Source organism: Gouania willdenowi, chromosome 15, assembly GCF_900634775.1.
Source record: "Gouania willdenowi chromosome 15, fGouWil2.1, whole genome shotgun sequence".
Taxonomy (NCBI): Eukaryota; Metazoa; Chordata; class Actinopteri; order Blenniiformes; family Gobiesocidae; genus Gouania; species Gouania willdenowi.
In genome coordinates, this window is record NC_041058.1 from 7,069,159 (window position 1) to 7,123,476 (window position 54,318).

Consider the following 54,318-nt stretch of genomic DNA (forward strand, 5'->3'; position numbering starts at 1 on the left):
AAAGGTACATGCTGGCATGGCATAGAAGTCAGTTTATACATTGACTTGTTTGAAATGTATAAGAGGCACAAAAACTCCATGCATAAATACTGTATAATTATGGTTTGTGATTCTAAGGCCGAGATGTTTAGAAAATGTGCATAAAGGTTTTTAAAAAAAAAAGCATATTAAAATGATAAAAAAAAATAAAAAATAAAAACTGAATCTATAAAGATGAGATGGTGATAAAGCTGGAAGAGCTGCCAGTTTGATGCCGTCTGTCAACAATGACTGCCTGCTGGTGTTGGTAATATCTGTTTACAACAAATCAGCAACAATTTACTGGCAGAGTTTGGAAAAAATAAATTAATAAATAAATAAATCCACATGTTTTTGGCTGAATGTCCTTCAACCAAACAGATTCCTTAATTTGCGGTAACACTTTACAATATGGGTCCCTTAATTATTGTTATTTAAAGCATTATTAAGCATTTTAATGTGTTATTAATAATAATGTATTACCTAACATTAATTAACTTGTCAGTTAATGTATTAATAAGCAGTTAATTCATTTCTGCTGCACAGAGTTGATGAAAACATTATAAAGCATTGTTAAAGGTTACATATTTAATTACCAGAAGTTATTATGAATGAATATATTAGTAAAACGAAATAAGTAATACATAAGGATAACTAATCAAATTATGTAACTTTTATTCATCATATGTGAATTAACTGCTTTTTAATGCATTATCTGATATGTTAAGGTTAGGTAATTATAATATTATAATGATTAATAACATATTAAACTGCTAATTAATGCATTAACTAACATAATTAAGGGACTATTATTAACTGTTACCCAACTTGCAAATTGATGACCGGTCTGTGTCGCTCCTGCTGCTTACTTTAAAAAATAAAAAATAAATAAATTACATCATTGTCATTTACGACCATTACCGCCAAAAGCAGCATTTTTTTTTCTTTTTTTCTTTTTTTTTAACTAAAAGTGCAAAATGCCATGCATTGCAATCATCACAAAAACAGAAATTGCTACAAGCTTTAAGCCAACAGTGAATTAATCCTCACTCACTGAGCATGAAATAGTTCCACCTCCTCCTGGTAAAGGGAATGTACGCGGTCGGTCAAAGGCTTGACTTTAAAGGCCAACGTGTTCCTTGACTTTCGACTGCTTCAATTGTCGAGCTCTGTTAAAAAAATGAATTTGGCTGACAGCAGAGAACCTCTGGGCCCTTCATTAATCTGCCTCTTTATTCCCTATCCCTTCCATCCTGCTGTTTTTTTAATCCAGGATTTATGTTTGAAAACATTACAGAGAGTCTCTCAGGAGGTCAACTTTAATCCTGGTATTTAAAAAAAACAAATTTCCTTTAAAACCGTTAAGACTTAAATTTGAAAATAAACATCAAAACCAATTACATTTTTTTCTCAGAGCATCCTATAGAGCAGGGGTTCTCAACCTTGGGGTCACGAGACACTGGGAAGGGTTGACCAGATAACTTCAATAAACTTGGAATATTTTTTGGACATTATAAGCCAATTTTTGCTTATTTTTACCCTTTTCCTGCAACTACACAACACTTGCAATATTTTAATCAGTTTGCATCACTTTTTCTTGCCATATTTTTGCTCCTTTTAATGCATTTTTTCTACATTACTCCCATTTCTGCCACTGCTTTTTTGCACATTTTTCCATCACTTTTCCCACCTAATGTTGCATTTTAACCCATCACTGTCACTTTTAACCTTTTTTCACCATATTTCATGCTTATTCTTGCCAATTTTACCACATTCACAATTTGTCATGCCCATTATTTGTCAGTTGTTTTTTTTTTTTGTTTTTTTTTACAATCTATGGTTTAAACTAATTGTTCCTTCTTTTTAAATTACATTCCCTCAACCATCCCAATCCCCATTTCTACCACTTTAAACCGATATTGACACTTTGGACAGAAAAAGTGGTAAAAAGGGGTCATTTTTGGCCACTCTAATTCGCAACCACAATTTATGTGTTTTTTAAAATCCCATTTCACCACCTTTTCCACTATTTTTGGCCACTTTTAACTCATTTTATTTCTGATTCAAACAAGGATTTACATCTTTAAGATGACTATACTATGGTGAAAAAAAAAACCTCCTGGGTAACAGTGGATATTATTCAGATTAATAAATAAATGTGGTTATCACAGATTCATAGAACAATACATCGTCATTTTACTGACTTTATGGATGGACCCCAAAAAGCTCTCCCCTTTATTCCTCCTTATAGATGGCCCTGTATCCACATGACTTTTCTTCAATGTTCATGTCTGTGTTCAACCACTTTCAGGTACAATGGGGGTCTCCGGTCCCTGGGACCTTTAGGGGTTGTGGACTGAAAAGGTTGAGAACCACTGCAGTAGAGGAGCGATGCATTGTGTCCAGGATGCTGCTGCCGCTCTTTAATGGGATTAAAGAATGTTGAACACGACCCGATCGATCCCTTTAATGGCCCAGTTCCTCGCCTGTGGGTCTGACCCTGGAATCAATTCAGAGGTTGTCTGTATCATGATACCATTAGAGAAGTTTGGCGGTTGTCAAATGTATCTAGGATTACTAAAAAATGTAATCAAAAAATGCTTAATTTACTTTGTATTGTACTATTTTAAAGTCGGTACAAACTGTGCCAGAGGTAGACTTACATATAGACTTTCTTTTACATGTCATTGGTTTAAAAACTCAATTCTGGATTTAAAAGGTCCTCACAATCCATACCAAAACATCATGACATTTGTGACTATAATATGCCATGTCACTCCCTAAATCTGCACAAATGAGTTTTTTTTAAAGGGTCCAACAATGAATTACGAGTGCCACAAACTATTGAAGGTATTGAAAATATTCAGGCATATGTTGTGTAATCATTCAGTGGAAAAAAAGCTCCGCAAAGTCAGATCAGAGGTTAAATATCTTCAGAGATAATCAATGTTTCTCCATCCAGACTGCGTTGGAGCAAAGTTTGTTTTCCTTTTCATAAGTGCAGCAAACCAGGTGGAAAATCCCTGCTCCACAATTGTATTCCCCACAAAACGATGTTGATAAAATGCTACAAAAATCCAGCGATGAAACTTTTCCTCAGAGAAAAAGTCAAATGCAATATTCCCATCATGCTTTGTGGTCACAGGGATCCATCGAAGATCTCCCTGGAGCCGCTGCTCTCCACAGACTGGTTGGGAAAGTCTGCTTGATTTTTGTTATTAACGTTCAACTGTTTGTTTTCAAAGGGACTCATTTGGATTTGAACTCCTTCCAGGTGACTGTTCATTGGTGGCACCAGCCCATGCTGAGGATTGTTGTGACCAACTTTATCCATGAGTCTGTCGCCATGTTGCCTTGTTTTTTCTGACGTCTCTACTTCCACTTTTACGCTACTTCTCATGGGCAATGGTTTGTTATCACCACCAGGCTGACTGGTTGTTCTGCTGCCCAAGTGGCTCCACTTGTTGGGAACCATCGTGTTCATCTGGTGCTTGTTGCAAACTGGGATTTTATTGGCCTGTAGAGAGCGTGTGTACCGTGAAAACCAGTCTCGTTCAAACACCGTGTGTAACTGCTCCACCACCGTAGAGTTCCTGTCCTCCACGCCCTCTGGCTGTCTGATCACAAGCCCCGCCCCCGCATTAAAGGTGAACTCATTTCCCACCCAGTCAAGGTTACCTGTCAGGAAAAGGAATTAAGAAAAGAAATGGAAAAGAACAACAACTCAGCATGTGTCATCCATGATTTAAACTCTTTATTTATTTTTTTACTATGATATATCTGCCATCTTTAAACACAGAGGCCCAAATCACATGGGCCTCTGTGATGTCCAATCAGGTTTCAGCAATAACACCTTTAGCACCACCCCATAAACTTCAATTAAAAAAATAATTATTACCAAACACAATAATTAAGTTTGTAAAAGCACAATTATCATTAAAAGTAGATTTACAGATACTTGTGCAAGCACGGAAAATGATTAAAAGATATTAAACTATAGGAAATTACTATTCAATTTATTTTAATGTAATTTTTATTCCATTCATTTATTTTTTTTAATATTTTTAATTTAAATAAATATTTCTTTATTTTTTATTTAAAAAAACTTTATTTAATTTTTAAATTAAATGTTTTAATTTATTTATTTTTTATTTTTTTTAAAGGCTGGTTTTTAATATTCCCAAAATGCTTTTTAAATAGATGACTAGAAAAAAAACAAATTAAAAAATGAATAGATGCCATAAAAAATAAATACAATAAAAATTATGTTAAATAAAAAAAATTAAAAAATGGATATTTTCTAGGTAAAAGGTTTTTACCAATTTCACTCTTACATTTAATATAAATTCCAAACTGTTAGCTTTCAGACAATGAAAGGAAGTGTGTGATGTGCAGATCTGTTGACCTCACCTAAATACACAGCTCTCTCTGTAACCATAAACCTGTTGTGGTTTACTCCCTGCTGGCGGTCGTCCCTCTGCCCTTTGGGATTGAAGAACTTCTAAAAAAAACAAAAACACAGATTCACACCGAGTGATGCACAAGTGCATCATCTACGCTGAAAATAGTGCAGCCTTGAACATACTGCTTCCAGTGAGCAGTTGGTCTGCTCCATGCACAGGCTTTTCAGAGACCAGATAAAGTTGAAAGTAAGTGGATGTGTCTGTTCCCAGCAGCTTATCAGCATCCGAACCCGCACCTTCCTCAGAATCAGAGCTTCTCTCAGAACGCTGTCGATAGGAGACCAGTACCTTGGCACAGAAAGCAGACACACACCATAATAAAAGCCACGCAGCCCAATGAAACGGGTTCAGTTTATTAGATTCAAACAGGATGGCCAACCGTTCTTAGATGGACTCTAACCTGTTGTTTCTCCTGCCGAGGAGGGGCAGGTAGTCAGTGATGGAGATGTAAATGAAATCACGGGCCTCTCCGATCACCCTGGAAATAGCCTCCATATCACTGCTGCGATCTCTGGGGATGAGGACGTCAGGTGAGGTCTGGAAGCAGACACATTATTAAAAGTGAAATTATTGTATAACAATAACCAAATATTCCTTTTGTCTGCCCTGCAGAAACTGTTTTACACCGATACCAATTTCCAATATATCTATCAAAAACTGAAACTCACTCTAAGGGAATAAAAGAACAGGGAGAAAGAATGAATACATGTTGCCTTACAAAAGCAGAGGAAAATATAAAAACATAAAACCAAAGCATGAAATAATCCCCACTATTATTTACAGCACACTGGCTATTGGTGACCCACAAGCCTCATGCAGCCCTCAGTTTAGATTTGTGTGGCCCCCAAAACAAATGCACAAAATGGTAAAAACATACAAAAGGACTACAGACATACAAAATGACTACATAAATACATAAAATGACTCCCAAAACACACAACAGGAAAGAAAAAATACAGAAAAGGACTAAAAACATATGGAACCACAATAAAAGTAAACAAAATGACCGAAAAATACACAAAATAACAAGAAAAACCACAGAGTGGCAGAAAAAAAAGACAAAACCTTTCTACTTTTCCTGTACATAATGTTAAGTGTGGTCATTATTCACATTTTTGATGCCCCCTGCTACTATAAAAGTTGCTCATCTCTGATTCACAGGGTTTCCGGAGCTTTTCCCTACTGAATAGAGACAAACAACAACTCATATTTTCATAGAGGAAACCAGGCTAGATGCTGATATTAACTGTATGATAAAAAATGTACTGTAATTGTTCAAAAATTAAAAGTTTTTCAAGCATGTTTTGCAGTTCAAACATGGAACACTTTAAAAGCGAATACGTTTAGCAGCTAACTTAATGTCACTCACAGAGAAGTAAGCTTCAGCCTTAGTATTGTTGAACTTGAGCTCTAGTTGCGTGTCCCTGTTGTAGAGAGCAAACAGACGCTTGGACCAGAAGGAGGGGATGAAGTCTCTGTACTGGAGCCCCCAGTAGAGGCTGAACACTCTGTGCAGGTCCAGAGCCAGACAGCTACAGTCATACACCAGCACACCCAGCTCCTTCCTCTGGAAAAGAAACAAATCCCAGTTACTATGAAGCAAATCATAACATTGAAGCTTTTTGCGTTTCTTTACTTTCATAATTAACAAAAGCAAAATAATGTAAGTTAATGAAAGCCAGTAAAGGAGTGGAATATTTAAAAAATGACTATATAGAATTTTCAGTATAAGAGTTCCACATAAACATGAATGCATCAGAGCTGGAATGATTTTCTCATCTGCCACTCTACAGCATGTGTCAAACTCAAGGCCCGGGGGCCATATCCGGCCCTTTAGAGCATCCAATCCGTCCCGCAGGAGAAAGTAAAAATGAATTATTGTGTAAATGACCAAATAATCCAGTTGTAGATATCTCAAATTCACCAATTTAACAAAACACTGCTATTTTTAGGGGCTTGCATTTTCCCTTTTTTTTTACATCACCTGTGAATGCAGTCATTTTAAATGCAAATTGTGGAAAGAACTTTCAATTTTCTCACAAATCTTTCAATTACTCACAAATAATTACAAAAAATTGGCAACAAAATCAAGAATTTCTGAAATGAATTAAACTTCATATTGAAAACTAGGGCATAATGATGTTAAAATAGTTTTTTGCAAGAGTTAGCATTGGCTGTAGTCTACCGTGGCCAGTGATCTCCAGTCCATGCTGGCACTGCCGATGTAGAAATGCTGTCTGTCGACAACCCAGAAGGAGGAGTGGAGGCTGCCTTTGGTCAGTGCTGTCACATTTACATAGTGAACCTCTGCGTCTGGACATCAGAAGACAGACAGACACAGAGAGAGATGAGATAAAAGACATAAAAGGTTTGTGAGATTGAAATTAAACAGGTCAAATGTGAGATGAGGAAACCTATTCAGCCCCAGGCAACGACAATGAAACATAAATAAAGAAAGCGAGGAAAACAGGAGGGGATTAAAAAATAGGAAGAGAAACGGTGGGCGGATGGACAAAGCACGATACAGAGCAAGGGAATGTGGGAATGAATGTAAACAGAGTGAAAGCTGACAGTGTTTGGCGAGTGTCTCGAGCTCGGTGGAGTCCGTCATCCCGCTGGAGATTTTTAGATTGACTCCCTTTGATTTCAGCCCCTGAAGCTTGGAAAGCAGCGCTCGGCCCTGAAGGGAAAAGAAGAAAGTTCAGAAAAATGACACTGATTTTCTTTTAAGTTGCATTGCTAGGTTTATTCTTTGGACTATTTTTGGGCAACATTTCACAGAGACTCTATGATGAAAGAAGCTTAGTATCTTCATAATTCTTATTGTCATATTGATGATCACATCTACAGCAACGAGCCTGACAGTACGTATAAGGAAACCTCAACTAGGCTACTCACAAAAATAGATTGTTTGTACTTTATATTTGAAAGAAATCATAGAAAGTTTGGCAACCATTATTGCACTCACTACACTGATTACACAGGAGAGATGTCAGATCACATCACAGGCTAAACACATGCAAATCCCTCAAACAAGCACAAATCTACACCCATGAATGGGAATCATAGTGTAGCTTAAAATATGTAGAAGGAATCACGTGTAGCTACGTTTCCGTTACCCTCGGCAATGCGCAAATGTCGCTAAAAAGTTCTTACACTTTCATGAGGAGGTTTTTCAGACATTTCGATATTGACATTTATTACAAAAATGCCATGAAATCACACCTCAGGCCCTCCTCAGCTCTGCTTCAGACACTCTGAAGGACATGTTTGGTGATCTTTTTGTTTTTGGACTCGTTTGTTAATGATGCGAGTTTGGAGTTTAGTTGCGTAAAGATTGTGTTCCTGTTTTTCTACTTTCAGACGGTTTCTGTTTTCTGTTAACCATGTGTTGGGTTACATTGTTTTACATTGTGCTTTAAGTTGTTATGTTTTGTTTGTACGTGCCCATCTCTGGTTTCAAGAATAATAAACTTTATTGGGCATTCTAGCCACTTGGTGTTTTGTGACATTTGTATGTTTACGACTTTAGGCAGCAGTTTGTGCTAAGTCACTCCTAGTCGTAACACTGGTCACGTGGTCACTTCTGTCCAGAGAAAACATGGCGTGGCATGTGTGGACAGAAGAGACCAAATTTTTTTTTCAGCATTACACTTAATAATTACTGTCATATTAGACGGTAAACAACAAAGAATTACGAGGCTCCTGCCCAAAACAACCTTCAATGGAAACCCATATAATGGAAAAACCTAAACGAAAAACTAAAATGGAAACAGTTATAGATACAAAATCTTTAAACATAAACTGGATCATTCCAACATGCTGCCATAACATAATAACTACTGCATTCAAACGCCAAGCTAGCAAATGCTAACAAACCATGTGTTGAGAAGCTCTGACATGTCTAAAATCTGCATCTTCTCCTTTTTAACTATCTGCACTTCTGAGCTTTAAATCCATCTTAAATGCTATGACTTCACTTTCTGTTGCTGGGATCTCATCTTACTTGTCTGGCAGAAGGTTGGAAGCTGGATTCGTAGTCCGAAGAGTTGAGTAACCACAGAGGGGAAACGACCTCGACAACACGCACCGCTCGATCCAACAAACTGTTCAGTCCTTGTAAGAGAGGAAGGTGCAACGTGCTGTTGTCCAAGAAGGAGATGTCCTCTGGGATGTTCTCCACCAACACAATCCTACAGAGGAAAGTGAGGGAATGAAGTGTCTTTCAGGCTTTTTCTTAACATGTATTAGAAAACAAGGCATAGGAGGAGTTTGAACTTCTTGCCGGCAAAAGAAAAAATAGAATTAAATATAGAGACGGTCTCGATTTGTGCCAACCACAATGTGTGTTACATATACAGTAATACAAAAAAATATTAGTAACATGATTGATAATGCTGATTACAAAAATGTGCATCGACTCCTTATTTAAGGTTGTAAATTCATGATACAGTATGTGATATAGTGTCTTTTCACCATTTACATTGTGAAGAAGAATTGCGCAACAGAAGAAGAACCAACCTAAAGTCTCAAAAGTTTGGGACCATTTCACTGAAAATTTCTACTACACCTGAGGTAGAACTAACATCTGTGACATGAAACTAACAGTGTTAGAATCAAAGCAGCAGAAAACCTTTCATATAAAAAACACGAGTGAATCCTTGAAGGAAAGACGATGGTCACATGACTCAAGTGCAAAAAATAACTTGTATTTTTAAAAGATCAACAAATGAAATAATATATATTTTGTACAGTCACTGCATTTTATGGCACGTAAATATTTGTATATTTAATTGTATTTTATGAATGAATTTGGGAAAATCGTAATAAACTTTTGACCACTGGGGGCTACGCTCTCTGCCCCCCGTAAATTCCGTGTATGCCTGTACTGTAAAAACAAGGGCATTAGACAAACTTTCACACTGATGCGTTTGTGGCAAAAATAATAGCAGAGCTGGTGCCATTGAAACAAGGTTAGCCACTTTGTTTCTCATCCTGACACAGAAGCTAATGGCGCTCCTCTTTCCCCGTCTACAGATCATTAGCTTAATGAGGGGAAACCAAGTTTTCAGAAGCATGTGAGCTTTCTGATTGTATCAGCGTCATTAAATTGTGCACAGGTTGCTTCTGGCACGGCTTGAGAATAAGAGCGCAGATATCTGGAGTTGTCAGCAGATTCAATTACAACTAGTCAGGGAAAAGTAACACTTTCTGTCTCTGTTGGTGTTTTTGTGAAGTAATTCCATCTATGCTGCTTTTTATTGTACAGTGTTACTGTCTCAATTTAGGTCTTACTATGTTACACCCACGGCTTCAAAAATACTATAGCACACATTTAGAAACAAGCTATAATGTGGCATTATATCTCTGTAACTGTTTACTAATTCATATTTTGAACTTTTGTTGTTGTAAGTTGAGTTGGAGCAGGTTAACTGAACTCATCCTTTTTAGTAAGTGTTGAGCAACAAAATATTGACTTTTGTGTTTGCTGTATACAATAAGTCAACCTGCACTAGTCATTTTTACAACATCAATCTAGGGCTGGGCGATTCTGCCTAAAAAAAAATAAAAACATTTTTTAAAGAAAAATTCGAGTTTCGATTACATTTTTAATTTTTTTTTTTTCAATGCACTTAAGAATGACTGCAGACATCAGATCTATTGTCAAAAGTCCAACTTTATGATTGTCCTGAAGAGTTAAAATGCATAGAATAATCCCAAAATAAAAAGTCAATGAGGCTCTGTCATTTTACAATTTCAAGCTTTAACCCAGGTTTAAACAACAGCAACATCACAGTAGCTTAAATTTTATATCTACATATTTTATAGCATAACATTACAATTAAAAAAAATGATAAACTATTTCCTTAGCATCTCAGCATAGTGCTAATAAAACACATATAGCCTACTCAAAGGGTAAACAAAGAGGGGGCTGGCTCACATCACGCTATGGTAACCCACAAGGACGGAACGCAAAAAAGTCCCAAAAAAAATACTGGTGGAAAAAAAAAATGAAATTATAAAATGATTTTTTATTTTTTTATTTTTTTAACTCGAAAAAAAAAAAGTTATCTACAAATTTGATAAATCGATTTTTTTTGCCCAGCCCTATATCAATCATGTTTTGTGTTTCCTGTAAACCAATGAAACACCTGAAATTCTGCGGCTGTGTCACTTTCATTTTTAAATTTTCATTTATACGTCTGTTTTTGTAGTGTTTTTCTCTACATTTTCTCTAATGTTGTTTATAATTGTTATAGAAACGACAGCTGCTGTTGGCTCTGTGCAATGGGAAGGAGCAGGAGCGAGACCGCATGTCTGAGTTAAAGAGATGGAGAGGACATTCTTGTGATTCTGGGGAGGAAAATGGTGACTTCAAGCCCATCAAGGAGGTAAGATTGAGACGACCAGTTACTTGGTGCCCAGGGCTGAATGACAAGGACTTCTGATAAATGTTACGTGACGTATTTTATGGATCTATTTATTCAGTAAACTATTACTGTATATGCCAGATATGTACTGTATAGAGCAGTGATTCTCAAACTTTTTTGGGTGTTCCCCACTTTGAACGAACTAGTAACATCATATTTCATAATAAATCAAAAACGAAATTAAACTAATTACCTGCATTAAAAAAAAAAAAAAAAAAACTGTAAAAGTGCAGCTGATAACAAAAAATTTAATTCGGTTCAAAAATGAAATGAACTGACAGCAAACGAGTAATATGTTTCATAATGCAAAAAACACATTTAATAAATACATCAAAAGCTAAATTGAACTAATCACCTGCATAACAAACAAATAAATTTTTTTTTTTTTTGTTTTCTTAAACTTTTTTTTTATGTCAAGTTTGTTTTGTTTTGCTCCACTTCACATGCCAACATTAATCATTATTTTTACACTTTAGTCACATTTTATTCTCGGTCGCATATCTAATGCAGTTAATTTTTAGGCTATTTATTATTGCTTTTTTTGACTGTAGGCGTTTTGTTTAGTGTTAATGATCTTAATTGTCAATGAAAGGTTTTTAAGAAGATGGGCATGAAATTGAAAATGTCCTGTTTGTTATAAACAAAGTTGTGCCCTCAGGAAAGTTGATATTACATATTAATAGATTTTTTAAAAAAAATCCTACTTTATGTCAAACTATTCCAAAATGAAAAGCTGTTCATCCTTGAAGTCTCTGCTTTCAATGCTGTGCACTCGGTTTTTCCTCATAAAACAATAACTGGATGAAAAGTGAATTATAGGGACGTAATTGTCAGAACATTAACTGTAAAACAACTTGAACTGTTTGCATCACTTGAAAACGTAGTGACTCTCTGGTGAGGTCTTTTATTTTGACAGGCATTAGTGGAGCAGACGACACTACATTAGCTTTGGTGAGTTTGATTCTGCAGCCTCACTGGTTCAGGCTGTTATTAAGGTCCACTGGTTACAACAATCTCTGAGCATATGGCTCCCATTTTAATTTTTCTTAGATTTGAACGGAAAAAGTGTGTTTCATTGATAACGAAAATGGCTTGTCTTTTGAGATTCATTAAATCAGTGGAAAAATAATTGTTCCAGAATAAAAAAGTTTGACTTTCCAAGCTTTTTTATTTTTGTGTTGAAGATTGTGTTAAAAATGCATAGCAGCACTTTTTTTTAAAAATGTATTCTAACTAGATTTATATTTGAGAAAGTATAGAATGCAGTTGTTTGAGATTGTGTGTGTGGGGTTTTAATTTGAAAAACACTAATTTTTTGAAAAATACTTATTAAAATACTAGACATTTCAAGGGACCTCATTTTAATTCCGGGAGACCCCACATGGGGTCATGACCCCAAGGTGGAGAAACACTGAGGCTGCGTCCTAATAGTCCATCCTATCTCCTTTCCTATCCACTTTTCCTTATCCTCGTGGAAGACGTCACAGAGTTAAGGAAAGGTTTTAGGAGAGGAGTTAGGGAAAGGTCATCATGTTTGTTTTGACAATAAGACGCTTTTCCACTAGGTGACGTAATAATCAGATGGCTGTGAAGGTTAGTTACGTCTGCTGTGGTGAAAAAACTACACATTTCTGAAAATTGACTAAAAGCACATTTATAACACTTTTAGCTGATAGAATCTCAAAAATAACACAGTTTGAAAGTAAATCATAGGAAAAGAAGCTACGAGGAACAAAAATGAAACTAAAAGAACGTCATATTGAGAATGGTTGCTCCTTTGGTAAAGGATGCATCAGTGTTTCCGAGGCTAAAAGAGGTAAAAAAGAAAGCACTGAGCCTCTTTTCCTCAGCTTAAAGAGAACTTGAATGCTCTTTAGCATGGCCAACACTTTGGGGGCAAGGTAACAGTGGATAGGAAAGGAGATAGGAGAGAATGTTCGGCCGCAGCCTATTTAACTTAAGGTTGACACTCATCTGTGCTGCTGCTTCCCTTCCTCAATGGTGGTGCACCATGCTAGAGATTTACAAAGTATAGTTTTGTGATGAAACTATGAGGATAATTTGTGTGCATTATGCTGTTATGACCTCCCTGCACTTTCCTGAATACTTAGTTTTTTCCCTGCAGGATAAAACATTTAGGGTTGTGTAAGTGTTGCCATGCACTCAAGCCCACTCTGAGCTGTTATTGGTTAAGACGATGTTCAATGAGAGAAAACGCCTTCACCTTTCATATAAAGGACCTTTGTTTGGTCGCACAATGTGTTTGGCACAAATATATCTGCAATAAACAGCAGCAGTATTTCCTCTTTTGGATTTCTCAAGCTTGGTGATCCTTTCACTTTTCATAGTTGGTCGGTCGTGTTAGAGTGAATGCTCGGTTCAAGGGCACAGTGGAAAGGGGGCATGCTGCTGGTGTTAATGAGACCGCTCCACAGTGGCAGTTCTCACACAAATTACTGCCTGTGTGGACAAAGTCATGAATCATGTCCTCATATTAGTTTTTCACCTATGGTGTGGTTTATGCTTATCACTGCCAAACTGTTTGCCCTTTATTATTATCTAGCCAAAAACCATTTATATAAAGCCACACCGCAGACTTTTTGACCCAAAGAGTTGACCCATATGAGTTATTTTAAATGATTCCTCAGGCCAATATACAGCGCTTGATAGTATCAATGCTCCGAGCGGGGCTTCCCTCTTGAAATTACGACTGTGTAAGGGACGGACCGTCTTTGGCCAGGTCGTGTGACCTGGAGAATGTTCACTTTATGGCAGTCACGTGACCACAGACTCAGATATACACAGTTCCCACATGACATCACAACATGTGGGCATTTCCCGACCCTGCGCCATTGCTGTGGGCAGCTTAAACGAGTTAGCCTCTGTTTACAGCCAAAAGCACAATATGGTAGTTTTGTGTTGGGTTAATGGTGCACTAATCGCCGTGATAGTTGAGTTAAATGTGGATTCTTTAGTAAGGGAAGTCGGCAAGTCAGATCCGTAACTTTGGCATAAGGATTGGCTCTAAGGGCTGGGTCGGTCGGGCCAGAGTGCAAAACGCGGCTTGGCTCGCCGCCCTTCTCTTCCCGCCACCGGAGACCCGGGGCCTGCCTCGATAGCGCTCCCCCCCATTCCCTGGCCTCGCTGCCGTTGTCGGCCCGGCGTCCCGGGTTCTTCTAGTGGATTTCCCCATTCGCTGCACCGACCCCCGGCGAAGGGGGCCGACGACGGCGACGAGGCCAGGGAGTAGAGGTTGAGAAGTGCCGGGCCTCCAGCGGCGGCTGCTGCTTCCACTCCAGCCACGGCGCGAGCTCAGCCCCGCTTCGCACCCCTGCCCGACCAACCCAGCCCTTAGAGCTACAGTCTGCATACACAATCAAAAGACAAAGGGGGCTGGCCCGACTGTTTGTTGATTTTTGCGACAGTGCTGTGGTGCTTGTGGCCACTAGGTGGCACTTGACGTGAAAGTTACAGGTCTAGCACCCCTAGTGGCCAAAAGTTACATGGTGTGCCTTTAAATTAATAATAGTTAAAAAAAATAAATAAATAAATAAAAAAAAAATAAAAAAAAAATAAATTAATAATAGTTAAATACAATAATAGTTTGGACACATTTGACAATTTCTGATTATTTGTGAAATAATAATTATATTTTTTTCAAAGCTGTAAAGGAGAAAATGACAAAACAATTTATTTATTTGTAGGATTGATTAGACAATTTGATGAACCCCATGTGGAACTCATTGGTCACTAGTTAAAATGGTCCCCACCTATAACATAACACCGGTCCTGCAGCTGCAGACAGTCGAACATATTATCAAAGTAAACAAAACTTGTCGAAAGGAGATACACGTAACCCTATCCGTCACTAGAAACAGGCCATAGAAACGACTGTGTTCAGGAGAAATATGAAACACGCTGCACAGACTGAAAACTAAAAAAGCCCTAAAAGATAAAGAGACATTATCTAGTTTCAGGAATGTCCCTGACATTCCACTTCTCCACTTCTCATTGTTATTGACTCCGTTTAACCGTTTTCTGTCAACATTTTACACACTATTGTTTGCTAAAGCGGTGTTTAAAGCAGATTTTAAGTGAATATCTGCAGCAGATACTACTGTTGTGTTCAGGACCGAGACTTGCCCGAGACCAGAATGCACCGAGACCAAGACAAGACCAAGACTTCCGGGATCAAGACCAGAAACATTTTTAAAAATAAACGGCAACTTTTTGCAACATTTAGAAACAAATCACGTTTAAAAACATATGAATTTTTTAACTTAGTTTGGACCAGCAATATTTGTAAAATTTGTGATTTTTTTTTTTTCTTCTTTCGTGAAAATATGATCTAAATACTAAATGTGAAACGTTAAATCTAAATTTCATGAATGGAATTAAATATTCAGCTAATATGCAAATTCACCAGAAGTACCAAAGTAAAAGCTCATTGATGCGAACGAGCATTATCCGTGAGAGATTGAACATTTAACATTTAGATTTAACATTTATATTTAAATTTAACATTGATCTTAACACAAATGTCATAAATATTGTGATAAATTGGTCAAAACTAACATTAAAAAAATTCACATATTTTTATACAAGGTTTGTTAAATGTTGCAAAAAGTTACTGTTTATTTTAGCATGAACAACTTTACATTCGGCGCCCTATAAGATTAAATGGGCATTGATGCACCCATATGTTGCAAAGATACAGAACTAAACTAATATAAAAAGGTGAAAAATAATGTCAAGTTTCAGGCTGTTTTTAAACTATAGAAAATGTGCTGTTAATACTAGCGTTTGGTACCCGTTCTCTTTTTAAATGGACGGTAGAAATCTGGGACAGTGCATTAAACATGAGCAAAACAAGGAAGGATGTATTGAAGATGGAAGAGGAGGAGCAGTAATCTGATTCTGAAAGGAATCCTCTCAGTCAGCCCTAATGACCGTGAGCTATGATGAATGGAGAATCTGGCACGTTTAAACATACAAGAAAAGCAGGAAGCAAGTGGCTGTAGATGGTTTATCGATTTAAGCAGTTTGTTGGTGATGGTTGATTCTCCCCATTTCAACCCATTCACAATTTCCACTCCGGCATCCAAAGCTAGAGTGATGCAAATTCATGTTCTTTCACGTGTGTGTGTGTGTGTGTGTGCCAAACTTTAGATAAATGGCACATACTGTCACGACTGCGTGTTTTCACACACCTACATCAATGCTAATTTTATGCCGATACTTGTCACGGCGTGTGATGCACACCTGCAGAAACGGCATGAGGTCCAGCTCAGAATCAGCATGACCGTGTCACTTCCTGACATCTGATATAAATTACATCCACACTTTCATGAGCTGCCCAGAGCGCTGCCTGCATGGCTGTAAGCAGTGAGGATATTAATATGTGAATCACAGCAGATGCTACAGCTGCTGCTTTGAGCTTTTCATTTTAGATCTATTACCCACAAATAAAGGACTTGTCCTGGTGAGCACGTGCGGAATGTCATTTTCAGTAAATTTTATGGATTTATCATGTTCCAATCGATCAAATGTATAACAAATGTGTACGTGATTAAATATGGCTAAAAGAATGTTTGAAAAAAATTATGCAGTGAGAAAAAAAAAAAATCATGTTTTGTTCAAAAAAAAAAATTAAAAGTATGTATCAAAATCTTCAGTATAAGTGTGCAAAAAAAAAAAAAATGTAGTTTAAAAAAAAACCCACTTTAAGAGAAGTTTTAATCATAATTTAACAGTAGTATGTTGTTTGGAAATGTCAATTTTATAGATTTATCAAGTTCCAATCGATCGAATCTTGTATTACAAACGTGTACGTGATTAAATGTGGCTAAAATAAAAAAATATCCATGGATCAAAAAAGCAAAGCTTAAATTAGATAATTTAAAAATAATTTGTGTAAAAATAAAATAAAATTTGCAACATAAATTTGCACCAAAATTTGGAGTTTAAAAAAAAAAAACATTAGAAGTTTAAATTATAATTTGAGAATGTTTGGAAATGTTAAGTTTTAATTGAATTTGTGAGGAGATTTATTTGAAAGCCTTTTTTTTTGCCTTTCGCTCTCTACCCCACATTATTGAAATTTTTATATTTTCAGATTTATAGTACATTTTAGGGGGAAATTCTTACTTTTGATGCAATTCAGCCAGTGATCTGAACTTTCATTCCCCTAAAATGCAATGACTCAAGTTCAGGAAATGTAAGCATTTATAGATCTAAGCAAACACATGTTACTGTATCTCATCTATTCTTTTCTATCTACATGTTTTAAGACTGTGTGAGGATGCAGAATTATTTCAGGAGACAAAAAAAATTTTAACATTGAAATTTAAGTTAAACTTAAATTAAACTTAAAGTTTTTTTTTTTCCAAATCAATTTTTTTTATATTCTTATTACTCGTATAAAGACAATTTAGAATTACTATCACGTCACTGCATCGTCATCATCTGTCAGAAACATGCTGCATCACTATAAACAGCTGAAATGAATTCAAGGCCTCGGCCTGTGTGGTTTTCCGGGCATCACGTCCACTTTTCCCACAAAGTATCTGTAGATCAATAGTAACCTCATCAGCCAGTTAGCACAAAGCTATTACACATGTAGGTGAACAGCACACTGGCATTTGAATATACTGTATATATAATAACATATGTAAAAAATTATGCCACTACTGACAACAAATAATTAGAAAAGTGTGAGTTTTAAGGCTGTACCTGTAAGAGAACATGTTTTTCTTCACACATCTCATGACTTAAAAGGAGATTTGCACAACAAACAAGCTGCAGTCTCATCCTAATTACATCACAACAAGAAACTCTTTATTTTGGTTGATGGATAATTCATTTAAAAACTGTATAATTAAAGGTGAAACTGCAGAAAACTAGACGTTTTAGTGAAAGCCCTCAACCAAGTATATGAGTGGAACCCTGCATCCTAGAGTATGAATTAGACTCCATGGGCAGTGGTTTAAAAGGCAGCGTGAGCAAAGCCAGCTGTGCCTCTATTAAGAACGTGTCGCTCTGTGAAAAATTAATTTCTCTATTTTGCTGCAGCACACGCTTGGAGCAAATTGCTTCATGAAAGTATCAACTGCACACCCCACAGTTGGATCAAATGATGCACGTCACCGTTAAAAAAAAGCTCAGTTATCAAGCTTATAAATATTGATGCCCACCTGCTAATACAACCGTGCCAGTTTCTGACTCAGGGTGAAAAAATGAGCCGATAAACAGCTGCTGAGTCTATTCATTTCATCCTCTCACCTCAGACTTTGTCTTATTTTAACCTGAAGTTCCCAGAGTGCTTCAGAGGAAGGAGTGTGGTTCAAAAGTTGGGGATTTTAAGATGCTGGACAGAGCTTTAAAGATAACTTTTAACAGAAATGACCCTTGGCTGTCGTTTCAATCCTCACTCCATCATTACCAACATGCATCGGTCAGTTTTAGTCAATCTGTCACCAGTTCTTTGACCAATTCACTGACACCAGACTGGAAAATCCCCACATAAGTTTCTCTGTTTGAGAGATGATGACTCAGCCAAGTCAGATAATAGCTGATTCCACCCTAAATCCTTGGAATAAACATTATAAATAATCATTATAAATGTTTATTTGACAAATATAAGCAGAGAAAAGAAACCAAAGTTTATTCCTAAATTTCGTTTAATATTCTGCAAATATTCATATAGATATATCCTAAAATGGATTCAGACATTCTAATAGTTGAACGCATATTTAAATGTTTAAGCTTAATATATAAAATATATACAATAAATGAAAATCACTGATATGGTTGTGAAGAATCCATGATGAAATTATGTACATTTTATTTCAAATGCTTAAATGCTAGTGATAACCTTAATCATAATAAAAATTCATTATTTTATATTTATACATGAGATTGCATTTACTTAAGTTTTAAACGTTTTTCTAATAAAAGGTTGGGAGTTTGTCCGTTGGCATTTTTAGCTGCCACAGGTTTTAAATGAGTCAGAGGATCCTAAAATGTGTTTTAAATATAAAAAAAACTGCTAAAAGGTTTTTTTTACTTTATGTCGTGTTTGCTTCTTTCACATGCAGTTTTGTATTTGCATTACCCTCCCAAATATTTAAACACCGCAAGAAACAGATTATATATAACGTAAATAAATTAGTTGCCGTTTTAATTCAATTCCTCACCTGCAGTTCCTGCTGCAGTTCTCCTCCGTGATCCCATCCTCGTCTTCACCCCAAATATCCACGGCAGAGAAAATCAAGGCCATCAGCACGGCGAAGCAGCACACCAACGCAAAGATCACTATGCACTTCTGCTGCGACTGTGAGAAGAACAGAAAAAAAAACACAGATTACAAACAGACACTCTTTTTTTTTTTTTTTTCAGCTTGAGTTTCCACTCAAAAGAAGGCATGGGTTCCGTGACCTTGGCAGTTATTCGTTATTCGCCATCCAACATATATTGCACAGCTTAGCAGGTAGAATTATACAAGCATTAACCTTCATCTAAATATATGAGTGTGACAGAAGTATGAGTACGAACACAGAACGCTGCTATTTCTAGGCAGTTATTTTATTTTCTCGGGGATTTGTGAACCTTTACACCAGGGATTCTCAAACCTTTTGGATCCAGTGACTCGTCACACGGGAGAACATTTTTCAAGAACCGCCTCTTAATCTTCACGTCAATTAAACACTTTGCTGCCATTTGTAGCCCTAGATGCCATTGGAATGATCTATTATTCTTTTGATGTTTCAACTTAAATCTTTGTAGTAAGAAATGGACGACTTCTACTCTGGTATATGACATGTTTAAGGTAATACTAAAACAAATATGTGCACATTTATTTTAAAGATAAGGTACTTTTTTTGGCGCAATTTTATTGCCATGTCCAGTATTTATTGTACATGTAAAGTATGTTTGTTTTATTGGTTTGTTTGTCATATATGTATTTACCCCCTATGCTATGGCCTGGTTGGTCTGAAAACCACAACTTGGCAACAACAAGAGACAAATAACTGCAGAAATCTTAGATACAGTGAGTAGTGTTTTAAGGAAGTTCCACAGTATTCAATAGGATTCAACTAAATGACTGACAATAACTAGTTTATCTCACCAAAATAAACATGTTCTCAGTTGGTTCATAGTGAAATATTCAGGTAATTTACTTATTGGGAGTGCGTTAAGGTAAATTTCGCAAAATAACGCTTGAGTGTTAAGTTACACCACATCATGTGGAGACAGGGTCATCTATAAGGAGGAATATAGGAGAGATTTTTGGGGCCCATCTATAAAGTCAGCAAAATGATGGTCCATTGTTCTATGAATCTGTGATAACCACATTTATTTATTTATCTGAATAATATCCACTGTTATCCAGGCAGTTTACTATTATTTGCACCATGGTCTATAGTCATCTTAAACATGTAAATCCCAGAAATAAAAGGGGTTAAAAGTGACCAAAAATGGCGAAAAAGGCGGTGAAATGGGATTTTATAAACCACAGAAAGTAGTTACAATTCCAAATTGTGGGTATTGTTAATTAAAATGTAGGGAAAATATGTTTAAACTGCTAAATAATGGGCATTACAAATCGTGAATGTGGTTAAATTAGAAAAGCTAAGCTTGAAATATGGTGAAAAGAGGTTAAAAGTGACAGTAATGTCCGCGTATGCAACATTACGTGGAGAAAGTGGTGGAAAGGGTATAGAAGTGCCAAAAATGTCTTGAAAGTTTTAAATTAGTGCAGAAAAGTCATTGAAATTTGATAGAGAAGTGGCAACAATGGGAGTAATGTGGCAGAAATGCATTAAAAAGAGAAAAAATATGACAAAAAAGTGATGAAAAAAGGTTAAAATATGGCAAGTTTGGTGTAGTTGCAGAAAAAGGGTAAAAATGACCAAAAATGGGCCCCAATTGTTCAAATAATATTCTGAGATTCGTGAAGGCATCTGGTGACCCCCTCCCAGTGTCCCGCGACCCCAAGGTTGAGAACACCTGGTGTAAGAAACAGAGCATGTGACCTAAATAAGCTACGAGAAGCGACTCCAGTGTATACATGAGTGTTCATAGCTTCCACGGAAAGGCTCAGCTGTTGGTAAAATAATAATGACAAATGTACCCTGATCCTTTTAAAAGACGCCTCTGGAGCCAAAACTAATTACATCTGGACACAACAGATCATTTGCACCGTCAGCTAAACTCATCATCCTCAGAGACAAATCTCACACCGTACAGTATCGACCCCTGAGAGCAGCAAACACAGACCACAGCTAGTTATTAGTGTTTCTTCTATAGCTAAAGAGCAAAGCTGTAAGACATCAGGTGGGATTTGAAATTATCCGTGGACTCTCCTCCATAATCACCAGTAATTATTGAGCTGCACACCCTATGCTTCACACTCATCTGTCTGAATAGATGTCAAATATCTCGTAGCTCCCGTGGATGGGATGAGACAAGTAAACACAACCAACTCTGATTGCATTTAAGTGCAGACAAGCTGACTGCGTGTTGAAGGTTAGCAGAAAAAAAAGTCATTTCCAGCTCTGCACTTAACAAAAGCACACTCAGCACACACTGCCAGAACACTCAATGACTCACTGACCTCATGGACACTAATATAAGCAATATTATTAATACGTCAACCTGCAGGAGGACGAGGCACAGCTCAGGTTTCTCTTCAGGTTGTGTATCCACATTTCTGTGTGTGTGTGTGTGTGTGTGTGTGTGTGTGTGTGACAGTATAGACACACAGATAGTTCAGGCTAAAAATGTGGACCAGGGACGACGTTACCTGACACCGATGCACAACTACGATCAATGCAGCACCAACGAGGGAGGAAGTACTTTATGAAACGATTGATTTTGACATATCAAAACATGTGATTTCTGGAGGTGGAAATACTTAATTTGTGTTTTCAAACACTGTAAAATAACTTTTTTTAAAATAAAATAAAAATATTTGTCCATGTCTATTTTGTAGGTGCGTAAGAATACACTCAACCAACGATTCGATTTGAATTCTGATTTTTTTTTTTTTAATTTGTTTTGTTTTTAAAAAGAAACTCAAATCACAGATTGGGATGTAATGATGCTCTTAGCTCCTTTCAATTTTAATACATATATCACTTTTTGGAGGAAAAAACAGATTAGACAAAATACAGATTCTTAGTCTTTTATTTAAATTGCCAATAATTTTTAAAACTAATACATTTTCTTCTTATAACCTTCTTACAAACCGTTTGAACTCTTAAACCAAAATAAACTGCGCATTTCTTCATTCATCACCATGCAAAGTTTACCAAAAAAATATACATATATATTTTTTTTAAAAGATATGAAAAAAAAAATATAAGAAACGTTCTCAAATCATAAATACAGTGGAAAAAATAGGTGATTTAATTCATTTTTAAAGTGCATCTTATGTTCCTGGCTTGGAGTTTACATATTTTTCTTATGGCGTGTGTACATCGTGTGTCGCTCTGTGCCGACGGTTGGGGCTTAAATTCGATCGTTATCCCACTAGTTGGGCCGTGTTCAGACGTTAAGTGGTAAATCAGGTGATGTTTCTAGTAGTGCCAGAAAGACGCACAAATAGATGCTGACTCGCCTCGACATGTGCGCGTTCAGACGTGAATAGTGTCTGGTTGATACGGGTTCGCGCTTCAAGAGACATCGGCTTAATTCGGGTCTGACGGGTTCGATCCGTGTTCTGTCGAGCTCAGGTCCTTTTTTTGTTGGCCCGGGTTAAAGCGGTTGGTTCCGCTGTAACTACACTGTAATGTCTAAACAAGTGGTACTAAAACGGTCCCTATTGTTTATGAAGAGTATCGATGCAAATACTGTATACTTTATCCATTTTAATCCTCCTTTGCATCAATTTGTAGCCAATTCAGGATATACAGTATCCTTTCATCCCTACTATTTTGTATGGCTAACTATTCCTTGTCTTTCTTCCTTTCTGTAGATATAGTTCCTATAAATTGATATCAAGTCCTTTTGATAGTGCTTACATGTTTTCTTGCATATTTACAAGGGACTGCACATAAAAAGAACACACACCCCTGCAGTCAATCAGGCTGCTCCAACCTGAAACAGTTAAAAATGATGAAAAAAAAAAAAAAATTCACATTTCTGCATCAGTGATTACATGTTGCTTCACATTTAGCCAAACTGCCTTTGATGACACACTGCTGGCTGTCTCATCATCAAAGCCACAGATCTAAACATCTGAACTCCCCCTCCAGCTCTTTCCAAGATGCCGTATGCAAACATTCTAAAAACTTTGCATCAAAGTTACTACTTGAATGTTTCCAATTATAGTAAATGCTGCTGCCATATAAACAAAAACATCCCTTTTACTTCTTTTGAGAAGAAGAAACGGCTTTGATTGACTTGCAAACAAAAAAAAAAAAAGATTAATAAATAACATGATTTAGTAAATTGCTCTGACTTTGACTGATTTAACTTGTCTCAAAGTGAAATGGAAAATTCTTCTTTCCAAAGTTTTAAACGGTGAAGAAATTGCTGCGGTTTTGTTTTAGCTTCCTTTTTTTTTCTTGTTCTTCCCTGCTGCTGTGTCATAGTGAGAGTGCTAAAGAAGTGAAGCAGAGACACAGGAGACAGGCCTATATCGCAGTGAGAGGTCGCTGTCCCAACACATCGCAGAAAGTGTTCGGCTTCTGCAAATTTGGAAACACATTTAAGTGCAAACTTGGTGCGGACCCACAGAGAGTTCCTCGTCTAAGAATTGTCACACTCCTGATTATCCTCTGAGGAGATGGTGATAGCACGGCTCCACACTGCTCAGACAGATGGAGACTAGAGCACTTTACATCACAGAAGTAGCAAAAAACTAAACTAATGCTAAACTAGAGAAGTTGGACTAATAAGTGTTTGTAGCCGAAGGAGGAACACAGACTTTCAATGCAAAGCTCAAATGAATGTTTTTCCTGCACTTATTTCATTCACTGGTATCAATCTAGAAAACCAGAATTCCAAGATTTAGAAAGGTTCATTTAGGTAGTTTTAAAGGTTATCAGTAATGTTTCAAGCATCATATCATGTTTAATGTCATCTCTGCACCTATCCTGATATGACTGTTGTTTTTCGAGATATATTGTGACTTCTTAACGCTCCAAAGAAGTTTATTTCACACACTCAAACACACCCACACGAAACAATGACCAGAGAAAAGCTACCCAAATCTATCTGATTTTCCCCCGAAAAAATGTATAACCAATGATAAACGTTTAAACCTGCGTAAATCATGACATCACCCCGATTGATTAGACTTTACCTTAACATTGTTTGTGTTCTGTGTAAATATAAAAGGTCCTATAATATGCAAATCAACTTTTTTTTTGAGTTTTTAACTTTGTTACCCACATGTGGCCGTAGTTGATTTTGGGAGGTCTTAACATAGCATGATATAGGACCTTTAACTCGTTTGATAATAAATGTAAAACTGAACTATTTGTCTGTGGTTCATGTATTAATATAGTTTTGCTGTAGAGGAGAAGATAGTTTGGCCATAATTCCCACGCTGAGCCATTATGAATTATTAACTGCTAAACAACATTATTCTCCTCCTGGATGAGTGGCACCCAAAATAACATACTAAACCTGTAACAACTTTAACACTGATGAGTTTGAAACTTTATAAGTCAACACAGAACAGTTACTGCTGACGTAATGGTTTGATAACATCCATCTAGAAATTTTTATCATTCAGTCAAAGGTCACTTATTTTTTGACACACTGTCCCTGTCTGTCTATTAATATTTTATACCTGCTTTACTTTATTTATATCAAGGGTAAAAGGGCAGATCCCTGTTTCTTACTGTGGACGATTTAAAGCCAGAAAATAACCATGTCTTTTTCTAAAAAGAAAAGTGCAAAACGAAGCGCAAAATTCCAAGGGTAAGTGAAGTAGCACGGCCTCCCTGTGCTAGGTCGTTGGTTGATGGAGTCTATTTCAGATCTCATGGCAGGATTATGATTTTTCTAGGTTTAAACCATTGCACTTTGATTCCTTTGATTTTTTTGATTTGTGTCATTATTTTGAGGAAAAGTCCAAGATTTGGGGAAAGTTAGGGTTTTTTCCCCCCAGTATTTTGAGATTAACAATAACTGCCACCATGTGAAAATTGTGATCCGAGGCAAATATGGAGTTTAAATGAATATGTGTATTTGGATGGACTGAGATATCTACAACTAAATTGTTGGTAATTTACACAATGATTCTTATTTTTTTTCCTGCGGGCCAAATTGGATGCTCCAAATGACCTGATTCAGACCCCAGGCCTCGAGTTTGATACTAGTGCCTAAAATTGAATCCCAGCACCACAGTCTAATGCTGTTTCACATCTAAATGACAGCTGAGATTACATATTTCACCACCAGATGATGCAGTGTTGATAAAGATATAACTACAGTGGCATTATCATTGTGATATATTCAAGTTTAAGGTCTTTTTAACACATCTAAAGCTGTAAAACTCCTAATAACACCCGATGCATTCTGCACTAACTCTGAACAGGATCGCGTGCAATATTCTCCATCCTGCATTTTTAATAATGTTGCACCACTGCGGTATTCCACATAAAGCAATTTCCTCCGTGTCATATGTCAAATAAAGGCACCAATGCCTGAGGGACTAATGCTAAAGTAATACCAAATAACCTACTCATATAACCTCAGTCATCTAAGGCTTTAATACACCTGAGAGGATTGTTGTACTGTTAATTATTTTTTAGATGAGGTCACGATATGGAGAGAATGGGTCGGAATATGATACATTTTGTACAGAGTGTATGAATAATAGTTTATTAACAGCTCTATTTAGTTTCTGTAGGGTTTAAATAGCAAAAATGCAGCATGACTGACATTGACAGTAAAACAGCAAACGCTGTTATTCTGTTGTCAGCGCTGAGGAGGCAAGTTCACATTTATGTGTGTGTCTCTGTGTGTGTGTGTGTCCATTATTCTTCACTACCTTTAAATGTGATTCACTTTAAGTTCACAATAAACAGACTTTTTCCTTCTGTTGAGAAGAAACAGATCGACAAACAAAGTTTACTGTCCATGTCTGTGTTTCTTTTGTCTCTCAAATGACCAGAATCGATAAAAATGATTGCTTCAAAACATCACTCAGGTTGGAGATGTGCTGTCTGGTAATAATGCTCACTGATTATTCAAAGTTAATGACACTGAGAAAAATATCATTCTTGGAAACAGCACCACTGACCAAAACACTTCCACATCACTTCACTTTACCATGTAATTTATTTATGTATTTATTTATTTCCAGCTATTTAATACAAACAGAAGAGCTTTTGTAGTATGTGTATTTCTCCATTAGTAGCGTACATGGCTAATATACATGATATGTATTAACATAAATACTGAAGATAAACATAAATATAGTAACTTTAATAATGTAGTCCTAAAGACATGCATGTGTTTCTTTTGAAATGTTTTCATTTATAGAACATTTCATAGGGTATTAAAACATAACATTTTAAAGATATAAAGAGAATACCTTTGATTGACAATAATGTGCCCTGAGAATTATTGCTCAGGAATGGGAAATTCAAATTTTTCATGTATTTTGTAAATATACATTAATATAAAACACCTAATAATTCCATAAAATTCATTTTGTCCTCTTTTTTGAAACAATATGTGCAGGTTTTTATTTATTCAGACAACTTTTTTTCAGGAAATGTACTTTGATCTCCTGACATGTTTTTCGACTGCCAACTGTCAGTCTTCCTCAGAGGCACCTGCTGGTCGCTTTGATGCATACATTTCCTGAAAAATGTTGTCTGAAAAAATTCAATCTTAACACATTAAAACGCTCAATACATGTCTGAATGTTGAATAAGTGATATTACCTGTTGCCTATACTCAGACAATATTTCTTAGGCTTTATTAAGTTAATGTAATTTATAGTAAATAGACAAAATGAACACTTGTTTTGAAACATATGTGCATACTGAACTTCAAATGCACAACTTTTATGAAGTTTTGACCATTATTTGATATTTATTTAAATGCTTTTCGCTATGTTTTAATAATAATACAGGCCTTCAATGTGTTTTTTCTTCTTTATTCTAAGATTTTACAATTACAGGCTTTAAAAGTAACAACAATTCTTGTCCCCTCCTTTCTAGTTTGTGCTTCACTACTTTAGTTTTGCTGCTTTCACCTTGTAGAAAACACAGGGAAGTGAAACTAATAACGTGCCTCTGTTCATTTAATAATGACACAGCCCAGCTCCTTTTTTCCTGTCACTGCACGTCACCTCTGAGCCTTAGTGCAGCTCCTGCCTGATAGAAAGTGACATAAAGTTCTGCTCTTGGGAGAGTGCGTGTGCTTCCAGCTCACGTCCGTCCATCTGTGTGCGTCTCCTGAGTAAACGCAGGGCGTTGAGTTCACTGGCATCTACATGAGCAGTCAATGCACAATCACAGAGGGTTACAGAGGAAGGACTTTACTATGAAGCTTTACAGCCATGCAGCAGGTATACGATGGACCATCACTCATATAGTCATATGACTATATCTATGAAAGCATGTTTCCGCCACAAAAAATCTAAAAAATCACTATGGAAAGTCATAATTATGAGTTGGTAAAGTCATAATTATGAGAAAATTATTTTTTATGTAAATTTGCAAAGAAACATACCAAAATGTGATAATTGTGCAATTAAGACTTATTTATGATCTTCCACTGCTGCAATTGTGCTTGTGTCTCATAATAATGACTTGCTATCTCATAATTATGACTTTCTCTCATAATTATAACATCCTTTCTCATAGTGAAGACATTCTTTCTCATAAGTATGACCTTTATTTCATAATTATGACTTTCTCATAATTGACTTTCTTCCTCGTAATAATGACTTATCTCATAAATGTGAATTTCTCTCTCATAATTATGACTTTCTATCTCATAAATATGACTTTCTGTCTCATCATTATTATAAAGTCATACTTAGTAATATTTCATAATTATGATTTTCTATCCCATAATTAACTTTCATGCTCATAATTATAACTTCCTATCTCATTATTGACATTCTTTCTCATAAGTATGACATTTATTGCATAATTATGACTTTCTTTCTCATAATTATGACTTTCTTTCTCATAAATATGACTTTTTTTCTCATAATTGGCTTTCTTTCTCATAATAATAACATCTCATTATGACTTGCAGTGGTGATTTTTTTTTTTTTTTAGTGGTGGGAATGGACTTCCATACTATCATGTTCAGGCTGTGATGAGGAAGAATAAAAGACAACTGTTTCTGTTCAGGAGGAAAAATAGTCTTGTTAAAGTAAACTGAGTTCAGGTTGAATTACAGGGAGCTGTAGCCAGGTGGCTGATGGCCCTTTTTCCATCTCTGTGTCACCTTAGTTTGACAGCAGCGGTCAAATCAAAGAAAGAAATGGATGCGTGGGTTCTTGGCTCTGGGTTTGTGATGACTGGAGGACTTCAAGGATTTTCCACTATCGGTCTGTTTGACAGCTCTGTCAAGTCTGGTGCATTTAGAGATGGGCTCCGGTTTGTGTTAATGGCCTGTGAACCAGCAGCTGTTAGCACATAGCTGTAGTCAGCAGAAAGTAATCCATAGACGTACCCAGCAGCTGTGCAGAGGTGTTCACTACTTTTTAGAAAAATATGGTGAATGGGGGTTGTTCTGTGTTTGACTCTGACAGGAAGACTGACAAATACAGACAGTCACAAGGAAGCATTACTAGCGTATTACTCATACTAAGTCTGATGTCAACAAGAGTATGTAGTGCAATCACATTAGAAAGTATGAAAAGACTGAGTTCTCGGGAAATGTCACGATATAGTATAAATCAGGGTATTTCTTAAGTATGCACAGTGGGCACACTACCCATACTCAACCACCCCATGATGCATTGCTAGTGGAATGTAAAATTGTCCTGCGACCAGCTTCAAGCTTCAAAATCAAACATTCCCTTTTCAAGACAAAAGCATCTCTTCTTGTCTTACATTAGTTTTTAAACCCGTATGTAAATAAGGCTCTTGTTTTGAAGTTAACTAGACATTTTGCCAGTAGCACAATGGCAGGTCTCCGAAAATCTCCAAAATATCGGCATTAAATGCGATTTCTGCAAGTTTTATGGATCAAATGAGCACCTGTTGATATTCTACTTGGTTACTTTCTTGCTTAAAATGCTTTCAGAACTTTAAAAGGTGGAGAATCAACAATAGATATTTAGCCTCAGTTTGCTTCAGGTTTTTGTTGTCGGAGGTTTGAAATGCATCTTGGGAAACTTGAAAGTATACTTGAGTGGGAACGCTCATCATCCTAATTCTCCTAACCATACTTATAGTATATACTAGTTTGTAGTGCATAGTACGGACTCAGAGTACGCTATTTCGAACACAGCCAGGATTGGATGACACAGACAGGAATCCATTCCCAACAGACAAACACAGACATGTCCAACAGAAACTATTAAACCAACATGGAAATGGGCTCCATCAGGGCTTTTAATGAAAACCCACATTTAACAAGACTGAAACTAAACTTATTGCCACAAATCTACTAAACCTGAAGATTAAAAAACACAAAAGTAAACTGACCTCAACTAAATATCAATCACCAGCCTCAGGCACTAAATAGCTGCAGAACAATATTAATAATAAAAAGAATGGCCTACTATTGGGTCTGATGTTCCACACGGTTTACTCCTGTGTATGTACTTGTCTGAATGACAAATTACAATTGTGCTCCATCGATTGGCTCCAGTAGTGTCATATGCAACCAGACTGAGAGGCAAACAGACATAACGGGCACAGAGACGATAACTCTCAGTGGAATATGTTGCAACTCGGACAGAAGCTGTTCTCTCATATCTTTTGCACTGTGTTTTCTACCTTTTCTTTGTGCCAGGGCCAATCTGGGCATTAAGTATATGATTAAATGTACGGTTTCCTTAAGGCGGATACAGTAGCTGTTGGTGTTGACGATGACTGCACAGAGGGCTAGGCTCAGTGGGGAAAAATGTTACCATTTGGGTAATAAACTAAATAAATATTTAATCGAATTACAGTTCAAGAGATTGAAGATGCTTGAATTTTAATGAGCTGTACCTCTGTGGATCTTGGTGTGATCCCATGATAGGGCTACTCCATCTGTTTGACATTTCCGTTGTTGTCTCCTTGACATTGGCTGTGTTCGAAATGTCACACTCTATGCACTACAAGCTCAATGAGTATATACTATCTACTATATACTATAAGTATGGTTCAGAGGATTAGGATGATGACCGTTCACATTGAAGTATACTTCCAAGTTTCCCAATATGCATTTCGATCCTATACAACAACAAAAATCTGAAGCACACTGAGGCTAAAATCTCTGTTGATTCTCCACCTTTGAAAGTTCTGAAAACATTTTAACCTAAAAAGTGACCAAGTAGAATATCAACATGTCAATGGATCCATGAAACTCACGGGAAACACATTTCATGCCGATATTTTGGAGATTTTCGGACACCCGCCATTGTGCTAATGGCAAAACTTGCGGTTAACTTCAAAACAAGAGCCCTATTCACAAAATGGTTAAAAACGTATGTAAGACGTGTAGATGCTTTTGTTTTGAAAAAAGGATGTTTGATTTTTTGCTTGAAGCTGGTCCCAGGACGATTTTACATTCCGCTCGCAATGCATCATGGGGCGGTTGAGTATGAGTAGTGTGCCCACAGTACATACTTAAAAAATATCCTGATATAGTATACATATTTCTCGCGTACTCAATCTTTGCATCATCTGTCAGACTTAGTATGAATAGTACGTTAGTATGACATTTCAAACACAGCCATTGAGTGGCTCCACTTTGTTTCTACACAGGTGTTCCTCGTCACTTAACTACCATCTTTGCATGTTTAAGGTTTGGTTGAACACTGAGTGAATTTGCTAGCGTTATATACATTAATATCTTTGATTTTTTTTTTTAACGTTATATAGACTTTTTGATTTGTACTTTGTAGGTTTTTTGAGTTGTACTTCTTCTTTTTTGTGGGTTTTGAAATTTACTTTCAGGAATTTTATTAGCTTTCAATTTACAATGCTGTTTCCAAGCTTTCAATCCACGTATGCTTTCCATGTTATGTTCAATGTTCAGTACTACAGTAAAATAAAGTTCTGTACATTATCAACAGGAACAAGGCAACACCAGGAGACATACTTGTACTTTTCATTACTTAATTTAAGTAATAAAGACCAATTCATTTCTTTTCATTAACCTTAAAGACGAATGAAGCTCTTAAACAGAGCCCTCTTTCATTATTTCATGAGGCAGTCTGGGAACAATCATCTGGAGCTTGTCCGTCTGACTAATGTCACCCCTGATGTTCCCTGACAGCAGTGGACCATCACTCCTTCCAGGAGTAAAAAATAGAAAAGATCTCAACAGTTGCCATCGTTCTGGGAGCTTAGCGGTATCTTAAACTCTTCTCTATCTGTGCTCTGCATCCTTGGATCTGTTCGCCTAATCCTTGCTTGGGGTTGACGGTTATCGCCCTGGATTGTGTTTAATCCAGTGCGTCGTCACTGCAGAGGAAGCTCTGGCTTTATATGATTGAAGTGCACCCTGCTGTGTAATTGACAGACATGTATGAAAACACTTGAATAGCTTTTGATTAAAATTCTGCTAATGTCTAACAAACGTGATGAGTCTGTCCACTCTGTCAGCTTCTAACCAAAGGTTTTGGTTGACCTTTTTTTTTTTATATATCTGTCAGAGAAAGGTCAGTGTCCATATCTTTGGCTACATGCCATTGAAGCTGACTAGAAAACCATTATAAATACTCCTAAAGGCAGACAGTTAAAGGTCAAAGAAAGAGAGAGAAGCAACGAAACCAGGACATCGATCCCCAAGGAGCTGCTCATAGTATGACAAGATGACAAATTTAAAAATTATATCTTGCAGAAAGAGACAAAGCAGGCTGAAGATCGGATCTCTGCACAAGGCTATTGATTTTTCAGCAAAAAGTAAATTACAACAAGAGGCTTGGTACACAATAGCTCCTTTGAGACGATTTGAGACGCGGGAGACACTAATTACTGCTGATTTGTGCGTTTTAGGAGTTTCAGTTTAAAGAGGCAAAGCTGAGAATAGTAGTTAAAGATGTTCCTATGCTGCTGTTTTAGAAACTAGAAGAATTAACCAGACTCTGGTGAACCAGGGACTAATCTAAACATGTTTACTAAGTCTCATTGGTTTAACTAAATGTCATCATTCATGAGATCAGGTGTTTGTATTAGTGTTTCTGGTTAATTCTTGGTGTTTTTCCTCCGTTCAATCTGCAGTGTTTGTAAAAAAAAAAAAATGGCACCTTGTCATCTGTAATAAAGTAAAATGTAACGTAATTCAGGCCTTTGTTAAAGTTACTGAAACTCATGGCTGATTGTTGTTTCCTGCTGTTACTTTATATTTATGCATCACTTGTGTTCACTTTGTTCTTCCACTTTACTCCTGCTACATTTTACCTGCTTCTATTTTATTTTATTGTCTGAACTCAGGAACTACACTTGAATCCCTGTCAATAAGACGACACCTGATACATTTGTGTCAAACTCAATGTAAAAAAAAGCCAGCGTCATTGTGTAAAATGTCAATTAGATCAGTTCAGTACCTTCAAATACACATATTATTAAAACTTTACAATACTTGCCAGAGTACACAGTTCTCTCGTGGTTTTATCACATGACAGACTTAATTTTTCAAAATCCTGCAATTTTCATCAAATTAATCCACAAATTTTCCCTTGATTAAATAAAAATTGGTCACCAAATCAAGAACATTTAAGTGAAGATCTTGCAGGGACTGATATCTGTCGATGCCTTACATACTTTATATAACATAAAGTGTAAAATACGGCACAATAATGAATAATTTTCCCTCTCATAATCTGTGGCACTTGAGATCTAAACTTGTCTGTATTTTCGCTCCTGAACTAAAATTATTTTGACACCTTTGCTGTAAAGGGTGATTCATTCTATTCTTTTTTTTATTTTTTAAATCAAAGTGCTGCATTAAAAGTGCTAACAAGTCATATTTGGAGAGTAAGATTCTTCTCAATAGCTTGCTGTAAAATCTACGTCACAATTCAAAATCCTAGTTTTTTGAGGCAATGTTCCACATCTGTAGAAAATTTATATTTTCCACAGATGTTGAAGCTAATTCGACTAATGACATTAAATTAAGAGAAATATGGGTTGAATCAGGATGATTATTCCATGCATTTATTTTTTCCGCTTCTACTGTTGGATCAGGATGGACACATCAAACTTCTTATTTTTCACCACTAAACCACAAACAAAACAGTCTAAAAAAATAACTAAATTAAACAAGGGACTTTCAGCTAATGTTTTCTTTCCACCTACAAAGACAGTGGGTGCCTTTTTTGTTCAGGATCAAAGGGAAGCAATATGGGATCAAAGGGAAGCCATATGGGATCAAAGGGAAGCAATATGGGATCAAAGGAAGCAATAAAGTATGTGACCAAAGATGTTTATTTTTACAGGAAGTCCTTGTATGATTACATAGGCATTGCTAACTTTACACCAAAGGGACTTCAAAACTCGAGTATATTTTAATGTTCATATATTTTAATGATTTTACTAAACAAAAAAGTTTTTAATCGTACAACTTTTTTTTTAGCGAATGTAAAGTGAAAATAATCATGGAAACTTCTCATGCGACCGTGCACACCTCTTGTCTTCCTCGCTCAGTGCACAGATTGGCCAATTGATTGTAGCTGTGCTCATGCAATCAATAAGCCAATTATAGTCCTATTAAAAAGACATGAGCACTGTGCTGACCATGAGGGGAACCAAGCCCACTGTTACTCATCCTTTCCTCCTTTTTTCCTGCTCTTTGTTTCAGCCTGTACTGCTTCTTCATTAGGACACAGAGCTCTTAGCTTTTCACACACATGCAGTTCCACTATTATTAAAGCGGAGCCATAAAAGCCATCACAGTAAATGCTTATTTCTCAAAAGCTAATCCTTAATTCTAAATTACTATTCAGGAATCATGAATAAGCACAAAATATGATTGCCTTTTGTTTTATTTAACTAAACCAGGTCGTCAAACTCAATTCCTAGAACAGTGGTTCTCAACCTTTTCAGCCCACGACCCTCAAAATAAAGGTTTTAGACCGGGGACCCCCACTGTACCTGAAGGTGGTTGAACACAGACATGAACATTGAAGAAGAGTCATGTGGAGACATTGAAGTAATTTAGCAAAAATGCATTAAAAGGAGCAAAAATATGTCAAGAAAAAGTGATAAATAGGATAAATTATGGCAAGCTTCAGTGAAGTTGCTGAAAAAGGGTAAAAATAAGCAAAAATGTTTTGAAAATATTCTTAGTTTCTTAAAGGCATCTGGCGACCCCCTCCCAGTGTCTCGTGACCACAAATGGGGTTCTGACCCCAAGGTTGAGAACCCCTGTCCTAGACGGATGAACAACAGTGTCATTTTCCTTTTGATTTAAAGCTCCACTATTTTTGCACCATTTTTCTGAATATATTGATTATTTTGTTGTTTTCATTATTTGACTCATTCTTACTTGACTAATATTTTTGAAGATCTTCCTTTTCAATTCAATTCAGTCCAACTTTATTCATATAGTGTCAGTTATAACAGGTTAACTCAGGGCACCAAATGCAACATGCTGTATATTCTCACTCTTGGATTAACTTTTTTTGTGTGTTTATTATTTTGCCTGTTTTTATTTTTTTTTTAAACTATCAGGATTTGCACTTTCAGGTATTTTCCTAAAGCACTTTTTTTTTTCCTACAACACAAAGCAAACCAATTATGAAGTACTTTCTCAGCCATTAGCTTTCTTATAGCTTAGACTGATTACCTCATTTACAAGTAACTCCTCAACTCTTCCTACACTGAGTGCAAAAAAGCAATTAAGTGAATTAATGAAATCCTCTGCTGCCACTTTTTTAATTTCAACATTAAAGCATTAATTTCTGCATTTTGCAAACCCAGCTGAGCTGAAACGCAGTGGGATGTGTGATTTTCATCCACTACAGTTCTTTAGCTACGCTTTCGTCTTACTAAAAGGCGGATGTTAGGCTAAAAACTTGCAGAGTCAGCACAATTTCCGACCATCCTATGGCGTTTCCTTTTTCTTGGCATGTCAGTATTAATGAGTGTATCTTGTTGCCTGTGGTCACATTACGACACATCGATGCAAACTGTGTTTTTAAGTGGAATCAGCAGAATGTTCAATTACACTAGCTCAGCAGGTGTACACTATAGACAGATGATGGCTTACACACACACACACAGAATTGTTTCATTACAGCTCTCACAGCCGAGCCGTGTGGACTTGATCTTCTGACAAGCCACTGGCCTCATCCAAATTACCTTCACGTTAGAGAACAAAGAAAAAAGGCAGAGAGCGAGAGATGGAACGAGGGAAGTGATCATGAATCGATTCCTAATAACACAGCAACTCTCTGTCGCCTCTTTTTAATACATCTGGGATTTAAGGGGCAACTGAGGACAATCAGGCACACCAGGAAAATCTGTTAGAATTGTGTAAAAATGGCTACGTTCACACTGCAGGTCTATTCCAATTATTTTGCCCATATCTGATTTTTTCATGTCTATGTGAACAGGACAATTCCGATTTTTTTTTTCTTTTTCCCCCAAATCTGATCCGGACCACTTTCATATGTGGATATAAATCTGATACCTATCTGATATTTCTCAATTTGGGAAGTCGGGCATCCGGGTAAGTATTGACGTTTCTGCCTAGCAACCATATTTGTTTGGGTTATAACAACGTGTTGACTCCTCCCTGTTGTAACAGAAGAGGTTTCACCATGCTGAAGAGCTGCTGTGTGTGTGGCTATTCATCCTATGGCAAAAACTATTCAAATATAAAGTTTTTATAACTCCAAACGCCAAAAATTGCTTAAATACTGGCTTTGCTATAGGACAGTCGAAAATGTCTGGTAGGGTGGACACATGTAACAGGGTTAGGATTAGCTAACAGCTAACGCCTAATTGTTTTGTATTTACGTTGTGCGGTATATATTGATAGCTTTTAAATCATACCACTACATGTACACAAATGTGGTTTTGACCAAGTTTCAAGAATCCATGACATACTGGTGATATGTGTAGGCGAAATTTGGCTAATATTTTGGGTTGTTCATCCAAGTGTTGGCTGAGACTTTGTACGGACACTCAGATATCCCTAGCACTGTTAACCTGGCCATATATTGTCCGCTGGCCTCTTCATGATTATATGCCATTTTATCAGAATACAGACATATAAAGTGCTTCAGTATTTAAATAAAGCTAGTTTTGTCATCAGACATACAGGACGCGTACAAGTGATTTCCCCTACATCTCAAGATGGCGCCCGTTTATTTACTACCGCTAACGTAATCTATGACGTAAGCCAGACTTCCCGAATGCGACTGCTGTCTGAACGGACACGTCGCATTTTATCCGACCTTTACGTCATCAAAATGCGATAACGTCATAATTCTGCATCGTAGATGGAGCGGCAGGCGAGGGGGGAAACACCAGTGGAGGACGTAAGTAGAAAAGAAGAGAGTTGAGGGAGAGTGAGTTATTGTTAAATGTATAAATATTATATATTACATATTATCAGTGCCACAGACACGCCAAGACGAGATACCTCCATATTTACTTCCATAAGAGTGACTCACGACCTCTTTAGCGCATGCGGGTCACTTGAGGGTCACATTCCGTCCATACTCCAAACTGATCAGATTTAAAAAAAAAAAAAACATCTGAATTGAGCATTGAAACTTGCAGTGTGAATGTTGCTGATGATAAAATAATTCTGCTAATAAAACATAACTCCAAACTTTACTTTCCTCCCATGTACAGTATATAACAGTATATAAGCTGTGTTATGTTTTATAGCCATAATAAAGTCATCACCTTGTTGGGGGGGGGGGGGGGGGTAAGAGGGGAACTGCTCTCCTGAAGGAACAATATCTGCAGTGCAGCAAAAACAAAGCACAGCTACAAATCTTCACTGGAACCTTTTCTGACAGACTGGGAGCTTTACAAGATTTTACCTCAGAACTTCCAATGAGTGCTGCAGCTTCTCTCTGTGTGTAGTTAATATTCCAAACGCAACAGCTCTTTGACAAAGTGCCATTTAACACGGGCTTAATGTGTGCTGGGGGTGTGAGTGGCTTGTATATCAGGTTGTCCTTGTGGGTGTGTGACTTTATTACTCATCATGTAGGAGCTTTATTCTGTTTAGTGTTTGCATATTTCATAAAGTTGTAGTTCACACCAGGGAGAACGCTCCAGAAATACCACTTTAATGTTAATGAGTGACTTTACATTAAACAGGAGGACAGTGGTGATGATACAAAATACATTGAATATTATATTTTAGATTATTAGGCAGTAAGTGAACGTTTTGTCCTTAAAGTTGATAGATTTGAAGCAGGAAAAAAAATGGTACAGCATAAAACAATTATCATGAATTAACAACTTGAAATGGAAATGGCTCTACGCAGAATAAATCCTCATGTTTTAAAATAATGTAAAGATATTTTTACCTATTACCAGCTGGCTAATGTGTCACAAGAATAGATGGGATTGTTTCGTCCTGCACTTCTAAACAAAGAAAAATGCATTAATTTACAAGAATAAACTTTTTGGGACCAAACTTGTGATGTTCAGTTTGTTTAGTAGATTTATCAAATTAGGGAAAGCCAATAAAATAATAAAAACTGAATTTGGTAAAGCCTGATATTAAATTTAGGAAAATCTTAAATGGGAAACCAGAAGTGATGGAATGTGTTTTCTCATGCATATTCTCATTCATATGCAGAAGTCAATATTTTTTGGTCCTGTCGCTTATTTTAAAAGAATATTTTTCATTTTCACCATATTTTCCTTATTAACATCTGGATAAATGTGTCACAAGTATAGGACAAGATATTATTGTTTCTTCCCAAACAAAGAGGAATACAATCATTTAAAAGATTAACTTTTTTGGGACCAAACTTGTGATATTTAATTTGTTTAATTACATCAATTTAGGGAAAGTCAATAAAATGATTAAAAATGAATTTGGTAAACCCTGAAATTAAATTTAGGAAGATTTCAAATAGAAAATCAAAGGCAAGATAATGTATATTCTCATTTTTGGGTCTCATCACTATGGAATCACAGGAGTGCCAAAATTAAAAGGAAATGCATTCCATATTTTAACCATATTATTCCCTCTAAACAGCTGGATAAATGTGTCGCAACATATTTTTGTTTTGTCCTGCACTTGCAAAACAAAGAACATTTTTGGGACCAAACTTGTGATATTTAATTTTTCTGTATTTACTTCAAATTTGGGAAAGCCAATAAAATAACAAAAATATTGAACATTGGTAAATTCTGAAATAAAATTTAGGAATTTAGGATTTTAAATGGAAAATCTAGGTGAGAGAATAATGGTGGTAGATTTGTGTTTTTATTCTTCAATAAAAAAATAATTTCAAATAAAAAAACACAAAACGTTTTCTATCAAAAAACAAAACGAAACCTTTAATCAAAAATGAATATTTTAGACCCAAATAATTGCATTGCTTTTTTTATTTGATTGAAAAGGAGTTTTTTTTGTGTTTGAAAAAGATAGTTTTGTTTCTTCCGACACTTCTAAAATCACGGGAAAAACAAACTAATTCCCTAGATTTAACTTTTTGGGACTAAACTTTAGATGTGTGGTTTGTCATTATTTACATTAAATATTGAAAAGCCAGTAACATGGGAGGAAAATGGAATTTGATATACAATACCCTGAAATGTAATTTGTGAAAATTTGAAAAAGAATATCATCAGACTAAAAAGATGTGAATTTTAATGCTGAAGTCAAAGTGACATTTTCCTTTCGTCTACTCATTAGTATTCAGCTCAAAGTGCTGTTGTGTATTATTACAACTTCCAGGGATGCTGCAATTGATGGGAAATAGCCTTTTTTTGCTGCTCTTTTTCTCTCCTCCATTATACAATAGTCCAGATATTTAGTTTGAGCCTGTGCTGCACTTTATCTTTTCTAGAGAGTTTGACAGAGCTTGAGTTTGTGTCTCTGCCTGGGATCCTTTTGTGTCCCTGGACTTCTGTAATTGGGTTCCTGGTATGCTCATACTGACAGTAATGAGGAAGCTTGCATAGAAGTCAGGAGACAGCGTGAACTTTAGGACACCCGTTGCTGACTCTGGACTTTTTTTTTTTGTCTTAATAATAATTGTGTTATTACAGCAGAACAGGAAGCAGGTACAACTTTACAGCCTGAGATGCCTGAAGCTCTGCTGGAAGCTGTCATTAAAAATGAATGAGTCTTTTTCCTACGTTGTCATTGGAGTTATCTCCAATTATTAACTATTCATCCATCCCATCCATCCCATCCTATCCCTGATTAATTAGTTTTAACAGGTAACCACTTAATTTTGTTGGCCAAAAACTGTCCTCCTACATTTTCTTAAAACACGGCAAGGCATTTGTGCAGTGCATTTCATACACAAGGCAATTCAATGTGCTTTACATGATTAAAAAGTGCAACAAAAAGTCCAAACTGTGTAATGAAATCAGCAGAAAATCATCCACAAAATGGCCACAGCCAAGCGTGTTTATGTCGTTGCGTAGAATAACATCTCTAAACTCTCAATCACTTTGTGCCCTTCATAGGTTTTTGCACAGAGAACATTTGACATCACAAGAACAGCCATGACAGCCAAATTGCAGTCTTGTCATCTATAAAACTGCTTGTATAGCAGAGAAGGACAAGTGTTATCACAGTGGGGCCACAAAAAATGTGATGCATCTCTAATCTGAGGGTCACATTGTCCACATTCATGTCATCATTTTTAATAATCACCAATCTGAGCACCAATTCAGGGAGGAAAGAAGAGTTTGTGTGTTTTGGGAGTAATTTTGTGCATTTTTGTTGTCTTTTTGTGTATTTTATGTGCTTTTTTTTTAACTTTCACGACATGTATATATGCTCATATTCATTCTCTATATTTATCATTATCATTCGACTGTTTCTGTTTCTTTTGTTGTTTTGCACCATTCACCAAGACAAATTCCTTGTATTGTGAAAACCACTTGGCACCGTAATTGTCATTTTATGTTTTTGGAGTTTTTTTGTTGTTCTTTCATCATCTGGTGTATTTTGTAGTAGTTTTGTGTTTTTTTTTTTTAGTAGTTTTTGTTTTTATTCATATCTTTTTGTGTATGTTTGTTATCCTTTTGTGTATTTCGCTCTCATTTCGTATGTTTTTGGAGTCATTTTATTTACTTTTGCTGTTCCTTACTAACAGAACAAATGTATCTTTCAGCACAAAGAGAACAAGCTGAACACTTTGGGCACGAAGCCATTGCTTTAACAAATGACGTCCCTAATGACAAATTAAGCTTCTGTCTGCATGCTGTGTCACCCCTACGTTAATTGAAGTTTAAAAAAAAAGTGTAGCTTCTAATTCAACAGTGACGGAAGCTTAATGAGAATTGATGTAATAGAAGAGTGTGTGCACGTCTTTTACATAAAAACAATGAACAATCAGGGATGTGAATCTGCGACCGAGAGCTGAAGCAGGGTTTGAAATGTGGAATTTGCACAACAAAATCATTTGTCGACTAAACAATGGACGAAAATCTGTAACATATACACAGTAAACACTGCTGGGTAAAAATAAATTAAAATTGCCTCACGAATGCATATGATGGATAACTTATTAATTATGTAGGTGGCGAGTGTTATAATGACCAACGTAGTCGACCTTTTCTCCATTCATTATTAATGCTTCGATAAACCAGATTATAGTGGCTCTTCAGATCAAGATCTTGTCATTTCCGGAGAAGCGATGTTTATTTGGTCCTGTTAAGACCTTGTTACCTATTGAGAAATGTATTTTCCCTCCACAGCTCAGAGGAAGAGACAGAAAGAAAAAGAGACGCGTGGGACTGAAGCCATAAATCTGTCACAAAAGGCCATGGCGTGCAGAAAAAACAAAGACACAAACACTCACAGGTTCCCAGAGAAAATATGTGCATTCTGTGCATCGGTTCTGAACCAGAAAAGACTTATTTACTCAGCTTTACAATGAGAACACATATACATGGCAAAATTCATAAACATGGATTTTTGATGAAGTATCAAGTGAATCACTTATGTATGGGGCGCTAAATGTAAAAACTCGGTCAGTTTTTCATAGTTGACATATTTTGAACATTTAGCTCACATTCCTATTATTTAGCTCAATTTTTCTTTCATGTGAGACAAATTCATGTAAAATAGGATTTTCTGTATCTTTGCTAAAAATGTGTATACATAAATAAATGTAAATCTAAATGTTGGATTTAGATTTTGATTTAACATTTACATTTAAATTTATGTTTCATGTTTACTCTTTTTTTTAGCAATGATATAGAACTTGCTGTTTTTCATGAATTTGTCTCAAACAAAAGAAAAATTAACTAAATGTTCAAAATATGTCGGCCATGAAACAGTGAACGAGTTTTCACGTTCGGCACCGCATACTTATGCTGTAACATTTTAAACTGAAAAAATGATTTGATCATTTTATGTGAGCAAATACAAACTTTAGAAAAATGTAATTGTTTTCATAATAATGCACTATAGGTGATCGGTCTAATGCTGAAAAATTACTTACTAAGTAGTGTAATAAATGTCTCTGGAGTCATTTACATAAACTTATAGCCTTCAAACACACGTAATATGTATTTATAATACAATTATATTGTCATTTTTAGTCACATAAAACAGTTATTATTTGAAAGCACTGAATGTTCTGCCATCATCATCATCATCATCATCATCATCATCATCATCATCATCATCACTCGCCTTCTGATTTTCTTCCTCTATTTAAAAAATAGATGTCAGCACCATGTAGTTTGCATTCAATATTACAAAATAATCTGAAGAAAATATATGAATATAACTAGCTAAATGTGTGGCTAAAAACTAAGACCAGACTTCAGTTGTTGACTTTTCTCCATCCCAAAAATCTAAAGTGTGCAAATGCACGTTACAAAATTTGAGGAGTTGCGCAGATATTTTACCGTCATATCTAACGACAAAGCCATGCATTCCACCGGGTTGAACAAGGAATACACCTTAAAACAGGGAAGTCTAGGCTACCATGGCAACCATTAGAGGCCTTTAACCTGATCAAATCAGTTACATAAATGAACCACTTCCTTGAGTAATCACTTTGTCACAATTTGTCAAACATGTCGACCTCCACAACCTCTACATCAGCTGCCAACCCTACTAGTTAAAGCTCATATCTGGAGTTTCTGAGAAATCTATGTTTATTTATGATTCTTTTCAAATGCGAAAAATTACCTAACTAGTTTTTTACTATGGTCTACTGCCGGTGGTCAATCATATACTTTAATGTATATAGAGTAAGTCCCGCCTTCATCCATAGACCCCTTTACAAATGCAAGAAAGCGCCGACTTCACCCAGCCAATAGGCTTCGACTTCCTGGAGCAGGCCACTGTCAATCAAAGTGAATGCACCGTCACAATAGCAAACCGGTATCACTGAGCAGCATCGCGTCATGGAGGAGCTCTACGAAACTCCAGTTACCCATCCCATGATTGCCAACGTATAAAGCTTCTACAAAAAAGAAAAGAAAAGTCCAGGTTTAAAGCTTGTTGATTAACGTCTTCGTGACCGCAACAGAATTCATCTCAGAGCTGCTTTTCAAAAGTGGAGGGACTTGTTACTTTTAAAAAGATTCCGAACGGACTAGAATTTGGCGACATCTCTCACCGACGGGTAATAAACATGTTTTAATCCAACGGTTTTGTGTAGGTTTTGTAGTTATGCTTCTGGTAGATTGGCAGAGGCAGGGGAGGAAGTAGAGCTGTTGAGGGCGGGACATCGAGATGTTCACTCAAACTCCAGATATCAGCTTTAATGTTACTGATAATAATCTTTCAGTTGCACTGTTGTTGCCATTTGGGTTGAGCATGAGAATCCCTTTAAGTGCAAGGTAGGTACTTATGAACATACGATAGAACTGTAAGTATTAAAGCAGACATCTATCTAACATTAATCCTGCCTTTCCTGATCCCAAACACAGCTTCTCTTCTGTTTTTCCCCCCATGTCTGCATATGTTCTTCTCAGGTTAACACTACGTATGTGAAATCTTAATTATAAAATTGTAAAAGGATATGTTTATTATTTTTGCGTACTTGTGGCTATTACCATCTATTCTTAGGGAAGGGTAAACCAGACTTTATTAGAGGGAGAGATATAAAAAGGGACGGCAGTGTTACGACCTAATATAAGGAAAAGGGAGTTAGATAGAACAATGAAAAGAAGAGTGAAAGCGAACTGTTCAGACATTATAAGATAAAAGTGAACAGAGGGAGTGAGTGTTTCTATTCTGTCACATTGTAAGCTCTTCTGAAGCCCCAGGCATGCCTGTGTCCACAACAGATGTGCACTTAAGAGCTGCTATTGGAAGCCATGGTATGGACTTGGACCACCAAGACCAGCCAGGCAGATAGGGAGCCAGCGAGGTCACCAAAGGAGGCCCAAGTTTTATACTCTGGGTGGAAGACGGGTAAACCTCAGACAAACTCTGGATCATTCAAAGGCTAAGACACAGAGGCAGATGATCTAATCCTGAAGTTTTTAAACACTCTAAAGTATGTGTCGGACGATATACAAAGTTCACAAGACAAGATGATATACAATACAGAGATCTTTTTGCAATGGGAAAAATAGAGTCAAATAAAAGCATGGTTATTTTTCAAACTCTGGCCGTACTTACATACACTCTGGGTGTGACTTTTTCAACTCAAGAGAATATAAAATACACAAGTTTTCCAATTTAATGGGCCTAAAATGCCACTATGCAAATAGAACTTAAAAAAAGAGCCAGTTAAAATGACTTAGGACAATATCGTGATAGCTTGTACCCTTGACAACAACATCTTGTGGCCTTTTAATATTGTGACAACTTGTCACACAAAACATTGTCCCACTCTTTCACTCAAGTGCTGAGCATATTGATAGAAAACACGATGTTAACAGGTTAGGAGATACATTTGATCACGCACACACACTAAATGCTTGCTCTGAGTAGCAGGAGCCAGGTTACCAAGGAAACCCATTCAGGTGTTTTGTTCCCTTTTGTGTGCTGAAGGCTTCTAGGTGTGTGTTTGTGTCATTACATATTTTGTGTGTATCTGTGGACTCATCTATCATTGCCTTGATGCTGTCGGGCAGAAAAATCATGAGCCACATGCTGCTTTAATGTCTTTTCTTCCTTCCTTTGCCACCAAACCACCTGTTCATTTTTCTAGTTTCTTTATTATCGTCCCTATATTCCCTGGTTTCATTCAACGCTCTCACAAATGGCACCAATACTGGAGTGGTAGGGCAGACTGAGAAATGAACTGGAGGAGTTAGAGACAATGACAGGAAACAGAGATGGGAAAATCTATCCGTGAAAGACTTGGGAGAATGTGAGGGTCGGCTATCTGATCGTCCAAGATGGATAAAATTACAGGAAAACACAATAACCATGTGATGTCATTATATAGCTCTGAGTCATGCTGCACATTGATCAGTGATTCAATGAAACAGCCAATAAAGGCGGACCAGTTCAGAGACGTACATGCTTGGTAGGAGATCTAGTGTTTGTTTCATGATAATCTTTGTAAGTAACATCGAGAGACACAGATTAATAGATACTTTATCCATATACTTAGACTCTCTGTTGTCTGACAATTGTTTAAAACTTTAAGTGTTTTCAGAAGAAAAGTTTTCCATTGATTTTTGTAGAGAAAAGCTGAAATGTAAGGACGCTGGGTTTTTAAGTTGTTAAAAGGATCCTTCATTGTTTTTACAAATTTGGCCTAAAATCTTTAAAATGTTCTTATTATAAGATATATGTCTAACAAAACGCATTATTTTGCACCATATTAGTTTATTAGCATTTTTTAAAAATGGGATTACTTTACCATTTTAAAACCTGTATTCCCACAAATTGAAATCACATAATTGATGACATCACTAGGCCCCATTTGCCTGCTTTTAGGTCATTTAGCAGCTTTTTCTATCAAAATGGCAATTTGTGCTACTTTTGGTTGCTTTAATTAATCAGGAAAAGTTAAAGATGTCTTTGGTTTACTGACAGAGGACTAAAACTGTTGTGACCCGAAAAAATAATCTCTGACCGCAGGGGGCGACAGTTCCAACTCTGCTGTTTGGTAGTAAACAATGAAGCACAATAAAGACATTATTTATTCTTTAATTGTTACCTGTTCATCCAACTTCCCCTCTGTCTTCTCTATTCCTGCTTTTCCCAATCAAGACCACAGGAACAATCTCAAACATGACAATCTATCCTAGAATGCACAACAATACTCTTACGTGCCGTTACGCACTCACTCCTGCAGCCAATCAGAGCTGGAGATCCTCGAGTGTTGCAGACCTGCACGTTTTGAGATGCTCAGATTCTTCAGGTTTCATTATGTGGTTTTCTGCAAAGCTGCACAAAGGTTTCCCTCAGCCTCAGGAAAGTGTCAAGTACCAGCTGGGTAACATGCGGCACTGTGGCTCTCCAGGAATCGACTTGTAGATCACTGATTTAGAGACTTACTGTAAGCTAACCTGAAAAACTATTTTCCGAGATCTTTAGATAAGTTCTAATTAAAAACTGGGTAAATATGAACCCTAGACACGAAGTTTGACAACCTATGGTCATGTTTTGATCTTTCTCAATTGGGGCTGGGCAAAAAAATTGATTTAATCGAATCTGTAGATAAAAACAATTTTTATTTTGCAAATTCAAGTTCAAGTTTTTTTTTTTTAATTTTAAATATTTTTCTTTTTTCCCACCACAGTTTTTTTGGACTTTTTTGCATTCCGATGTGAGCCCACCCCCTCTTTGTTTACTTTTGTTTACCCTTTGAGTAGGCTATATGTGTGCCACAGCCATGTTCAATTTTTTATTTGCACTATGCTGAGATGCTAAGGGAAGAGTTTATTATTTTTTAATAGTAATGTTATAAAATATGTAGTTATCTGATTTCTTTATCAGAGAATTTAAGCTACTGTGAAGTTGCTGTTGCACTTTTTCTTAAACCTGGGTTAAAGCTTGAAATTGTTGAATGACAGAGCCTCATTTACTTTTTATTTTGGGATTGTTCTATGCAAATTTCTGATGTCTGTAGTAATTTTTAAGTGCATTAAAAAAATCGAAAATTTTATTTTTCTTTAAAAAAATTGGAGATTTTTTTTTTTTTAGGTAGAATCGCCCGGCCCTATTCTCAAACAAATGTGACAAAATAAATACTGATGCAGTTTAAAATGTGATGTGTGCACACATACCTGTTTTTTTTTTAATATATAGGAATCACCTTCAATGACTTGAGAACTAATCATTCAATTTAATTCAATTGAAGTCAAGGAAACTTCAAAGGAAACATCAAAGAGATCACCAGATGCCTCTGATGAAGACTGTCAGTTGACATTTGAAACATATCAAGAGATCAAAGTGGATTTCCTAAAGAACAGTTGTCTGAATAAATGAAACCTTAACATACTATATCAGTTCAATTCAACTTTATATTCTGCCAATTACAACAATAGTCATCTCGTAGCGCTTATCAAAGTATAGAATTCTGAAGAAAAAAACCCAACAAGTCATGTATTCTTGTAAATCTTCATTAATTGTTTTCATGTACCTTTGGTAGAGAATCCAATTATTATTATTAGACTTTTAGCTGCTTCACTAATTTCTCCATATACAGTATGAAAAATACAACATGCTCATGGATTTTGTAAATCCTTGCATCAGCAATATTTTCTAGAGTAGATCAATATTATTAGCAAACATTGCTGCATAATCCAGGATCAGTTTTGGAGATTAAACCATGTAGGATGGTCATATTATTAAAAAAAAAAAAAAATCCCCTCGAGATTTTGGGGAGTATTGTTCAATATGGAATAAAACCTGGGAAAAAATATCCAATAAAACCAGGAAATTATTGGTCCATCTCATATAAAATATTTAGAGGTTAAGCCTCAGTACACAACCAGAACACCAACTTTTATTTGTTTGTAAGAGCAAATCAATTCCAATAAATTGCAAATGTTTATAGAGTCGTATTGATTATGTGCGTCTCTCAACTATCAAATAGAATGCACACTTGCAAAAACAACAAAGGAAAGCTCTGAATGCATTTCATGCCTTCAGAAGAAGAAGAAGCTTCCCAGGGAAGTTTGAAAGGAGCTTTACTGCTACAACTGCTGCTGCTGCTGCTGCTGCATTAAACAGACCCTTTTTTTTCATTTCAAAAGAACACAATCTGTTTTTTTAAGCTCACAAAGTGACTGCAGCACTTCTCATCAAACCTAACAGAATATTCCTATAATATAATATAAAGACAAGCCATTCTGCACAGTTTACCACAGACACATGCAGAGTGAATAGTATACACACTTTTCTAATTATTAATAAAACAATATTATGGACACACTGGTTTCCTGTGTGGACAACGATCCACAAAGTGCAGCATGACTAGGGTTGTGCATTGCCATGAATCTGACAATGCGATACAATTCACGATTTTCATGTCACGATACTATATATGCCGATACTAAACAATATTATATACATTGCGATATATTGTGATGTCATTAATGGAATGAAATATAATTAATTTAATTTTTTTTAATTGCTAGAAAGAGTAAATGGGAACTAATTATGATTTTTTTTGAATATTTTTTTTTTATTGAAAATAAAGTGCAATCAACTTCCAAGTTAAAATGCATTAAGGAGTGAGGTAGTTAAACAAGGTCTGGTGTGGTTCACTGACGTTTACGTGCTATGCATAATTAAATGTTTTTTTTTTTGTGAAAAAACATGAATAAAAAATATCAGTTTGGATGTTTTTTTAGGATCGATACAATAATCGTGCAGTGAAATATTGCGAAATATCACCGAATCAATTTTTTATTTTATTTTTTTACTTCAAGCCTTTTGTCACGGCAAATTTGCAGTTGACCTCATTTGGAGACATGATTTATTGCTCTGGTTGAATGATGGAGTCCAGGCGAGGCATTGATAATTTTATAAAAAAGATGTATTATAAAATTAAAGAAAAAATGAGTAAAAAAGAAGCTTCCATCCTGAAAGAATGAAAGGCAAAAGGCTCGTGGCAGAGCAAAAAGGCAAGACCCACTCTAACTAACAGTTTCACAGCTTAAGCTTTTATACAGATAACAGAAAAAGTTCCACCCTGAGGTGAGGAGAAGGAGGGAGTCAGATGCCCAACAGTGGAAACATTTGAGGATGATGAAGACGTTTATTTTATGAGGAAGATTGGGCGCCACTCTTATCTATCCTTGATAGTGTGTGTGTGCGTGTATATCTGCATGTGAGTGTGAGTTTTGGCCTTCAGCAGAGACTCTGTGTTGCACTGAGTACAAAACGATCTGTACTGTTTAATCTAACATGATTCAGCTGTTCAAAAGTGCAAAGAGTAATGGAGTCATCATGTATTAAAACATGACAAATTGTACACATGAACATACATTTGACGATATGATGATGAATATAAAAATTGCCATAACACTTATTATTTTTGGGGTCTTTGAAAATGAATTGACACACAGTTGGCATAGATTAGAAGTCCAGGTCAAGAACTGAATAGATTCTATTGTGAGAGGTTTCAGCTTTTATTAAGTTACAGTTTCCCAGTCAAAGAAACAAATTCGCCCACTTTTATGAAAATATTGATAATCTAGTTTAACTAGAAGGTTCGGCCCACACAGGTTTGGTGAAATTCAATGCTTGTAGTAAAATGAAACAATAGTAATAATAATTTAATATGGGTTTTTTTAAAAAATCAATATAAAGATTATTGTAAATGACAGAAAGCAAGGCCATTAAACCTTGATGGATGGATTGGCTTTTTTTTTTTTTTTATCAATACAATAACTGCGCTGTGAAATTATTACTATACATCAAATTTATATAGCGCTTTTCTGGGTACTCATAGTCAATAAATATCGCGATTTATCACCGAATCCATTATTTCTTACACCCTTAATCGTGATTATCACTGCATCACTCATACTGTGACTCTAAAGAGCCACTTAAAGATGACAGAGAACATATATGAACAGTTTACAGTGCAACATGAAGCTTTCAATAAAAATTATACCAAAAAAAAGGAAATTAACCCAAGAATTAAAAATGTACCGAGGGTTAACTGAATAAATACACTATTACAGAGTGCTTTCACGAAATGCAACTCATTGGAAACTATTTCAGCTCTCAGCTCTCATCAATCCACCAAAAAACTCAAAGCTGCCGCTGACTAATGGTTGAGAAAGATCAGCAACAGAACACACATTTTAAATGTAAATATTGTCCACGATCAAGTTCATTTAATCGTGATAACCAAGATTGCGATCACGATTAAAATTTGATTAATTGTGCCGCCTTACTACCAACCAAAAAAAAAAAAACATCAGCACTGTCACAGCTGGAAACCAGACCAAAGAGTTTAAATGAATGGATGAATGATGGATAATGGATGGATGATGGATGGATGGATGGAGTACCAGAGTTATCAATGCTTACCTTCATGTTGCATCCTTGGGTTGCTCTTCCACTTTGGTGTGTGTGTGTGTGTGTGTGTGTGTGTGTGTGTTCTCTCTATCCTTTTAGAGTCCCAGTTGAAGTCGACCCCTCTGCAGTGAAAACAAATGTGTGTGTATCTATCTCCTCCAGTCTCTTCTTCTTCTCTCCGTCACACTTTCCTCTCTCTCATCTTGTCGTATGGTGCTCGTTCCTCCCTCTCCTCTCTCCTATCTCTCCTCCCTTTTCCTCTGATAGAAAGCTCACATTTCTCTGTCCTCCCTTACAGACACAGACAGAGGGAGGAGGAGGAGATGAATAGATTTTTTTTTTTTTACCCTATCTCCCCCCTTTTTTTCTCTCTCTTTCTCTCCCTCTCTCCATCCTTTCCCCTTATTGTGAATGAACGTGATCTCATTTGCCCTTACTAGGATGTAATTAGCATTTACTATGTGATTACAACATTGTAATTATATTCAACAACAGGGAAAGATGAATTATGCAAAAAAAAAGAAAGATATTCAACATTTTAGTTTATCTTGAGTGCAAAAACATTAAGAATTAGTGACAATATTTATATTTATGATTCCTATACGATTGCCTCCTTCCTTTCTGAGTTCTCATAAATGTTACTGGAACCACATTGAAATGCAGAACAGATCCTCTTCTGGTACAAAGTGTAGATGGCAAAAACATTTTTTTGAAAGCCTGAATGTCCTGCAGCTGTGTAATGATGCACTTTAACCAACAGAGGGCAGCATTGCTTCCTATAAATCAGTGTTTCTGAGGAAGTTAAATAAGATTAATTAGAATTTAACTCAGAGAGGTGGTTGTCTAGTGTCTAATAAAGATTAGATACACCTCCAGTAATATAAATATTTTTTCCACAAGATTCCATATTAATACACAGATTTCCAACCTGTTTATTTCTGTTATGTACAACCAGTGCTGGCCCTAAGCAATATGGCACCCTGGGCAAGATTTCAGATAATAATCTTTAGTTATATAGAACTTTTCAAAAACAGGGTTTAAAGTGTTTTACACATATAGTAAAAACAATAAAAAGGCAATGAATGAGGAAATAAGGTGAGAAAATAGGACATATGATAATGAAGATAAAATATCAAATACAATTAAGTAAAATGAAAACCTGCAAGTTCATTTAATTTTCTTTTTTTTTTTTTTAAATATTATGTTTTCTTTTTCAGGATATTAACTTTGATCACTTGTCATATTTCGACTTCCATGTCAGGAGAATTTCAAAGTACATTTAAAAAAAAAACTTGTCTGAATAAATGAAACCTTAACATAAAATGAAAACCATCAGCCAATAAAGAGAAATAAAATGATAATGTAAGAGCTAAAAGAAGATAGTGTTCCTTTGCATGATTGTAAATTACGCTATCGATTAGATATCTTCACACAATCCTCTTCTTGTCTCGAACCATATATTTTATCTTTAGAAAACCAACCCAATCAAAATAGTTACCTAAAAATAAACGTAATAAAATGTATACAAAAAAATGATAAAAATGCTTAACATTATATAAATACTATGGCTCGGACTAATTAATTAATTACAGAAAAATAACTCACACAAACAGTGCAGAACCTTTCTCATTTCACGACTTCCTGGTACACCCATAAAACTGATGCTATGACTACAATATAAGAAAGGGGAAAACCAGAGGGAATCATTGCTTTGCTTTGTGGGCGTTAATTTTAGTTTATAATAACACCGGATGGAAAACAAAAACCCAGTTGTGTGCAAATTGTGCAAGAAAAAAAAAAGAGTAAGTTTGTGCTTTTTTAACAACTTGTACAGTGCACGTTGGAAGTATGTATTCATATAGTGGGAGGGGCTTAAGTAGAGTTGTCAATTATGGCCAATTATGGATGTTACTCATTTTAATGTATTTTTTGTTTGTGTTTTTCTGGAGTCATTATGTGTATTTACGGTTTAAAATGATCTATTCAGAGAGCTCACGTGAAATTTTTGAGACGCTGACGCTAGCATGGCACAGTAATGTAGACGGAGGAGGAAGTGGACTCCATGACCCGTGATTTAAAGGAAATAATTAACTTAAATACATTTTAGCAGTACAAAAACGTTTTTAATATTAGTTTTTCATTTTGACCTTCTTTTTATGTCATGAACCGGAACCGGAAGTACCGAGAGGGAGCCATAATCTTAAAATTAAAATGAATGTTTTGCAACACCAAATTACTCCAAATAGCCCAAATGACTCCAGTTTACTACTTCAGAAATGAACTCCAATCAGCAATCAGAATATTCTTCATTCATATTTGCATGTTCTGTTTGCACTCAGTGATGAAAATAATAAACATTTTGTTGTTTAAGCTCATATATTGTTTTCATTGATTCAATCAAAATCCATTTAAATTGGTAAAAACGTTGCTTCTCATGCCAAATATTGTTAGGTGATTAATTTAGATTAATCTAAATTAATTAATTACAAAGTCTCTAATAATTTGATTATTTTTTTAATCAAGTCCCACCACTAATACATACCATCCATCCATCCATCTTCTTCCGCTTTATCAGGGGCAGGGTCGCGGAGGCAGCAGTCTCGGCAGAGATGCCCAGACCTCCCAATCCACGCACACCTCCTCCAGCCGTTCTGGGGGAACCCCGAGGCGACACTAGGCCAGTTCAGAGACATAGTCCCCCCTCCAGCGTGTCCTGGGCCTTCCACAAGGCCTCCTCCCAATAGGACATGCCTGAAACACCTCCCGAGGGAGGCGACCAGGAGCCATCTGAAACAGATGCCCGAGCCACCTCAGCTGGCTCCTTTCAATGTGAAGGAGCAGCGACTCTACTCCGACCTCCTCCCGGGTGACTGAGCTTCTCACCCTATCTTGAAGGGTGCGCCCAGCCACCCTGCGAAGGAAACTCATTTCTGCCGCCCGTATGCGAGATCTTGTCCTTTTGGTCATTACCCAAATCTTGTGACGTCGCTCGGTATGGCGCACCCGGGGCCCCACCCTGGAGCCAGGCCTGAGGCTGGGGCTGGAATAGGAGCGCCTAGTGGTTGGGTCTTTGCCCACGGGGCCCGGCCGGGCTTAGCCCAAAAGGACGACGTGGGCCCGCCCTCCTGTGGACCCACCACCCGCAGAGGGAGCCGTAGGGGTCGGGTACAGAGAGGACTGGGTGGCGGTCGAGGGGGGGGTGCCTCGGTCTGCATCCACAGCTTCTGGCTGTTGGGACATGTAACTAATACATACATAAAATAAAAATTGTAATAGTAATTTAAGGTATTATAGTAAGAAATGATAATTAATTACCAAAGCTAAACATTATATTATCTAGAGTTCTTTTTATGTGCTTCATGTGCTTTGGCTATAAACTTGTAACTGCTGATATATTCCCACATTTCACTGAGATCTCCAGTCAGGTTGTGACAGTCTGGAAAGTTTTAACACAGATAAACGACACCAGCTTATCAACGCATTTTCACATAACTGGGACTAGCAGCAGCAGATGGTAAGTTGTTACAGGGAATGCACAGGGGGCTGTCAAATACTTTATCAGCAGTGTGGAGACGAGATAGGAGCTCCTATTGGAGCGAAGAGACAGACGCTCAAGTTGAAAAGAAGCTCAAGATTTGTTCTCACAAATTGGCTCCTAATATGTCAAATCTTGGTGTAAAATCATCAAAACTTTGAAGCCCATGCAGTCGCACATCAGTCAGGGTTATTATAAGTAATCTGATTGGATATTGGTTATTGTTGAATTAGGAAGTAAGAAGAACACAGTGTGTCCCACGCAATAATTTTGTCTCAAACGTGATTTTCTGCTTACGAGATAACAAAATACATCACATTAATTCATTTAACCATGAATGTACAGCAGAACTAAGTAACTTGCGCTTAGCGTTCCCCCTAAAGGTCCCTTTTGGTTATGTCACTGTCGTAAAAACGCTTCACCCCCCACCACCTGCCCCACCCCACAGCGACATGCACACCTTTGCTCTCCCAAGACGGTAGCAACCGATCACTGAAAGATCCTAATACAACAGTGACACTAAGGGTGCTTTCACACATATAGTCCCATGTGACCATGTGAACAGTATGAGGAAGAGAGACAAGTAAAATAAATGAATGATGTGGGAGTAAGACGGAAGGGAGTGAGGAAATGTGTGTGATGTGTTTGTTTGTGTGCTGACAAAACGGCTCTGAAGATGGATGAATGGATGGATGGATGGATATTTGTGTGTGTGCTGCCTGATGGAGTGCTGGGTTACGAGTTTGTGTGCATCCATGTGGCTGTATCGACGGTGTGTGTGATTGCTGTGTGCTGCTGCTGAGCTGTCACTGCATGGAGTTGCTCCGTTTTATGGACAAAGGTCTTCTCTGCCATTTTTTTTTTTTTGCAGGCTCCGCCATGATATAAGTTTGAGAAAAGTTAATTTGTAGACAACCATGTCATAATCAAGCATTAGTTTATATTGGGCTGCCGTAAAGCAGTACGTCGTACCACCGGGTCGGAGGTAGGAAAAGTTGCAAGTGCCGTTTTCTGGCCAGAGACAGCAGGGGGAGATGAAAGACCCCCCAATCTCCCCATAAACACTTGTATTACCCTCATATGGACTATGAGAAAGATTTATTAAGGTGCAAAAGTTACTTAGTTCTGCGTTAAAGATCATGTATGAGACTCTGACACC

General features: G+C 36.5%; 1 protein-coding gene across 1 annotated transcript; it reads right to left on the reverse strand.

The window, feature by feature from the left end:
• Positions 1-2,857: 2,857 nt before the first annotated feature.
• Positions 2,858-53,934, reverse strand: LOC114476909 (inactive phospholipase D5). The gene is made up of 11 exons (XM_028468911.1): positions 53,931-53,934; positions 49,637-49,707; positions 19,108-19,244; positions 8,488-8,674; positions 7,053-7,161; positions 6,667-6,794; positions 5,851-6,048; positions 4,882-5,018; positions 4,604-4,769; positions 4,429-4,519; positions 2,858-3,696 (listed from the first exon to the last, which is right to left on the reverse strand). The coding sequence occupies exons 2-11, from the start codon at positions 49,640-49,642 to the stop codon at positions 3,158-3,160; spliced, it is 1,698 nt and encodes a 565-aa protein (XP_028324712.1). The 5' UTR covers positions 49,643-49,707; positions 53,931-53,934; the 3' UTR covers positions 2,858-3,157.
• Positions 53,935-54,318: the final 384 nt, after the last annotated feature.

Excerpts from the sequence above, each read along its gene's own strand:
- LOC114476909 (XM_028468911.1), bottom strand. Across the intron at positions 6,795-7,052 it reads CGAGACACTCGCCAAACACT|ACGCAGAGGTTCACTATGTA; the intron begins GTCAGCTTTCAC and ends TCTGATGTCCAG. Across the intron at positions 4,770-4,881 it reads CTCGGCAGGAGAAACAACAG|GTACTGGTCTCCTATCGACA; the intron begins GTTAGAGTCCAT and ends TTCTGTGCCAAG.